Source organism: Xenopus laevis, chromosome 5S (genome assembly GCF_017654675.1).
Source record: "Xenopus laevis strain J_2021 chromosome 5S, Xenopus_laevis_v10.1, whole genome shotgun sequence".
Classification (NCBI taxonomy): Eukaryota; Metazoa; Chordata; class Amphibia; order Anura; family Pipidae; genus Xenopus; species Xenopus laevis.
Window position 1 is genome coordinate 135421284 of NC_054380.1, and position 63860 is coordinate 135485143.

Sequence of the window (63860 nt, forward strand, 5' to 3'; positions counted from 1 at the left end):
GTGCAGGTGAATAAATGGAAGAAATCAGCTCACATATTCTTGCACTCATTTTATTTTTTGTGGGGGGTGAATTTTCTTCCACTTTTTGGGTTAAAATAAAAGTAAAAAGCTTTCTGGGTTTTATACGGTGATGTTTAATTTAAATTTAAATCATTATGGAACAAAAATCCCACGTGATATCCTTGTGCACATTTAAATATGATTTGTTATACCCATTGTTACAGTTAAAAATAAAGACCATCGATCGATCGGTCTCTATAAATCAAATGGCTGAATTTAGAAAAGAAAAACCTTTGGTTACTATAAGTATTAAAGTGGGATTTTCTGGATTGCTTAGTGATTAAAGTAAATTGATGAATGCACACAGAGATATTCTGTAGGGAAGACGCCTGAATCAATGGGGAAATAACTAATACTAAAAAGTCAATACGTAGGAAAAACCTCACGTGAATTGAAAGAGAGAATTCGAGAACATATGTCTGACAATAGAATTGGAAAAGAAACTAACGTTTCAAAACATTTTCATTTATGTAACTCTGGGGATCTGAATTTTTTCAGTATTCAAGGTATAGAAAAGATAAACTGAAAATACTTTGGTTTGTGCTACTGCCACAAAAAAGTATCTATGGTACCACTCAACAAAATAAATATTAAATGAGTAAAGATACAAAAATGTATAATAGAAGAAATAATAAGGAGAAAAACACTCACAGTTCACCTCAGTCCAAAGGTGCAAAAACCAAAAACATTGTATCCAAAGGGTGTGAGGGTCTCCAAAAATAAAGAAACAGATGTAAAAAGTAGAAAAATTTATTAGGACATGAAGACCTAACGCGTTTCGTGCCTATAGGGGCACTTACTCAGCCTATGAGTTTCATGTCCTAATAAATTATTCTACTTTTTACATCTGTTTCTTTATTTTTGGAGACCCTCACACCCTTTGGATACAATGTTTTATAGAAATCGAGGTGGAGATATATCTAAAATTTTGTCTAGGAGAGAAGTTTACTGGATTTTCTATCTTAAAACTAGAATTCCTTTCTGGTTTTAATTCTGAATTTGATGTAACTTGCTACTATTCGTGAAAAACTGTCTATGATGTCACTACTCAATTTAATAATTTGTCTGAACATGAGAGAATATATTTTGTATATATGGGTATTTTATATTTATATATATTTCTCCGTAATTATTATGTATGTCAATATACTGTATATTCTTTGTTTTTTTATATATTTTTCTACTATTTTCTCTATTCTTTTTCCATATACTTTTTTTATAGATAGACAAAATGATTTGAATACTCCCCTGTAATATCTAACTCTCTGGAGAAATTTAGAGGTACTGTTTCTTTAAGGTTTTTTTGTTCTGTTTTTTTTTTTTTTTTTTTTGATTGGTTGGGTTGTGTGTAAATGCTCATATCCTGTGATTTTCATTTGAGCCCATGACTAAGCACCCTGAAGGGTGTGAAACGCGTAGGGTGGATGGAGATGGAGCTTTATTTTTAATTTTTCTACCAATAAATTTATCTTTTAACTGAGCATCTTTGGTCTTGTGGATCGGTTTGAGTGCCGGTCAGCCCTGCTTCTTTATCTTCTGAAATAACTAATACTCCCTGGTGTGCGCAGGTCAGATAAGAAACACTCAGTAGAAGCCTCGTTTCTAATTTGATCCCGTCTCTGATCTAAAGATGAACTGAAGTCCTTAATTACTGTTGCTGAGCAATGCAATATGGCAAGTTTTAGAACTATACAAATCAGGCCTCAGCATCTTTATAATCAATTTGATAAATCATGGACAAAAAAAAAAAAGAATTTCCCTGCAAAATTAGAGTTCAGAATCACTGATAAATTCCTAATGCATTTTACATAGCAATAATTTTTAAATTTCCAATCCCGAAATATTGCTCTTCTTTTATATCTTGAGTCTACAGATCATTTTTAATCTCTACCTGTGAAACTGTTGTTGTATTGATTCCCTGTTAATTAACCCTCGATATTCGACTAGGAACTAAAATCCTTTGACTTCGAATATCGAAGTCGAAGGATTTAGCGCAGATAGTTTGATCGAACGATCGAAGGATAATTCCTTCGATCGAACGATTAAATCCTTTGAATCGAACGATTCGAAGGATTTAAATCCAACGATCGAAGGAATATCCTTCGATCAAAAAAAGTTAGCCAAGCCTATGGGGACCTTCCCCATAGGCTAACATTGACTTCGGTACCTTTTAGATGGCGAACTAGGGGGTCGAAGTTTTTTTTAAAGAGACAGTACTTCGACTATCGAATGGTCGAATAGTTTAACGATTTTTAGTTCGAATCCTTCGATTCGAAGTCGTAGTCGTAGTCGAAGGTCGAAGTAGCCCATTCGATGGTCGAAGTAGCCCAAAAATTCGAAGTTTTTTAACTTCGAATCCTTTACTCGAAGTTAGTGAATCGGCCCCTAACTGTCAATTCCTGTTGTACATAGATTTTGAGACTAGTAGGAGCGACTGTGCCTGTAACTGGCAGAATTCAGATCAATGTCCTAAATAAACAATACTGGCCCAGTCATACAACTGATATAAGTGCAAAATCAGTATGGTGATATTCCATTTCACTTTGCCGAAAATTCATGAAATGGCAAAGATTTGCCGAAATGCATTGAAGTCTATTGGCGACAACATTTTCCTGACGCACAACAAATTGTGCAACAAATTTTTGACATTTGACAAATTTTTTCACCCATTAGAGTCTGTGGGCAGCATTTTTGATGGCGAAACTTGGTGAAAAATTTCGCCCATCAGTAGGCTCTGTGACTTTTTAGCAAGTAAAGGAAATAAGAGGATTAAATGCATAAAAAGGCGAACTTATGAAAAGATGTGGTAGACTGCAACCAAGAAATTGTGTAAATTGTGCCAAGTTGTGCATCACGATTGCTTCATTATTATGCATAAATAATAATGGAAAAATGAAATGATGCCAGCTTAACCCAGTTGAGACTTTAGACTTTATAGAAATCACTGGTGTATCGTCAAAATTTTAACAAGCGGAAAATCATGGGGTTTTTTTCCTGTAAAAATGCAATTGTGCAAATGGCTTGAAAATGCATGAAAAAACCTAGATTTGTGACTCTTTCCCTAATTTTTTTTCTGTGATTTGGATGAACCCATCACTGACTTTAAATAAAATTAGGGATGCACAGAATTATAGAATTTTTTAGATTTAGCCAACATTCAGCCTTTTTTTTAGCAGGATTCCGATTGGGCCAAATGTAAGTGCCTAGCCGAACTGAATCCAAATCCAAAATATCTGTGCGCTGCACATGTGGCCCTTTTTTTCCCCATTCCCCCTAATTTACATATGCAAATTAGGGTTCGGTATTCAGCAGAAACTTTCACAAAGGATTCAGGATTCGCCCTGATCCTTAAATAGAGGATGTGGTTCATCTCTAATAAATATATGTGAAATTGTGAAAAATTGCAAAAAGCTGGGACAAATATTTTCATTTAAGAGCAATTCTTTCTCAACTGCATGATATTTAATAAATATGCCCTGAAGTCTAGTGAGGATTTTGGATTATTTGGATTTTTTTTTCTTTCTGAACAAAATTAGAGGCAATTTCCTATGATTTTGTTTTTTATTTTTTGCCTTCTTTTGGATTAACTTGAATCTAGGCAGGAATTATGTAAGGGTGAAAATAACAGATCTGTAAAAATAAATTTGTGAAATAAAAGGGTTTATATTGGACTTGCTCATTTATGTCTCAAAATAATTTTGCGCTCAGCGTGTGTGTGCTTTATTGTACATTCACTGCTTTAAAATAAATGCCACCGCACAAATGAATATAGATTTCCTAAAGCGTGACAGAAAGTCGCCCATCTCCCATTAAATCCATTTTAATCAATGAATTCAACAATTTTTACATTTTGAAACCTGCATGAGATATCTTATCTAAATTCACAGCTGTGACCAGAACGTAGAATGGAAAAAAGATTTTCATAAGATTTCACAAAAAATCAAATGTGTCACTTTGTCACCAGAACATAAATGACCTTTGATGGAAAAAAAACAACAATTTGCTTGAAATAAGGGAAAACTTGACAGATTTCAGTATGAGGTGTTGTCAGACTCTGCTGGGATCTGAGCCAAGGACCTCTGGGTTTCTGGCTAGGTGCCTTGACCATTGGGCCAGCTGAGCAGTAGGTAGTCTGGATCATTATCAATCAGTCTACTGACTACTCACCTGGCCCAATGGTCAAGGCACTGAACCAGAAGTCCCTGGCTTCAATCTCAGCAGAGCTTTACAGGTATCGGTTATCCAGTCCCTGTTTTTGCCAACACTATGTTGCATTAATGGCTCACTGTAATTTATAATATCATCTCTTGCTAACTCCTCTTTTCCTGACAATAGATATTTATTTGTTTACTCAACTCATAGTTTATCTACTAATCTAATTTGCTAAATGCCTTTATTGCACTGTTTTTGGTTTTCATTGTTAAAGGGATACTGTCATGGGAATTTTTTTTTTTTCAAAATGAATCAGTTAATAGTGCTGCTCCAACAAAATTCTGGACTGAAATCCATTTCTCAAAAGAGCAAACAGATTTTTTTTATATTCAATTTTGAAATCTGACATGGGGCTAGACATTTTGTCAATTTCCCAGCTGCCCCAAGTCATGTGACCTGTGCTCTGATAAACTTCAATCACTCTTTACTGCAAGTTGGAGTGATATCACCCCCCTCCCTTTTCCCCCCAGCAGCCAAACAAAAGAACAATGGGAAGGTAACCAGATAGCAGCTCCCTAACACAAGATAACAGCTGCCTGGTAGATCTAAGAACAACACTCAATAGTAAAAACCCATGTCTCACTGAGACACATTCAGTTACATTGAGAAGGAAAAACAGCAGCCTGCCAGAAAGCATTTCTCTCCTAAAGTGCAGGCACAAGTCACATGACCAGGGGCAGCTGGGAAATTGACAAAATGTCTAGCCCCATGTCAGATTTCAAAACTGAATATAATAAAATCTGTTTGCTCTTTTGAGAAATGGATTTCAGTGCAGAATTCTGCTGGAGTAGCACTATTAACTGATGTGTTTTGAAAAAAACATGTTTTCCGATGACAGGATCCCTTTAAGTAATTTAAATACTTCCTGATCAAACTGCGCTCTATGGGCACAGTTACATCTCCGTCCAAAATGATGGATAATCAGTGAGACCATATTTTCCTTTTGCAACTAACTGAGCTACCATCACTGTTTGGCTGAACCAGAGGTAAAAACTTTTGGGAAACAAAAAGTTGATTTGATGCAATTTTTCTAATCAAAAGGTGAAGCGAATCTTGCCATCAGGAGGGGACTTTTTCTTATTGATGAATCTGAAATTTAGTCACCTGACTATAGCTGGAAAGTGTGGGAGCTACAAGATGGAGCTGGCCATTGCTCCTGTACAAAATTCATACAGACAAATGTAGGGGATCAGAGAAATCCTTCTCCTGTTTTTCTGTCTGTGACATCATCCAGCCCAGTTACAAGCTTGAGAGCCATCCGATTGGCTGGGTGCCCCAGTGCATCCTTGGGAGAGAGGGAGTGCCTTACTTTGGAGCCTTTTGTACAGGGTCTCTGACAGAGTTTAGGAGGTTTTGTGGTTAAAGATCCAGCCAGAACCAAGTCTTGTGAAACTGTCCAAGCTGTTGAATCTGTGGAAGTACAGAGAGAGCTCATACTGTTCCCTGCCAAGCTTCTAGAGACAGTAACCAAATTATGGTTACACAAATACAAGAGTCCTCTGCACTCAACCCATTATCAATATATTTAAGACACTGAGACATTTTGTGCCTTAAGCGACTAAAAATGTCCTCCCCTTTAAACAAAACAGGGATTGTTTGTCCATTTACTGCACTATATACTGTACATATATAATCAACTACATCAAAATCATTTTTAGTATCCTAAAGCACAAAATGTCTCAATGTCTTAAATACAGTCTATTGATAATGGATTTAAAAATTATTTTTCCCTTGTTTGTTATGACTTAAAACCAAAACAATTCCATTGTAAAGTTAATTTGCCACTAGTGATGGGCGAATTTGTCCCGAAAAATTCACAAAATACATTGAAGTCAATAGGCAGCAAAATTATTGTGACACGTCAATTTTGGTGCCCGCAACACGCGCCTACTTTGTCCAATCTGAATAATTTTGATGCGTGACAATTTTAATGCGGGAGACTATTCTGACGCACGGCAAAATTTTTTTGATGCACGGGATTTTTCACCCGCAAATTTCCACTGTAGTTTTGTGAATTTATGCGCCCACGGAAAAACGTGAAAATTCGCTGCGAAATCTCGTCTAGCGAATTCATTCGCCCATCACTATTTGCCACTTACATATTTTCTTCATACAAATGCAATGGTAAAATTACGCTGGTGAATTAATTCCATAAAGTAATGGTGTACATGGGACTTTAGCATGGAGGATATGCTGTAGATAATGAAACGCTGGCGCTATTTAATGGTAGTTTGCCAGCCTGAACCTGGGGAAATTATGTTTGATGGAAAAAAAATGTATGCTCTTGATAAATTAAAGGATTTTTTGGCAATGGTGTTATTACACCCACTGAAAATAGTAAATATTGGTCAATTCAAAGTTAACAAACCCCCCAACAATTTGTGATACTTCCATAATTTCCAAACTTCCAAATTTTATTTTTGGAGAAATATTGCCAAATGTCATTTTCCCCATTGCAATAAAAAATAAAGATAACAGAGGCAGAAAAATCTAGGAGCTGTAAGATTGCCGAGCTTATCTTGTTTTATCTGTTGTCTAAACAACCCATTCTGTTGTGTTCAATGGAGTCTTAAATCATTCATATTCATGAACTTCCCCCAAAGATAAATCTGCAGAAAATGTCAAACAAAACCATTGTGTTTCTAGAAAAGGTGCTGGGAAAGTGTAAAAATGCTTCCTCAGTTCAATTTCCTCTCCTTGCCACTGACTAAACACAAGAGGGAATATTCTCCTTCACTATTCATAAATTTGGAAACAGATAATCACAAGGCCGAAAATTAGATTTTTACTCAAATCTGTCCTAGAGAAAAAAAAATCTCTTTCACTCATTTTTTGCAGACATTTTGTTTTAGCCTCTTTTTTTTCTCCAATGTTTTTTTTTTTTTTCTTCAGAAACTAAAAATACAAATCTTGCTGGTTTTAGCTGTCTGGCTTTTTTTTAAGGCAAAAACAAAGAGGAAAACAATGAATGCGATTAAAAAATTATTTTGTGTTCTTTTATTTTTTTTATTCTAACCAATCCCACCGTTAAAAAAACATATGTATAAATCAGCCGCTAGTATACCTGCACTGGGAAATCTTTGGTTCTGCCATGTATTTGTTAATTGTTCTGCAGGGGGTAGATCTCTAGGGTTACCTGCTACTTACCGTATATACTCGAGTATAAGCCGTCCGAGTATAAGCCGAGGTACCTAATTTTACCTCCAAAAACTGGGAAAGCTGGGTTTCTGCTCCCATTGGAGGTGCCGGTGTCTCGTTTTTGGATGCCGGCGACCATTCTTGGACGCCAGCGAATATTCTTGGAGACTATTCTTGGACGCTGGCGACTATTCCTGGACGCCGGCGACTATTCTTAGACGCCGGCGACCGTTTTTGCACTTGACCCGAGTATAAGCCGAGGTAGAGTTTTTCAGCATATTTTGCGGGCTGAAAAACTCGGCTTATACTCGAGTATATACGGTACGTTTACGACGTAAATGTAAAAAATTATTCCGTTTCAGATACACAATAATGAAAAACATGAACCCTGTAGGGAGCTTTTGGAAGAGCTTAGTACAGGTATGGGACCTGTTATCCAAGGGCTTTCTGGATAATGGATCTTTCCATAATTTGGATCTTCATACCTTAAGTCTACTAGAAAATCATATAAACATTAAATAAACCCAATAGGCTGGTTTTGCCTCCAATAAGGATTAATTATACCTTAGTTGGGATCAAGTACAAGCTACTGTTTTATTATTACACAGAAAAAGGAAATTTTGATTATTTGGATAAAATGGAGTCTATGGGAGACAACCTTTCTATAACTCAGAGCTTTCTGGATAACGGATCCCATAAGATACTTATCACTTGCTCTCTGAGGGGCTTCAGTATTTATTTTGCTTTTTAAATCTTGTACAATAGGGCAGGGTCCCCTTTACCCCCTGTTTTAGTTGGTATTTGTATGGAATGTGTATGTTCTGATGTATGAACCCTGAGGATTATGTTAGTACTCTATCAATAATTAATAACACATCTTGATAATGGATTGTTGCTTCCAGGCTTCCTAGAGGCACAAGCACTAGTGAAAAGTATTCAAACTGACACACATTTGCATGCACTTGGGTGGGTACTTTGCTTCCAAACCTAGTCCTTGCTACTGGCACAGGGGAGGCCCAATTTTGGACACCACCGAATACTATTTTTCTTTAAAACCACAAATGCCATGTCATTTATGAAAGGATCCAAAAATATATATTTTTTTATAAATCACACATTTTTTATGGTTTATAGCAGGGGTCCCCAACCTTTTATACCCATGAGCCATGTTCAAATGTAAAAGAGTTGGAGAGTAGTGATGGGCGAATTTATTCGCCAGGCGCGAATTCGCGGTGAATTCGCGCGTTTCACCGCGAGCGAATAAATTCGCGAAACGGCCGCGAAAATTCGCGGCAAAAATTTGCCGGCGTCAAAAAATGTTTTCCGAAAAAACGGACGCCGGCGCCAAAAACGGGCGCCGGCGTCGGAAAAACGGGCGCCGGCGTCAAAAACGGGCGCCGGCGTCAAAAACGAGACGCCGGCGCCGTTTCGCGAAACGGCGCAAATTCGCCCATCACTATTGGAGAGCTTTAAAAATTCCTGGGGATGCCAAATAAGAGCTGTCATTGGCAATAAACTTTTTTTTAAATAAAACTATCTTGTTCCTTTAAGGGCTGGTTCAACTTTAGCCAATGGTGCTCTTTTAACTTGTTTTGCATGTGGTTTTAAGTAGGGATGCACCGAATCCACTATTTAGGATTCGGCTGAACCCCCGAATCCTTCGCGAAAGATTCGACCGAATACCAAACCGAATCCTAATTTGCATATGCAAATTAGGGATGGAAAGGGGAAAACATTTTTTACTTCATTGTTTTGTGAGGAGAAAGTCACGCGATTGCCCTCCCCCTAATTTGCATATGAAAATTAGGATTCAGATTCGGTTTGGCCGGGCAGAAGGATTCGGCCGAATCCGAATCCTGCTGAAAAAGGCCAAATCCCGAACCGAATCCTGGATTCGGTGCATCCCTAGTTTCAAGAAATGTTGGATTTCCTAGGTGTCTATTTTAATTGCTTGTTTGTAGTCAACGTGGAAGAAAGTCTGAGGATTGTTACAAATAGGAATCATCATGTCTTACAGTAAGGGGATCCCTCTTGCACAGGTCGGTACAGCATCTCAGAAGTGCCTATAGACACCTGCACACCTGCATAAACTGATGATGAATTACTCCATGGCACACAGGGCTACTTTGGGTGCCTTAGGCATCTTGTTTTTTTAGTACCACTTAAAACCTGAAACAGTTGCATTCTGGACTGTGTTGCAACTGTTGGTGCTCCTAGAATGGCGTGCCAAGAGTTGCGTCTGTATGTGGTGCTTCTTTCCTTTGCCAGCAGTGCATACAGGAGGGGCAGCATCCTCTTAAATGGTCGTAGCTTGCACATCATTAAGACCATGCAAGCTAAATAGCGATAAAGGAACTCAAGTGGCTAGAGCATTCTTATCACCCTCTTAACACTTACTAATAGAGGGCAAGTCATGAGCAGTTATACATTTATGGAACAAAAGGGGGTTACGACCCAAAACGTTGCATCTGCAATAAACGAGCAAGGGTTCTCTGCTAGAAATACCCACGTTGTGCCAGTGATTTTCTACTCCTTCAGTTATACATTTACACACAAACTATCCAAACCAAACCTTATACTTGTGATTTTGTTTTTAATGGAATTATCTAGCTTTTTTCTGCTCTTGGAAATAGCATTAGTCTTCCGTCTACCCCTCCAAAGCCAACCATAACCACTTGGGGAACACACACATATAAACCAAATAAACCACAGGACCTGTTAGTGAAGGAACTTGATACTGGGTTTTATCCCACTGTGTACGTGATAGTTCTTGCTCTTGTTGGTGGAGTCCAACAACAATACCACTTACTTAATTTATGCATACAGGGTGTATTCAATCCCAGACTGCCTCCAAGTCCAACATACCTTCCAAGATGAGTGTAAGGATGAAGCACACCCGTTTTGTTCCAGCAATTTTAGCTTAATCACATTTATTTTCAGAAATTCAAAGCACAAGCTTTTGGGGGAACAGCCCCTACTTGTGATGTGCTTCATCCCTACATGCATCTTGTTGGTGAAGGCCATTTCATAAAGCAAGGTTAAGAACACTGCAGGGAAAGGAGATATTCAAGTCCAACCGGAGGAATTTATTCCTCACCATTACAGTGTGTGGGCCCCTAATTGTTTGGAGAAATAAAGCAATCACAAGATACCATTGTAGTAATGACCCTCTCTCTGAGCAGCTTTATATGATCACACAAAAAACAAGGGATTAGTCTGCATTAAGGGCTTATATGTACAGGGGAAAAATAGCAATTTATGGCTTTTCACCTTTCATCTGTATCCATTTCAGGTAGGTTCCCATACTACGGAATCATCCACTGAATTGAACAATTAAATCTCGTCTGGTGAATTCATTCGCCCATCACTATTTGCCACTTGCATATTTTCTTCATACAAATGCAATGGTAAAATTACGCCGGTGAATTAATTCCATAAAGTAACGGTGTACGTGGGACTTTAGCATGGAGGATATGCTGTAGATAATGAAACGCTGGCGCTATTTAATGGTAGTTTGCCAGCCTGAACCTGGGGAAATTATGTTTGATGGGAAAAAAAATGTATGCTCTTGATAAATTAAAGGATTTTTTGGCAATGGTGTTATTACACCCACGGAAAATTGTAAATATTGGTCAATTCAAAGTTAACAAACCCCGCAACAATTTGTGATATTTCCATAATTTCCAAATTTTATTTTTGGAGAAATATTGCCAAATGTCATTTTTCCCATTGCAATAAAAAATAAAGATAACAGAGGCAGAAAAATCTAGGAGCTGTAAGATTGCCGAGCTTATCTTGTTTTATCTGTTGTCTAAACAACCCATTCTGTTGTGTTCAATGGAGACTTAAACCATTCATATTCATGAACTTCCCCCAAAGATAAATCTGCAGAAAATGTCAAACAAAACCATTGTGTTTCTAGCACAGGTTTTGGGAAAGTGTAAAAAGCTTCACCACTTCAATTTCCTCTCCTTGCCACTGACTAAACACAAGAGGGAATATTCTCCTTCACTATTCATAAATTTGGAAACAGATAATCACAAGGCCGAAAATTAGATTTTTACTCAAATCTGTCCTAGAGAAAAAAAAATCTCTTTCACTCACTTTTTGCAGACATTTTGTTTTAGCCTCTTTTTTTTCCAGTGTTTTTTTTTTCTTTAGAAACTAAAAATACAAATCTTGCTGGTTTTAGCTGTCTGGCTTTTTTTTTTTAAGGCAAAAACAAAGAGGAAAATGAATGCGATTAAAAAGTTATTTTGTGTTTTTTTTATTTTTATTTTAACCAATCCCACTGTTAAAAATCGTATGTATAAATCAGCCGCTGGTATTCCTGCACTGGGAAATCTATTTTGTTCTGCCATGTATTTGTTCATTGTTCTGCAGGGGGTAGATCTCTAGGGTTACCTGCTACTTACCGTATATACTCGAGTATAAGCCGTCCCGAGTATAAGTCGAGGTACCTAATTTTACCTCCAAAAACTGGGAAAGCTTATTGACTCGAGTATAAGCCTAGGGTGAGAAAAGCAGCAGTTTTTGGTAAGTTTCAATCAAAAAATTGAGGATTTCTGCTCCTATTGGAGGTGCCGGCGTCTCGTTTTTGGATGCCGGCGACCATTCTTGGATGCCGGTGAATATTCTTGGAGACTATTCTTGGACGCTGGCAACTATTCTTGGACGCCGGCGACTATTCTTAGGCGCCAGCGACTATTCTTAGACGCCGGCGACCGTTTTTGCACTTGACCCGAGTATAAGCCGAGGTAGAGTTTTTCAGCATATTTTAGGGGCTGAAAAACTCGGCTTATACTCGAGTATATACGGTACGTTTCAGATACACAATAATGAAAAACATGAACCCTGTAGGGAGCTTCTGGAAGAGCTTAGTACAGGTATGGGACCTGTTATCCAAGGGTTTTCTGGATAATGGATCTTTCCATAATTTGAATCTTCATACCTTAAGTCTACTAGAAAATCATGTAAACATTAAATAAACCCAATAGGCTGGTTTTGCCTCCAATAAGGATTAATTATATCTTAGTTGGGATCAAGTACAAGTTACTGGTTTATTATTACACAGAAAAAGGAAATTCTGATTATTTGGATAAAATGGAGTCTATGGGAGACAACCTTTCTATAACTCAGAGCTTTCTGGATAATGGATCCCATAAGATACTTATCACTTGCTCTCTGAGGGGCTTCAGTATTTATTTTGCTTTTTAAATCTTGTACAATAGGGCAGGGTCCCCTTTACCCCCTGTTTTAGTTGGTATTTGTATGGAATGTGTATGTTCTGATGTATGAACCCTGAGGATTATGTTAGTACTCTATCAATAATTAATAACACATCTTGATAATGGATTGTTGCTTCCAGGCTTCCTAGAGGCACAAGCACTAGTGAAAAGTATTCAAACTGACACACATTTGCATGCACTTGGGTGGGTACTTTGCTTCCAAACATAGTCCTTGCTACTGGCACAGGGGAGGCCCAATTTTGGACACCACCGAATACTATTTTTCTTTAAAACCACAAATGCCATGTCATTTATGAAAGGATCCAAAAATATATATTTTTTTATAAATCACACATTTTTTATGGTTTATAGCAGGGGTCCCCAACCTTTTATACCCATGAGCCATGTTCAAATGTAAAAGAGTTGGAGAGCTTTAAAAATTCCTGGGGATGCCAAATAAGGGCTGTCATTGGCAATAAACTTTTTTTTGAGTAAAACTATCTTGTTCCTTTAAGGGCTGGTTCAACTTTAGCCAATGGTGCTCTTTAAACTTGTTTTGCATGTGGTTTTAAGTAGGGATGCACCGAATCCACTATTTAGGATTCGGCTGAACCCCCGAATCCTTCGCGAAAGATTCGGCCGAATACCGAATCCTAATTTGCATATGCAAATTAGGGATGGAAAGGGGAAAACATTTTTTACTTCCTTGTTTTGTGAGGAAAAAGTCACGTGATTGCCCCCCCTAATTTGCATATGAAAATTAGGATTCGGTTCCGCCGGGCAGAAGGATTCGGCCGAATCAGAATCCTGCTGAAAAAGGCCGAATCCCGAACCGAATCCTGGATTCGGTGCATCCCTAGTTTCAAGAAATGTTGGATTTCCTAGGTGTCTATTTTAATTGCTTGTTTGTAGTCAACGTGGAAGAAAGTCTGAGGATTGTTACAAATAGGAATCATCATGTCTTACAGTAAGGGGATCCCTCTTGCACAGGTCGGTACAGCATCTCGGAAGTGCCTATAGACACCTGCACACCTGCACAAACTGATGATGAATTACTCCATGGCACACAGGGCTACTTTGGGTGCCTTAGGCATCTTGTTTTTTTAGTACCACTTAAAACCTGAAACAGTTGCATTCTGGACTGTGTTGCAACTGTTGGTGCTCCTAGAATGGCGTGCCAAGAGTTGCGTCTGTATGTGGTGCTTCTTTCCTTTGCCAGCAGTGCATACAGGAGGGGCAGCATCCTCTTAAATGGTCGTAGCTTGCACATCATTAAGACCATGCAAGCTAAATAGCGATAAAGGAACTCAAGTGGCTAGAGCATTCTTATCACCCTCTTAACACTTACTAATAGAGGGCAAGTCATGAGCAGTTATACATTTATGGAACAAAAGGGGGTTACGACCCAAAACGTTGCATCTGCAATAAACGAGCAAGGGTTCTCCCTGCTAGAAATACCCACGTTGTGCCAGTGATTTTCTACTCCTTCAGTTATACATTTACACACAAACTATCCAAACCAAACCTTATACTTGTGATTTTGTTTTTAATGGAATTATCTAGCTTTTTTCTGCTCTTGGAAATAGGGTTAGTCTTCCGTCTACCCCTCCAAAGCCAACCATAACCACTTGGGGAACACACACATATAAACCAAATAAACCACAGGACCTGTTAGTGAAGGAACTTGATACTGGGTTTTATCCCACTGTGTATGTGATAGTTCTTGCTCTTGTTGGTGGAGTCCAACAACAATACCATTTACTTAATTTATGCATACAGGGTGTATTCAATCCCAGACTGCCTCCAAGTCCAACATACCTTCCAAGATGAGTGTAGGGATGAAGCACTCCCATTTTGTTCCGGCAATTTTGCCTTAATCACATTTATTTGCAGAAATTCAAAGCACAAGCTTTTGGGGAACAAGCCCTTATTCTCATTGACTGTATAAAAGGGAAAGGATTAATATATCATGTATCACATGATGTGTAGGGTACTAAGGGTTTTTGTGTTCACTGACATGTATAGCAGCTGAGGAAGGGGTTGTTCCCGAAAGCTTGTCCTTTGAATTTCTGCAAATAAATGGCATTAAGGCAATGTGGTGTGCTTCATCCCTACATGCATCTTGTTGGTGAAGGCCATTTCATAAAGCAAGGTTAAGAACACTGCAGGGAAAGGAGATATTCAAGTCCAACCAGAGGAATTTATTCCTCACCATTAAATTGTGTGGGCCCCTAATTGTTTGGAGAAATAAAGCAATCACAAGATACCATTGTAGTAATGACCCTCTCTCTGAGCAGCTTTATATGATCACACAAAAAACAAGGGATTAGTCTGCATTAAGGGCTTATATGTACAGGGGGAAAAAATAGCAATTTATGGCTTTTCACCTTTCATCTGTATCCATTTCAGGTAGGTTCCCATACTACGGAATCATCCACTGAATTCAACAATTAAATGAAAGAAGGTCAAACTGACTGCCATCCAATTCATCTGTCAGGGGATGGAGGAGAAGAGAAAAGGAGACAGAGAGAGACCATCAACAGAACAAAACTAAGCAGCAGCTCTTTGAAACCAGTTGCTGCTTAATGTTTCACGTGCTTTTCTTCTCTAGCATCACCTTTCTCTTTAGATGCCTTCAGCCTATGATAAGCTGCACCAGCCAGGTCTTGGCCATGGGGTAAGTGCTCACCCTCAGCAGACAGAACTGCAAACCCAAAAGGTACAGAGAAAACACAAAGAGAACAGTTATCCAAGAAACCAAAGGGATAGTATTCACTTCATTATTTCTATGAGAATTCCATGATTGGTCAAATGATATGATTATCTGAAGAAAGAGGTTGAGTCATGGGGAGAGAGGCGACTGCTTTGAGCAACATGAAGTCAATAGCAATACGTGATGTCTGTGCACACGTTATCAGTGAAAAGGATGATTGCTGAAGCTAATGGTATTTGATGAGTACACAAAGCACAAAACACTCTTTATTTTAGCTTAGTTCTGTTGTCTGTCACATATGGGACAAGCAGCTGGCAGAGCTACTCATTCATGACTATTGATTTCATGATTTGGTTTATTAATCTCCACTTTATAAGAAAGGACTTTGATGAGGACCTTATAGTTTTATCACATTCATAATGTATCCTTTGGTCACCCTAGTGGGTATATTATAGGATCCTTAGGTTATTCGGGTTTGGTTAATAGAAAGGTCCATGTAGCAGAAGTTAGTGAGGCTTCAGGTCATTCACATGTCAATGATTTCCTCACGTAAAATTCTATCTTCATTGGAGAACCATTGTGCCTTTTCCCATATGCTTTTCATTCCAATCATCCCTTTTTCCCTCTGGTCCTATATAGCTGCCAGGTCTGGGTGCACGGGGTCAGGGTCTATAAAACGTTTTTAAATACATTAATGAGCTGCACAATGGAAAATGGATCCAGCCAAGGTGTCTGTAAGTCATACTGTATGGAGACACTCATTAGCTTAACGATTCAACCAATTCACCAAGGTCTGAATGGTCAGACATCTCAAATATTGGTCTGCAGGTAGGTAATAGTCTTTAAGGGAAAATGTGATTATCTAGTCTGCCTTTATTGACACCTCTTCCTTCCTAATCTTTTTTTTTTCAAAGGCCCTCTTCTATTCAACATCTGTCATTGAAACGGCTGCCTGATTGGTTGGGTTTAGTCGCAACCCAAATAAATAATGGAAAGATCATTTAAAACCCACAAAGTTTGTCTTAGAATATCAATGGCATATTACAATGAATTTTCATGACCTGTTTTCAATCAAAAGTGTAAGTTAATTTGGGTAAAACTGCTAATATCTCCCAGGGAAGATGAAGGGAAACAAAGCCAATAGGAGGCCATTGTACTCAGTTCATCAGAGCAATTGCAATAGATTCGGTGACTTATTCTGAACTAATGAAATAACTTTTCCTTTTGTTGTTACGCAACTGGAGGGATTTATTTGAAATGTTGAGAATAAATCATTGAACTCAAAGGCCCTGTTATCGGCAGCCAGGACTCCCAGCAGCGAGTGTTCCACCGTTCCAGACATTCAGCCGTCTAACAACAGGAAGGAAAATCAGTGGCGTAATCCCTGGGTTCAATTTACTCTGCTGAGACTCCTGACGACTGCCATTAAGCAAATCTACTATCTTTGATTGATTTATTTTTAAGGGAATATATATGCATTGTGCTTCATTGTGAGTTATGTCTAACAGAAAACATCAAAAGAGCTATTTAACACCTCCATTACATTAGTGTTGAAGAATTGTTTATTTGGAAGTGTTTGTTGCATAAAGTGGTTCCTTTAATCGTTGCCCCACTGTAGACCATCCTCTATTAATCCTCCTTGGTGTTATTCCTGCTCCTTCTTGTTTACTGCCATGCATCACTAGTTCTTGTTTTCTGATTACCTACCACTTGCCCTAATCTTTGGCCTGTCTAAGCGTGTTGTGTTCTGCACCTCGGCCAGGCTGCGAATACTCTACAGCCCTTATGAGAACTCAACATTCATACCCCCTCTGGCTAGAGCTGGCCATTATGTGTACTTTAAGCTAGACATCCCATGAGCCTATGCTTAAAGGAGAACTAAAGCCTAACTAAAACAGTAGCTAGAAATCTGTATATGATGTTCTGGGCTTCTGTACCAGCCCAAGGCAAGCACAGCCCTTTAACAGTAAAGATCTGTTTCTCCAAAGATGCCCCAGTAGCTCCCCATCTTTTTTCTGCTGATTCACTGCACATGCTCTGTGCTGCTGTCACTTACTGAGCTTAGGGACCCACTCACAATATACAGTACACATAGAATAGAAATGTCACAATATAAGGCTGATTAGTAATAGTTATGTTTTGGGTAGCCGAGGATGAGTAGAGTATAACAGTGCTTTATAAGCAGAGTCATGCAGGCATTACACAACAGTAACTTTCATTTTTAAGCTACCAGGAAGTATGCACAGTATAAGTATGAGCACAGTGACATCTACAGGCCATTTGTATAAACACCACATATTCCCCCTATAGTAGGAAAGGATTTGGGCCAAGGTAATAAACAACAACAATGCATCTTAAAGCAATAATATACATTATTCACATAACATAGTCCTGGGTCCATGCAGGTAGTTTTCTGATTCTCTCAGTATGCCTTATAGGTTCACTTTCTTCAGGCCTATTGCAGTTGACATCAGGAGTAGGAAAATGTCCTTCATCAAATGGAGCTTCTCCAAAGTCATATCTAACAGGAGCAAGACGACTTGCATTCCATATGCGTCCATCAGACAGTTCATTTGTGTATGGTCCTCGCTGGTGTCTCACTTCAAGTGGTGTAGTAAATTTAGATTGTCCTTGTTTCAGTATTCCTGGTTTCTTAATTCTGACTGAATTAAGATCCAGGCTGAAAGTGTACTTCTCTTGCACCACGTTTTCTGTCAGTATAAGTCTTGCAGATGATTTTGTAGGCACAGTATTTTGTGAAAGTTTGATGTCTGCAACATGTAACATAGTGCGCATCTGTCTGCCATGTAATAATTCAGCTGGAGATGATTAGGTTGTTGCATGGTGCGTTGCTCTGTAGTTATGTAGGAACTCTGTTATAAATACTTTCCAAGATTTCCCAGTAAGGTTTGCTGTCTGTAGTGCTTCTTTCAGACTTCTGTTGAATTGCTTGATTTCTCCATTTGCTTGTGGGTAATACACTGAAGATTTCCTATGCACAATATTCTTCTCTCTCAGAAAGGATTCAAACTCATATGATACAAACTGTGGTCCGTTGTCTGATATTAACTCCTTTGGATTACCTTCTCTGCTGAAGAATGTAGACAGAAATGGTATTACTGTAGCTGATGTTATATGAGAAACAAATGCAATTTCAGGCCATTTACTGTAATAGTCTATCAAGGTTATAGCAAATCTACAGTCTATAGGAGCATCTGTAAAAGGACCGACAATTTCAATAGCAAGTTTTTCCCATTCTGAATCAGGGAATGGTATTGGTTTTACATCTGGTCTCAACTGAACTTTGTGTACAAGGTTCTTTGCACAACCCAGTGAAGTGTTGCTTTGTGGTGAAATTTTAGACACTGGCTGTGTGGCAGGCACTGGTGCTGTAGTAATGAGACCATCAACTAATTGTAGGTTTAATGCAGCAAAGAGACCCCTTCCAAGTATAGCAGTTCCCTTATTCACAATGTAAAAGTCACATTTTGCAGTATTTGATTCAAACTGTACAGTCACTGGCAAGCAACCAAGCACAGGGATTGGATCCTTTAAAGGATAAGTAAACCTTCAAAATAAGTGAATGTAAAATTGGTGAGGATGTTATTCTGAGCACGTTTGTAATTTACATTAATTATTTATTTTCTTTTAATTCCAAGATATTAAGGGATACATGTACTGTTAATATGAATTAATTTTGTTACAACAGCGCCACCTGCTGATCAGTTTCCCACCAGTCTGACCAGCAAGTAGTCAAGGAAGTTTTCAGGAGAAAGAAAAAGGCTGCTCTGATGTTCTTCTGCTTAGTAAAGATTTGAGAAAGGTTTCTTTCTCCTGACAACTTCCTTGACTACTTGGTGGTCAGACTGGTGGGAAAATGACCAGCAGGTGGCGCTGTTGTAACAAAATTCATTCATATTAACAGTACATGTATCCCTTAATATCTTGGAATTAAAAGAAAATAAATAATGAATGTAAATTACAAAAGTGCTTAGAATAGCACCCTCGTCAGTTTTACAATCACTTATTTTAAAGGTTTACTTATCCTTTAAGTAACTGACCAGTTTCAGGGCAGGTGCAACAAGCAGATCTTTTGCAAAGTATTTCAAGAAAATATCCTTTGGTAGTATAGAAACAGCTGAACCTGTATCAAGCATCAGGTTAATGGAGTGTCCCTTGTCAGCAGAAGCAGTACTGACACTGACATATGAACTTGTCTGGAATAAATGTACCAGCTTTATCCACACTTAATTCTGTAACATTTGTAGTAGTGACTTCATGAACATCTTTAGCAGAACTACGGCAGATCTTAGCAAAATGTCCTACTTTTGTGCAGTTGCGGCACCGTTTAGCTTTTGCAGGACATGTAACATGATTTGCAGTGTGTTGTGTTGAACCACAGCGAAAGCAGTATTTTCTATTTGTATTTGCTGCATGGTTTTGCGGTGTAGGTGAATCCCTTTCCTCAGCACTGTATTTAGCCTGTGACTGTGCATTATTAGGCCACAGTGCTGAATTCACAGTCTGTACATTCCCAGCAGTTCCCTGCTGTTTCAATTTGGCCAGCAACTGTAATAGCCTTTGCAAGGGTTAACTCCTGCTCTAAGCTCTAATGCGAGGTGAGTTTGTTTTTTCCACATTACTTTTATCTTTATTGGTCCTGAATTTGTAGCCTTGAAACAAAATGAATATTGGTCTGGAGACATATCTATATTTATGTCCCAGTGCTCCTTCCCGAAGATGAATAGTGTAAGGGTGATTGCTTTAGGTAATGATGAATGTGCACAAAATCATTTTCATAGCTCAGTTAATATGTTTTCTGTAGTTTAATAGAAAAGCAACTGAGAGAGAGGCTCATTGATTGCTGTTGGTTTCATGGTGGAGTAGGGTCAATATGTCGAGTGCCACTTGAGTTCATAAATCTTCACTTGCACTCAACTGACCCCATTCTTTGGTAAACTGAATGTATTGTTAATTGCAGTTACTCTATTGGCAAACCTATTTGCTATGAGAGAAATACTCGTGACGTTGCTGTCTGTCCTGTACGGTCAAATACAACTTCCAATAACTAGCTGATCTCTTTACTTAAAACTATATAAATGTAAATTGACTCACATTAATGTCATTTGGGAAGCCTAGAAAATATCATCAGTTTGACGAGAGCTTCAGGTTTTTTCAAAGAAAACCATGAGGTGAGGGGCAGCTGGATTAACTACACGACTGTTGTTGTAAAGAAAGAATTTAGAGTTCTACGAGGTGTTTCTTAGCATTTACAGATACATACGGAGTAACTTTATGTGGTTAGGGAAGTTTTACGCTAATATTAAACAGAAGAGGGAAATTACTTGTACTAATACATGATATACTGGATGCAGCTGGATTCAAACCCAGGGCCTTGTGTTCTTGGGATATCTGGTAGTAATGGGCAAATAAATTTGCCAGGCGTGAATTCGCTGCAAATTTCTGCGTTTTGCCACTGACTAATAAATTTGCGAAGCTCCTGCGAAAATTTTGTGAAAAATACGCGAATTGACACGGGCGTCAAAATTTGAGTTTCCTGAATTTTTCTCAGTTTTGCGAATTTCGCTGGAAAATTGCAAACTTTTCAGCAAAGCGAAACGGAAGAAATTCGCCCATCACTAATCTCTGACCTTACCTTTATTTTGCGGGGGCAACATGGACATCACCAATTTACTAACAGGTGTAGAGGACAATTCACAAGCGAAAGAGAACATCACCAGCGCAGTTTCGCTCCCAATCGCAAGGTGCATTTTCGCTGAGGTGAACAATTGTTACTCCGCAAATTCACTAAAGGGAGAATTTTCCATAATGTTACCCGTTTCACCAGAATTTTCTGGTGCTTCATCCTCCTCAATCTTATGTCAGTGACATCATATCCTGTATGCCAAAAAGTCATAAAAATGATAAATAATGCTGGCATTTTTCATATTTTAAAGCGGGATTCTGTTTAAAAGTTGGACTGTTACATTTTTTTTCTAACCATTTGAAGCTCATGCCACATTAGTTGTAGGGTGGGCTCATGTCTAGGACATTAGAAGATCTTTTGTCTTTATTTTGCTTCCTTGGACATGTGTAATAATAAGTGGCCACTTCAAGCATTTGCACCAACATCACTAATAAAGACAAATATATGATCTATATGTACCCTATTCTAATTGACCTAAGCGTAAGTGTACTAATGAAGTTTTTGCTACACAGAAATGAACATTAGCGAAAGTTCGCTATGAAATGCTTGCACTGACAGATTTACGCTAGAGAAACTTTCCTGACGTTCGGCTGAATTTATTCGCCCATCACTAGTACAGGTATGGGATCCGTTATCCAGAAACCCGTTATCCAGAAAATATCTCTATGAGAGAATATCTCCCATAGACTCCATTATAATCAAATAATCCAAATTTTTAAAAATGATTTCCTTTTTCTGTGCAATAATAAAACAGTAACTTGTACTTGATCCCAACTAAGATATAATTAATCCTTATTGGAGGCAAAACCAGCCTGTTGGGTTTATTTAGGGGCACATTTACTAAATTCGAGTGAAGGATTAGAATAAAAAAAGCTTTGAATTTCGAAGTTATTTTTTGGCTACTTCAACCTTCGACTACGACTTCGAATCGAACGATTCGAACTAAAAATCGTTCGACTATTCGACCATTCGATGGTCGAAGTACTATCTTTTTAAAAAAAAATTCGACCTCCTACTTCGCTATCTAAAACCTATTGAGCATCAATGTTAGCCTATGGGGAAGGTCCCCATAGGCTTTCCTAGCAAATTTCTGATCAAAGGAATTTCGTTCGATAGATGGATTAAAATCCTTCGATCGAACGAATAGCAGTAAATCCTTCGACTTCGATATTCAAAGTCGAAGGATTTAACTTTAATTAACCCTCGATATTCGACCCTTAGTAAATGTGGGGTTATTTATCAAAGTCTGAAAAAAAACTCAAATCCGCATGGTTTTTTTGGGCTTATTTATTAATACACTTTCCCGAAAGTTTTGTTTGCCGGAAAAAAATGTGAAAATTCGATTTTCCAGATTTTTTCGGATTTTTCATCCGATTTTCCAGATTTTTTCGGATTTTCCCCCCAAAAACTCATAATTTTGCCAGAAAACTCTGAAAATTTTGGGGAATTGCCAAATATTGCCAAAAACCCAGTGAACATGTTGATTTTTCATAAAAATGTCAGATTTTCAAAATTTTTTTGTGAAAATGTCAGAATTTCACAATTTTTTCAGGAGGTTTTTCACCTTTGGCGAGAAATGGAAAAATTCACCCATCACTACTAGTAATGCCAAATACTTAACCAATACCTTACATCCTAAGCTATCATTATCTCCACAAGAGGGTTGACTAGTTCAATTAACTTAATATTGTTAACTCGCAGTTATATTCAAAAGATGGAATGAAAATAGAGATATGCAAATTTGTCCCGTTTCGGTTCGCCACGAATTTCGCAAATTTCCAGTGAAATTCGCGAAAACTGGCAAAAAAACTCTTGAAACAGCAATTTTGACGTCGGCAACAATTCGCCAGCGTCAAAATGGGTGCTGGCATCAAAGTTGACGCTGGCACCAATTAAAGTCAATGGGCATCCGTTTTTGGGCATCGGAAACCGTCGCCGGCGTCAACAAAAACTTGACTTTTCACGAATTCGCTAATTTATTTGCCAGCTGCAAATCCCCCGAAGTTTTCTGAGTTTTCGGGTGAAAATTATGAAAAAATTGTGAAAATCAGATGAAAAAGTAAGAAAAATTTGTGAAAATCTGTTTTTTTCCCGCAAATTTTCTGGCCCATTTTTGGGAAAATGTAATAATAAATAAGCGTAAAAACCCAGAGCAGATTTGATTGGAGTTTGTAGCAGAAAATATTGAGATAAATTCGGACTTTGATAAATAACCCTCCTTAAGGGCAGATTTATCAAGGGTCGAATTTTGAATTGAATAAACTTCGAAATTTGGATTCAAAAAGACCAACCAAATTTTTATTTGCAGGTGAATAGGCCAAATTCGAATCGTATGATTCAAAGTTTTTCCTTCGATTTTTCAAAGTCCACCAATTGACTCCAAGTAGGTTCTAGGAGGTCCCCCATAGGCTAAAACAGCAATTCGGCAGGTTGTAGATGGTGAATAGTCGACGTTGAATTTTTAAAGAGACAGTACATGATAAATTTCGATATTGAAATTTTAGAATTGTTTTTCAAATTCGTATCGTATTTGGACTATTCCCTAGTCGAAGTACACAAAAATTAGCTTGAAATTTGAATTTTCACTTTGACCTTTGATAAATCTGCTTCTCATAAAACCAATGTTCCTTCACTTTTACTGATGATAATGGAAGTTATAAAACTACAATACCCCCCCCACCCACAGTTAAAATAAACCCATTAGACCAGGAATGTCCCCTGCTATATGGTGGGATTATAGAAATACACATCACATGTCAGGTACAAGAGCCTCTTATGTGACATATAATAACAGCGTCGCCTGTGCACACAGTAATTATGGGGTAGCAGTGTATTTATTTTAATCCCAAAGCTATTTTAGCAATCGATTTCCATTGCTCGTGCTCTTTCTCCCCAAGTTGACATCACAGATACATAACTAAACATGCAGTCATTATAGAGACATGGCAAACCCATCATTTTATTTCAATGCCATAATATTAAACGGGTTGTTCACCTTTAAATTAACTTTCAGTATGATGTAGAGAGGGATATTCTGAGACAATTTGCTATTGATTTTCATTTTTTTATTATTTGTTTTTTTTTATTTATTCAGCTTTTTATTCAGAAGCTCTCCAGTTTACAATTTCAGTATTATGGTTGTTAGGGTCAGCAATAACAACACATAAAGGGGGTTATTAATTAAAGTCCGAATACTAAAAACTCTCAAAATTTTTTGAGATTTATTATACCTTGAGGATGGAAAAATCAGAATCCGAAAATCCGACAACTCAGACCTGCCAAAATTGTATATAAGTCAATGGGAAAGGTCCCTATTGTATTTGGAAGTTTCTGTGGTCTGCGCTGGATCCAGCCCGAAAATCAGGCTTTTTGGGCCAAAATCAAAAAATTTTAACTTTTCAGGAAAAAGTGTGAAAAATCATATGATTTGGGTTTTCACTCGATTTCATTGAGTTTTTCCCCCAATCTGATTAAATTAGGGATGCACTCAATCCAGGATTCGGTTTGAATCCCTTATGCCTGACAGAACCGAATCCTAATCCTAATTTGCATATGCAAATACGATTTTTCGAATTTTTTCCTGAAAAGTTCAAATTTTTTTGATTTTGGCCCAAAAAGGCCGGAATACTCTGATTTTCTGGCTAATTCCAGCGTAGACCGCAGAAATTTTGCATATGCAAATTAGGGGCGGGAAGGGAAATCAAAATTTTTTGTCACAAAACAAGGAAGTAAATAATGTTTTTCCCACTTTTTACCTTCTTGTGCAAATTAGGATTCGGTTCGGTATTCGGCCGAATCTTTCATGAAGGATTCGGAGATTCGGATAAATTCCAAATAGTGGATTCGGTGCATCCCCAGATTAAATCAAGCGTTTTTAATAATAAATAAGGTCATTTCGTGGATTCTAGTTTTGTCTGACTTTTTTTAAGTAAAATATCAGAAAAATCGGATTTTGATAAATGACCCCCTTGGAGCCTCACAGAGCATTTATTTTTAGATGGGGGTTAGTGATCCCCATTTAAAAGCTGAAAAGAATCAAGTAAATATTAAAAAATATATATATATTTCAAATAAGATGACCAATTGAAAAGTTGCTTAGAATTAGCCATTCTAGAAAATACTAACAGATAACTTAAAGGTGAACCAGCCCCTGAATTATTATTCTGATTCTTTCTATCCCACACCTACCTTTATTTCACCTTTATTTCAATTGAACTAATTGCTGTTGATTGGAGGGGGTGCCAAAAAGGTAGATCTCAAGACACTGTCAACAAAGAGCTTGGCTAAATCCCCCTCCTGTAGTGATGTGTGAATTTTTGGCAAAAAATATGCGAAACGGCGACTGCGTCTCGTTTTTGACGCCGGCTGGAGTTTTTTTGACGCCGGCTCCGTTTTTTTGGATGCTGGCGACATTTTTTTTGATGCTGGTGAAATATCGCCAGCGAATTTTCGTGGCCGTTTTGCAAATTTATTCGCCGGCGGCAAATCGTGCGAATTTGCATCTGGCGAATAAATTCTCCCATCACTACCGTCCTGTTTTATTCATTTCATTCAGAAATAGTTGTTCGTTAAACATAGCAATAAACATTTTCCCATTAATCTGTATTTAAGTAACATTTCCCATGAAACAGAAACTAACAATATGTTTATGGATGTAGATCATAATGGGACAACCTCAGTTGGAGTAGTCTTCGGGTTTTTGACAGTTGCACATGCGCCGAAAGTCACAGAAAGTGCCATAAGAAGACCCAAAAATTTACATAAGAAGAAGATGGCGCCCTTGAATTCCCATGCCCTGAATCTAGCTAGGCTGGGTGGGAGAGGGTCTATGTAGGGTTGCGGGGTAGGGTTTTTTAAAAGAAGGGGTTTAGTTCTCCTTTAACGCTGTCTTTCAAAACAACTGCCTTTGACATCACCGGTGATGTTGCCCGTAGCAACCAATGAGCAATTCAACTTGATCAGTCATCTACAAATTGGAAAAACGAAAGCAAAGATCTGATTGGTTGCTACCGGCAACACCGCGATGTTTGTCTCCAGTAAATCTGCCCCGAAGCTGCATGTAGAGAGACGGATGTTGCAGATAATGAAGAGTAACTCAGTCCCAAAGTAACTTGATCATTTTAGAAAAGGTAAAGAATAATATATAGTGAATATATATATAGTGAATAAAGAACCCCCTCTTGTAAAATATAAGGATATTATAAGTATATTATATATTATATACAGGTCATGGAACTCCAAAGTAACTTTATTTATTATAATACACAAGTTTCAGTGAGTCATGTGACAGAAATGACATCAGAACTCACCGTTTATAACTGATGACATCAGAACTCACCGTTTATAAGGATATAATTTACAAGATATTCATGGCTTTTGTGTATTATATATATAAAGTTTTTAATTGCCATGGGATAAAGTTTACATTAGATATTCAATTTTATTATGGCACCTTTTATTATTATTATTATTATTATTATTATTATTATTATCTATGGCTTTTTTAAAAAGGAAAAAAAAAATCTGCAGGATTATGTCTCAAGCGAGATCTTCCCGTAGACAAGAGGAAAAACATATTTTTCCTCCCAAAACTTTCATTAATAGAAAAATGCATATATATATATATATATATATATATATATATATATATATATATATATATACTTTTAGAAAAGAGAATTTAGATTGGAATTCTGTCTTTAAAATCCTATGTTTGTGAATCAGCCCCAAAGTGACCTTTTTTTCTTGGTTTTCTCTGCAGACTCTTTGATAATAAACATATATAAATACAGTGAAACCTCAATTTTACATTCCCTGTATTTTAGGTTTTCCTGCATTTTACTTGTTTTTTTTTTTTTTACCAATGTATAAGGAATTATTTTCCTGATTTCAGGTTTTCCCAGATTTTTCTGGTTTGTGTAAAATGAAGATTGTACTTTCTAGTTTGTTTCGTGGGGTTACTTGCCCTTTACAAGAGAGGCAGGTGTTGATATAAGAGATAAGAGACTGTTAGTTTGTGCTTCTCCCCAATTAGCGCAGGAATTAGCGGATAATCTAATCGGAGCAGTCCCAGGGGTTTATCCTTATCCAGTAGCTCGGGGAATAGTTTCTCCTGTATCCCATCTCTTATGAGAAATGTTTGCGCATAAATAGCGCCCGATTCTTCTCTCTAGACCCCTGTGTGGCCAATGGACCGGCCCTGGTGTCCAATCAACTTCTTCTCTTTCTTTTGAGCAGAGTGACATCACTGGCCGGTTACAATGTAGTGGAGCTGTCCCTGGTGCTGAACGTTTTCCTTTCAGAGTTTCCTCTGTTTCTTAGACATCCCTGTAACGCTCCTCCCTCACATTGAGACTCCCCCCCCCTAAAAGTCAGACTTGGGGGATTTACAGTTGATCACTGGTGACTTGGCAGCGCTTCCCTAGTGTCTCCCCCTGCGCAACAGTCTCTGTCTCTTCTTTCTCTGCCTGTAGGTAACAGTCTCTCTATCTCTGTCTCTTTTTTCTCTGCTTGTAGGTAACAGTCTCTCTATCTCTGTCTCTTCTTTCTCTGCCTGTAGGTAACAGTCTCTCTATCTCTTCTTTCTCTGCTTGTAGGTAACAGTCTCTCTATCTCTGTCTCTTCTTTCTCTGCCTGTAGGTAACAGTCTCTCTATCTCTTTTTCTCTGCTTGTAGGTAACAGTCTCTCTATCTCTGTCTCTTCTTTCTCTGCCTGTAGGTAACAGTCTCTGTCTCTTCTTTCTCTGCCTGTAGGTAACAGTCTCTCTATCTCTTCTTTCTCTGCTTGTAGGTAACATTCTCTCTATCTCTGTCTCTTCTTTCTCTGCCTGTAGGTAACAGTCTCTCTATCTCTTCTTTCTCTGCTTGTAGGTAACAGTCTCTCTATCTCTTCTTTCTCTGCTTGTAGGTAACAGTCTCTCTATCTCTGTCTCTTCTTTCTCTGCTTGTAGGTAACAGTCTCTCTATCTCTGTCTCTTCTTTCTCTGCCTGAAGGTAACAGTCTCTCTATCTCTTCTTTCTCTGCTTGTAGGTAACAGTCTCTCTATCTCTTCTTTCTCTGCTTGTAGGTAACAGTCTCTCTATCTCTGTCTCTTCTTTCTCTGCTTGTAGGTAACAGTCTCTCTATCTCTGTCTCTTCTTTCTCTGCTTGTAGGTAACAGTCTCTCTTTCTCTGTCTCTTCTTTCTCTGCTTGTAGGTAACAGTCTCTCTATCTCTGTCTCTTCTTTCTCTGCCTGAAGGTAACATTCTCTCTATCTCTATCTCTTCTTTCTCTGCTTGTAGGTAACAGTCTCTCTATCTCTGTCTCTTCTTTTTCTTCTTGTAGGTAACAGTCTCTCTATCTCTGTCTCTTCTTTCTCTGCCTGTAGGTAACAGTCTCTCTATCTCTTCTTTCTCTTTTTGTAGGTAACAGTCTCTCTATCTCTGTCTCTTCTTTCTCTGCTTGTAGGTAACAGTCTCTCTATCTCTGTCTCTTGTTTCTCTGCTTGTAGGTAACAGTCTCTCTATCTCTGTCTCTTCTTTCTCTGCCTGTAGGTAACAGTCTCTCTATCTCTTCTTTCTCTGCTTGTCGGTAACAGTCTCTCTATCTCTTCTTTCTCTTTTTGTAGGTAACAGTCTCTCTATCTCTGTCTCTTCTTTCTCTGCTTGTAGGTAACAGTCTCTCTATCCCTGTCTCTTCTTTCTCTGCTTGTAGGTAACAGTCTCTCTATCTCTGTCTTTTCTTTCTCTGCTTGTAGGTAACAGTCTCTCTATCTCTGTCTCTTCTTTCTCTGCCTTTAGGTAACAGTCTCTCTATCTCTTCTTTCTCTGCCTGTAGGTAACAGTCTCTCTATCTCTGTCTCTTCTTTCTCTGCTTGTAGGTAACAGTCTCTCTATCTCTGTCTCTTCTTTCTCTGCTTGTAGGTAACAGTCTCTTTATCTCTGTCTCTTCTTTCTCTGCTTGTAGGTAACAGTCTCTCTATCTCTGTCTCTTCTTTCTCTGCTTGTAGGTAACAGTCTCTCTATCTCTTCCTTCTCTGCCTGTAGGTAACAGTCTCTCTATCTCTTCTTTCTCTGCCTGTAGGTAACATTCTCTTTGTCTCTTCTTTCTCTGCCTGTAGGTAACAGTCTCTCTATCTCTTCTTTCTCTGCTTGTCGGTAACAGTCTCTCTATCCCTGTCTCTTCTTTCTCTGCTTGTAGGTAACAGTCTCTCTATCTCTGTCTTTTCTTTCTCTGCTTGTAGGTAACAGTCTCTCTATCTCTGTCTCTTCTTTCTCTGCCTTTAGGTAACAGTCTCTCTATCTCTTCTTTCTCTGCCTGTAGGTAACAGTCTCTCTATCTCTGTCTCTTCTTTCTCTGCCTGTAGGTAACAGTCTCTCTATCCCTGTCTCTTCTTTCTCTGCTTGTAGGTAACAGTCTCTCTATCTCTGTCTTTTCTTTCTCTGCTTGTAGGTAACAGTCTCTCTATCTCTGTCTCTTCTTTCTCTGCCTTTAGGTAACAGTCTCTCTATCTCTTCTTTCTCTGCCTGTAGGTAACATTCTCTTTGTCTCTTCTTTCTCTGCTTGTAGGTAACAGTCTCTCTATCTCTGTCTCTTCTTTCTCTGCCTGTAGGTAACAGTCTCTCTATCTCTTCTTTCTCTGCCTGTAGGTAACAGTCTCTCTATCTCTTCTTTCTCTGCCTGTAGGTAACAGTCTCTCTATATCTTCTTTCTCTGCTTGTAGGTAACAGTCTCTCTATCTCTGTCTCTTCTTTCTCTGCTTGTAGGTAACAGTCTCTCTATCTCTGTCTCTTCTTTCTCTGCCTGTAGGTAACAGTCTCTCTATCTCTTCTTTCTCTGCCTGTAGGTAACAGTCTCTCTATCTCTGTCTCTTCTTTCTCTGCTTGTAGGTAACAGTCTCTCTCTCTCTCTCTGTCTCTTCTTTCTCTGCTTGTAGGTAACAGTCTCTCTATCTCTGTCTCTTCTTTCTCTGCCTGTAGGTAACAGTCTCTCTATCTCTTCCTTCTCTGCCTGTAGGTAACAGTCTCTCTATCTCTTCTTTCTCTGCCTGTAGGTAACATTCTCTTTGTCTCTTCTTTCTCTGCTTGTAGGTAACAGTCTCTCTGTCTCTCACTTCCCCCTCACCTGTGTGTCTGACTCCCTCTCTCTAGAATCCCCTGGGTCTCTCTCTCCAACTATCTCTCTCACTCTAATCCCATTTTACTTGCTCAAAACCCTCAGTCCTTTCCTTACCCAACCCCTTTGTAAGGGCTTCACGGCTCTTATTCCAGCACAAATATCCCAGCAGATCCTCCCCTTACCCCTGAGCTTTTCATTTAATCTCTCTCTCTCTCTCTCTCTCTCTCTCTCTCTCTCTCTCTCTCTCTCTCTCTCTCTCTCTCTCTCTCTCTCTCTCTCATATCTATCTCTGTCGGTCTGGCTATCGTCTCTCTCTCTCTCTCTCTCTCTCTCTCTCTCTCTCTCTCTCTCTCTCTCTCTCCCCTCTGTCTCTGTTATTCTCACTTCTTTCTTAGCTTCCCTCTCTGTCTTTTTCTTCTGCTTATTTGCACATCACCCCAAAATAATAATTCCTCTGCTCCCCCCATATACAAATTACTCTCACCCAGTCTGCAGCTCTGCCCCCACCTCTTCTCTCCAGCTGCTCCCCCCCACAAACTCCCCTCTTTCTGCTTCTTGTCTCTCCTCCCCCCTCCACAAACTCTGCCCCTACACCTTTCCCACTCACATGTTCTCTGATTCCCTTTAGTGCTGGATCCCTCTGCCTCCAGCTCCCTCTGCCCAGATCTTCCTTCTCCCACTGTCTCCCACTGTCTCCCACTGTCTCCCACAGACTCCACTGAAGTCACCCAAATCCCTGGCACCATGAGGGCACCCAGCACCCCTCTCCTGCTCTGACCCATTCCTTAACAGGTGCACTTACCCCTGCAGGAAGATGGAGGATCAGTACCTTTCCAAACTGCACCCCTTGGTGGATTATGGGGCAGGAGCGTTTTTGTTAGTTGTGGGTAAGTGACTTTATTGCTGGATTTGCTCTTATTAATGGGATCAACTTACTGACTGAGTGTTGCACCTTTATCACTGAGGGGAAGCAGCCTGGCAGCTCCCTCACCCACAGTCTCCTCACTGGAAAGGGAAGCCTGCAAGTCTGTCCTGTCTGTATGTCTGTCTGCTTATCACATCTGTCTGCCTGTGTCCGTCACATCTGTGTGCAAATCCACATCAGTCTGTCCAGTGGGCTTTATATTTCACTGTCTCTTTGCACCTTTCTGACTAGTTACCTGCCTTTCTGTCCATATATCACCTGCCTGCCTATCATCTGACTGTATATCTGTCTGACTGACTGTCTGTCTATTTGACTTGAAGTTTTTGTACATTAACACATTTCTAAATTTGTACAGTACATAAATACTATTAATTTAAAGGGGAACTATTCCTGTGGTTTTATTTCCTGACTTTCCTTGCTGAGTTAATCCATGTTACTGAAGAATTTTTATTCCATAACTTATCACTTGGCAAACAGATATAATGTTTGATACGTTTTAGCTACTCGGGGGGTTCATTGAGTCTATGGGTGATATCAGTAGGGTGCCACATAATCTCTATTATAGGCAGCTATGTGAATGCATACGATTCCCCATGTAGAACCCATGTATTTAGTGCTTGCTGGGGTAATACAGAAAGTGTAACTATAAATCACACTGTAGATCAAATGCTGCTGATGAGCTGTGTGAACCTGGTGTCAGTTTTTTCTCTTCATTTACATGTTAATAAAAAAGGACCCGAAGAGCATTTTTTTTCCTTTCGCCTTGAAAGGTACAATATGTTTTGAGCACATGTATTTATCAGCTGGACTAAACCTTATGATCTGGAAGGATACTCAGCATTTATATATATATATATAATTATATTAATGACACAGATGTGGGATGATTGTACATTCTGCTTTCTGCCTTGATAAGGAAAGCCAGGCTGCCATAAAGTCTCAAACCTTCTCCATTGGTATCCTTGGGATTTTTCTATGAGTTGTGGGTAGCCCGTCCATTTAAAACCCACACTGAGAAACTTTAGCGAGACCAGACCTCCACCTCTACAATACTCTGGGAGGGTTACGAGGTGCATTTCCCAATAGCCGGAGGACTCAACTTTAATAGAACGGGCTCACAAGGTGATTTGGAGTGTTCTTTCATCAGTGCTTTTTCCAGCTCAACTGTAGCAAGAATATTGCCCCTCTGTGCCTTTTAATGTATTTGCCTGTGCTGAAAGTGCCAGTGATTTTTGTTATTTCTCAAGCTAAACAGGAGCAACTCCATGTTTGGTCCTTGCGAGGTTTATAACTGGATTTCCAGAGTAGAGATAAGAATAAGTCTATTATTCAGGGAGATTATCTCTGATCTGGGAATCTAATTATCTGTCTCGCCAGTGATTTTTGTTTTATTCCGAACTAAACAGGGAAATTGAAGCAACTCCATGTTTGGTCCTTGCGAGGTTTATAACTGGATTTCTAGAGTAGAGATAAGCAGGAGTCTATTATTCAGGGAGATTATCTCTGATCTGGGAATCTAAGTCTTTCTAGTGATTTTTGTTATTTCTCGTGCTAAACAGGGAAATTGAAGCAACTCCCTGTTTGGTCCTTGCGAGGTTTATAACTGAATTTCCAGAGTAGAAATAAGCAGGAGTCTATTATTCAGGGAGATTATCTCTGATCTGGGAATCTAATTATCTGTCTCGCAACACCAAGAGGCCGATTCACTAAGGGTCGAATATCGAGGGTTAATTAACCCTCGATATTCGACTAGGAACTAAAATCCTTCGACTTCGAATATCGAAGTCGAAGGATTTAGTGCAGATAGTTCGATCGAACGATCGAAGGATAATCCTTCGATCGAACGATTAAATCCTTCGAATCTAACGATTCGAAGGATTTAAATCCAACGATCGGAGGAATATCCTTTGATCAAAAAAAGTTAGCCAAGCCTATGGGGACCTTCGGTAGCTTTTAGATGGCGAACTAGGGGGTCGAAGTTTTTTTAAAGAGAAAGTACTTCGACTATCGAATGGTCGAATAGTTGAACGATTTTTACTTCGATTCAAAGTCGTAGTCGAAGGTCGAAGTAGCCCATTCGATGGTCAAAGTAGCCCAAAAAAAACGTCGAAATTCGAAGTTTTTTAACTTCGAAATTCGACGTTTTTTAACTTCGAATCCTTCACTCGAAGTTAGTGAATCGGCCCCCAAATGTGTTTTGGCTTCATTGTTCCTTTTTGTCCTGTTTAGCTCAACAAAAAAACGAATGTTTCCTGATTAAATCAAAAGGCTATAAATATGTTTTCCAAGCCCTATTCATTGCCTTCATGCCGAATAAATGGCGGTACTGTCCTTGTAAAGTTTAATGGCACACGAATATTTTCACCTTCAAGTTCCAAAGGCATTTCCAATTTGCAAGAATTTTGTTTCTGTTTGGCATTAGTTATTACTGGCTGCTCCACCTAGTGGCAACATGCAGAACATACATTTAATTGCATCCATTATGATCTGGACTGAAATATAGAAATGATGAAAAGTAGATGCCGTTGTGTCTCTTTAATGATAAAGTTTATTGAGAAGTTTGAGAAGAGAGTTTATGACAAAGTTTATAGTGAATAATAATTATAACCCCTGTAAAGAAAAGGCATTAGAAAATCAATTTTTTTATCCAAAGATACATTTTGGCATAATTTCTTGGAGACTTAGGAGAGAGGTGCAATCTAATTTATTATTTCTCTATAACAGAATTCATATCAATCTCCAGCTGGTATAACACTTTCAATAAAGAGAGCCTGGTCAGCTTGTTTGGTAGGCTTGTGAGTGCTGCAATAGCCCCAAATAGCAGCCACAGGGATATAACATAATGTTATTAAACATAGAAATAAGTTGTGAGTGTTACAGGACTAGCATGGTGCACAGACAATCTGTTCATGAAACAAATCAGACTGATAGGGAAGGCTGCGAGTTTTGGGGCTCTTTGAGTACGTAGAGTATTAGGGTAGGACTACACGAACGATTTTGACAAGATCCAACGCGTGTAGTCCTACCCTTAGGAACAGAAAGAATATTCTTTCTTTGGCTTGTCAACTGGGCACATAATAACAACAGAAGATCAGCATTTACCTTGGCAAAAAAGGACAGTTCTTAGGATCCTGCTTCTTTAAAGGCATTTTACATAGTCTCTGTATAGAATCTTAAAGGGATACTGTCATGATTTTTATGGTGTAGTTTTTATTTCTAAATGACACTGTTTATACTGCAAATAATTCACTCTACAATATAAAATGTCATTCCTGAACCAACAAGTGTATTTAGTTGTAATATCGGTGTGTAGGTGCATCTCAGGCATTTTGCCTGGTCATGTGATTTCAGAAAGAGCCAGCACTTTAGGATGGAACTGCTTTCTGGCAGGCTGTTGTTTCTCCTACTCAATGTAACTGAATGTGTCGCAGTGGGACCTGGATTTTACTATTGAGTGTTGTTCTTAGATCTACCAGGGAGCTGTTCCCATTGTTCTGCTGATGGGCTGCTTGAAGGGGGAAGGGAGGAGGGCTCATCAGGCACCACATTTTAGGTATTAATGCCGCCTGAGTTGCCATTCAGAATGCCGCCCCTCCCCCGTTGTGCTTACCTTCAGATTGCCGGGGGGGGCAAAATTGTCCTCTCTGCACTAGAAAGACCGTATTTCCAGTTTCATAACCAGAAATTTGGCTATTAAAGTTAACAGGAATGGCTTTTTGCTTCCCCTGGTATCTTCTGGGGAGCTGCTGCCTGAGGCAAGGTGCTCCCCTTGCCTTATGGCAGAAACGCCCCTGGGGTGATATCACTCCAACTTGCTTGCAGTACAGCAGTAAAGAGTGACTGACGTTTTTCAGAGCACAAGTCACATGCCTGTGGAGACCTGGGAAACTGACAACATGCCTAGCCCCGTGTCAGATTTCAAAATTAAATATAAAAAAATCTGTTTGCTTTTTTGAAAAACAGATTTCAGTGAAGAATTCTGCTGGAGCAGCACTATTAACTGTTGCGTTTTGAAAAAAAACATGTTTTTCCATGACAGGATCCCTTTAAAGGGACTAGATCATTAAGTTAACGCATTGTGTGAGTGGACTTGAGTTGGGCACATGGAAAGTATAGCAATGCTTACAAGCCAGTTAGTAGTTTACATGCAACCAGATATTAATACAGATGCACCACAGTTGTGTGTTTGTGGAGTAGGAAGTTGTCCTTTTATGTTAGAACAGGACTGGCCTTAGGATGAAATGGGATGTGTGTCAGTTATGCATTGGCATGGCTATAAGAACAGCAGATCCTTTGACTTTTGGGGGTCCAGGCATATTCCTGTGATTCCCCCACCTCCCTGACTGCACCTGCTGGAACCCCTCCTGCCGTCCCATTCATGGCCTACAACCTGTCCCAACAGTGTGATAATGGGATCCAGAAATAAATTTTGCTGGGGGTGGTGGTGAAAGATGCAACGTTATTTCCCTGTTCAAAAGTTGTGTATGAAGTCAATACAGGACAGTGCTCCTTTGATGTTCTAGAAACTTGGGTACAAAATCTTATACCCCAGAAAGCTCCAAATTACAGGAAGCTCATTTCCAATCAATATCAAATAATTAAAATGATTTCCCTTTTCTCTGTGTAATAATAAACTTGATCCCAACTAAGATATAATTAATCCTTATTGGAGGCAAAATAATTTGGGTTTAATTAATGTTTAAGTAAATTTTTTTAAGGCATGCAGGTCCAAATTATGGAAGGACCACTTATTCATAAAAAATTCCAGGTCCCAAGCATTTTGGATAACAGGTCCCATACCTGTATCAGTATTTAAAAAAGAAGGATAATGGCATTTCTGGTGATCCCTTCTATGTATGGCCATAGACACATATTCTAGTGGCCAGCTTTAGCCAGTGGCGTAACTAATGGGGGTGTGATCATGCCATGGGCAACACCCCCAGAGTTCACCAGAAGAGTGAAAAGGTAACTCATGGGTGGGAGGTTGGGAATTCTCGAGGCCTGGTGTGTATCTAGCACCTGGGCCCTGGGTACATTGGTTATGCCATTGTTCTCAGCTAAAGAAGTTCTTTGGATTCTGCCTCTTTCCTGTGTTGAACCCGTGTTTATGAACTGCTGAACAGATCAATACTTTCATGATAGAGCCCAACTGCCGCCATCTTGGATATTTCCATATAGTGCTTTAGACCCTTTACTAAAGCGTCAACACTCAAATTAAATTAAATACAATGGTTTAGATGATATTATAATTTTCACCAGTCATCCCTGGATTTGTTCCCCTTGAGGAACCACAACCCTAGAACCCACAGATTGTTAAGAAAAAAGAGTAATTAACTTACACAAGTGCCGTGAGCAAGTGCGATTTTGGATGCAAATTTACTTTTTTCTTTTTTAACAAGAATGCACCGTTTTTCCCTGGATTTTTCTTTAGCATAACCATAGTCTTGAACAGGATGTGCTTCTAACACAATTTTATCCAATTTGAAAAATGCACGCAATTGCACTGAAAATTATCCAAGCCGAGATAGTGTCTTTGTACCTGAGTTCTGCTGTGTCCCTGTGTCCATACCAAAGACTTATGTATTTGTAACAGGAGGTGGGACGGATGCACCTGTGCTGAGCACAACTGTATAGAAGCATGTTTGGACTCAAGTATCTTTCATGAATGGTATTAGTTCACCCAAAGACTGGCCTCATTTGTGCATGACCACAACTCCCATTGCTATTGTAAATAAGCTGTTATATGTATAATAAGGCAGTGGCGTAACTACCGGGGGAGCAGGGGGTACGATTGGGCCAGGGCCCGCACCCCCTCAGGGCCCCCCCGACAGCTTGCGCCACTGTTCTAACGCGGCCGTTTCTGGCTGTACAGAGGGGGCGGGGCCCGCCCCCCTCTAGTTACGTCGCCGTAATAAGGCATGACGCCAACAGTTATATTTTCTATATGTCTTGCCCAACCTGCAGCCTCTTATCAATTCAGCAACAGCTGTAGGGACATAGATTGGACAATGATCTTCTTATCATGGGTTGTGCAAAATCTGTTTTGTCCTCACCACTACAGCCAGACTGTGTGTTTCAGAATACTGTGCATTTACTCTCCAGTAAGACTGAAGGGTCAATATTCTGACACAGATCAACTGGGACCTAATTCTGGGACCTAATTGACATTACCATTTGGAAATTAGGTTTAATAAAAAGACTGGATCATTATCTCCCTAATGACATGGGGTGAGTTGACAGTCACATTTGTTAATAGTGTTGACTCAGTGTCGGACTGGCCCACTGGGACTTTTCCTGGTATCCCAGTGGGCCAGTCAACACTATTAACAAATGTGACTGTCACCAGGAAAAGTCCTGGGGGGCCCAGGTGTCAGTGGAACCTCATGCTGCTAAACATTTGGCCTATTTCATGGTCATTCCCTATTTCTATGAGAACAAAGAGGCTAAATAGATGGAATAATAGATTATAGTATGTAAAGAAAACAGACTAGGAGAATAGAGGTTAAGTGAGGAGAGGAAGAATAATAGTACTGAGGGTGGGCCCCTGGTCTAAGGTTTTTGGGTGGACCCCTGGTGTCCCAGTCCGACACTGTGTTGACTTGAGATGATAAGATGAAGAATGCAGTGGGCTACACAGCAGCTTGTTTATATAAACTATAGTAGTACTTATCTGTTGTCTACTGTGTATCCTGTCCTGGAATGGCTGCCCCCATGGCTACACAGCAGATTGTTTATATAAACTATAGTAGTACTTATCTGTTATCTACTGTGTATCCTGTGCTTGAATGGCTGCCCCCATGGCTACACAGCAGCTTGTTTATATAAACTATAGTAGTACTTATCTGTTATCTACTGTGTATCCTGTGCTTGAATGGCTGCCCCCATGACTACACAGCAGCTTGTTTATATAAACTATAGTAGTACTTATCTGTTATCTACTGTGTATCCTGTGCTTGAATGGCTGCCCCCATGGCTACACAGCAGCTTGTTTATATAAACTATAGTAGTACTTATCTGCTATCTACTGTGTATCCTGTGCTTGAATGGCTGCCCCCATGGCTACACAGCAGCTTGTTTATATAAACTATAGTAGTACTTATCTGCTATCTACTGTGTATCCTGTGCTTGAATGGCTGCCCCCATGGCTACACAGCAGCTTGTTTATATAAACTATAGTAGTACTTATCTGTTATCTACTGTGTATCCTGTGCTTGAATGGCTGCCCCATGACTACACAGCAGCTTGTTTATATAAACTATAGTAGTACTTATCTGCTATCTACTGTGTATCCTGTGCTTGAATGGCTGCCCCATGGCTACACAGCAGCTTGTTTATATAAACTATAGTAGTACTTATCTGTTATCTACTGTGTATCCTGTGCTTGAATGGCTGCCCCCATGGCTACACAGCAGCTTGTTTATATAAACTATAGTAGTGTTTTTAAACCAAACATGCCAGTTGTACCAGTGCAGCGCAATCAACACATTATATATATATATATATATATATATATATATATATATATATATATATATATATATATAATACACAAAAGCCATGAATATCCTGTAAATTATATCCTTATAAACGGTGAGTAGTGATGTCATCAGTTATAAACGGTGAGTAGTGATGTCATTTCTGTCACATGACTCACTAAAATTTGTGTATTATAATAAATAAAGTACCCCCAGTTGTAAAATATAAGGATATTAGAAGTTACCTCGGAGTTCCATGACCTGTATAAAAACACTCGGCCTTCGGCCTCGTGTTTTTATATGGTCATGAAACTCCTCGGTAACTAATAATATCCTTATATTTTACAAGAGGGGGTACTTTATTCACTATATATATATGCTTTAATTTTTTTGGTTACTGTTCCTTTAAATATATCCCCATTTACTTTGCATTCCCTGAAAGATTGTGCTCATAAGGGGACCCTTAGTCCAAGGAATGTCCCCCAGCTATCCCAGGCTGCAAGGTGGCACTGTGCTATAATATTGCCTGAGCCATGTGGGCTTAGGGGCAATCTGCCAGAGGCTTTTGGCAGGGTTATTTGCCTGAACGCTCCTAGGTGGATTTGAGCCTTCTGTGGAGCCATCATTATCCAGGGCTAAATAGATACTGTAATAGTCTCTCTAGGAGAGAAAGCCAGATTAGCAGCTTGGCTTCACCAAGGAATGATAAAAGGGATTAGATCCAAAGGGCATTATTGCCCAGAGAGGGAGGAGATGGGGCAATCGGGAACGAGATAAATCCTGCCCTGGGTTTCCCAAAAGGAGTGTCCCCAGAGGAAACAGGAGAAACTCTGGTTAGACTGACATTCCCCTCTCAAGCACTATTAGAGGGAGGACTCTGCAATTGACATTTGATGCTTCATTGATGTTTTTCCCAACTAGGGACTCCTTCTTATGTGCTAAGCGAGCACAGCAAATGGCCTATGTGGCCCACCCTTAAACCTGACGTGGGTTTAATTTTGAATATATAAATAGTAACAAGCAAGAAGAGCGGAACTCTCAATATCAGAGCAAGGTAAATTAGTTTATGAGAACAGTGAAAAAGCAGAGATTTTGAATTGTAAAAAAAACATTGAAGCAAGAAGAGGTGGGTCCATTGCTAAAGTGACACCATTATTCAGAAAAAGATCCCGTTCTCAGCCTGAAAGTTATAGGCATGTTTGAGTTCAATTGCAGGAAAGTTTTTGGAGGGGGTAATAAAGAATAAGATACAGCGAAACCTCAATTTTACATCCTCTGATATTTCCCACATTTTACACCTTTTTTTTTGCAGTCCAACCAATTTGTAATTAATTTAATTAGGTTATTTTTCTTAGGAGCTAATTTAGTGACAATCAAATTTTTATTTTTCCATGAATCTATTTTTCTATATTTATTAATAGCTCTATCATTTATGAAGTATAAAAACCAACGAAAACCTCAAAAAATTTGCAAGAAAAAGTTGTAGAAGTCAGTGGAAGCTGCACTGATCTTATTAGGCCATTTTTAATCAATTTGAACTTTTTGAGGTTTTTGGATTTTTTTTGCTAGCAATTGTCTGAAAAAATCAAAGTGTTAGAGATTTTAAAGTTATTTTTAGTGCATCACTCAGCAATTTTTTTTCATTTATACTTTCATTTGCACTTTGAAAAAAATTAGAATTTTTGTCATGACATTCGTGGTTTTTGAGAAAGTGTGTTTACTTGTGAATAATAAACCACTTTAAAACCACTAAAATTTGACCTCAATAAATAGGCCTCTTAGATTTTACATCAAAAAGTGGATGTACAGTAATCTGCTTAAACTTTGCTAAAGCATTTGATACAGTACCACGCAGAAGGTTACTGGTTAAAGGAATATTGGGCTGGAGAATAGTATTTGTACTTGGATAGAGAACTGGCTGATGGAAAGATTGCAAAGAGGGGTGGTAAATGGAATTGAACTGTGCTTCAAGTGCTGTCCATGAGATGATTATTTTATATATGTGGAGGAATGTTTGGAGCCTCTTGAGGACGTGCGCCACAACAATAGTAACTGAATACTGTATGACTAGACTGTTGTTTTAAGCAGTAATGCACTTTAGTGGTTGTCTGACCCATTGGCCACATGTAGTTGATGACAAAGTTTCACCCAGTGAAGGCATTCATTCCTCCTTTCTTATAATCTCAACGTAAGTCTTTGAGCCTTCTTCAATGATCTACTGGTGATTATCTGCTCCCATATCTTCCTGGTCTGTTCATTGCATTTTCTGAAGATGGGTGCCAAAAAAAGGACTCCATAAGCCTACTCAATGATTTACACATATGCAGAATGAAGTTCACATCCAGACTTTATCCTTGTTAACGTTCAATAAGTTTGTGCAGCCACTTGATGGCACAGCCATATATTTTGCCTACAGTTATTTTGAAGCCCTTTTCCCATGATTTTTTTATCCTGAACTGAGAACAAATATATAGAATATGCACCAGGATCTCCAGAAATGCTCCTGTTGTGGTTGCTTTGTGGTCAATTAGGTATACAGTTGTACTCAGTATTTGTTTTACACTATTATGTTTTGTTTTTCAGCCATCGTGACCATAGTGGGCAACTTTGCAGTTCTTGCCACAGCAGTAAAATGTTCATCACATCTCAAGGCACCGGATCTCCTGTCTATAAATTTAGCTGTCATAGACTTGGGCATGGCCATCAGTATGTACCCGCTAGCCATTGCTTCAGCCTGGAACCATGCTTGGCTTGGTGGAGACTCCTCCTGCCTATATTACGCCCTCATGGGCTTTTTCTTTGGGGTCGCCAGTATGATGACTTTAACTGCAATGGCTGTAATCCGCTTTCGGGTGACATCGTCATTCAAATCCTGCGGTAAGTAAATTGCTAAAAAAAACAGTTCTCTGCCTTATTTAAGGAGCCATTTGGCAGAATTCTAAAAGTTTGTCAGATCATTTATCACAATTTTTATTTCCAAGCAACAGGCTCTTTGTGATATGGCTATAATAAACAAGGGAAAGTTGCGCTCACCACTAATTATTAAAACCATTAGGCGGGGGTGCAATGAGGCTGTGACCACAAAATACATATGAAGTAATAGAATTATTAATGAATCAAATGAAAATTGAGCGTAGGACTGGCCAGATATGGGATGACTGTGACGTAGTTGTTCAGCTTAAATATATTGCAATATATGGACAAACAATCCCTGTTTTGTTTAAAGGGTAAGGCATTTTTTAGTAGCAGTAGCACAAAATGTCGCTGTCTTAAATATATTGATAATGGGTTGAGTGCAGAGTATCTCTTGTATTTGTCTTTGTGATATGGGGATACAGATGTACCTTCCAAGCGTCCAGTTGATGGGGTTTATATGTTAATAGGGGTGTCCAAAGGGATTATCAACTTTTTCATGTAAATGTTAGTTGACACTTGTTGGTAAAGGTATGGGATCCGTTTATCCGGAAACCCATTATACATAAAGCTCTGAATTATGGAAAGGCCACCTCCCATAGACTCCATTATAATGAAATAATCAATTTTTTTTAAAGTAATTTCCTTTTTCTGTGTAATAATAAAACAGTCGCTTGTACTTGATCCCAACTAAGATATAATTAATCCTTATTGGAAGCAAAATCAGCCTATTGGGTTTATTTAATGTTTATATGATTTTCTAGTAGACTTAAGGTATGAAGATCCAAATTACAAAAACATGTGTTATCTGGAAAGCCCCAGGTCCCATACTGTACAGTGGCCTGATTTAGTAACACAGGGGTTTTATTTCATCAGTGCAGTCACCCAATAAAGCAAAACATTGCTTTCATTTTCTAACTTGCTACACCAGTCTAATAAAGACCCTATATTAATATGTCTGCCCTACTGTAAAGGACTCAGAGCAAGGGTCAAGGCCAAGGTATAAATTGGAAGTCCTGGTGTATATTTCAGCAGGAACACTTATAGTCCCTTGGTGTTTGTTGATTGGAGATAGAGATCAATTGCACAACTAGCAGACACATTTTATCAAGAAGAGTCATCATTTTTTTACTAATTTTATATAGCGCTGGCAAGATTTACCTTAGTTTATAACAAATGGGGATTAAATGGTGAATAACAAGGGTTTACAGAGTACAATAGGATTAGAGGGCCCTACACTTGAGAGTTTATAACAATTGAGACATAAGGATTTTAGAAACAATTTTGTGATTGATGATATGGCAATGACGATTAAGTAAGGAATATTGAATAAGCTTCCCTAAACAGGTGGGTCTTTAGGGAGAGTTTGAAAGTTTGGAAAGAAGGAGAAAGCCTGACAGCTTAAGGCAGAGATTTCCAGAGAAAAGCAGAAGCCCGAGAGAAGTCTTGTAGACTAGAATGGGCAGGAGAGGAGAGTGAAGAGAGGAGAAGAGAGGAGAAGAGAAGACAGGAGAAGAGAGGAGAAGAGAGGAGTAGAGAGGAGAGGAGAGGAGAAGAGAGGAGAGGCAAAGGTCAGAAGCAGAGTGAAGGTTGTGGGTAGGAGAGTAGTTTGAGATCAGAGATGAATTATAGGGAGGGGCTTCATTGTTAAGGGCCTTGAATGTAAGTGTGAATAGTTTAGATTTGATTCTAGAGGAGATTGGGAGCAAGTGAAGGGATAAACTGTACATATGGGGGAGCAGCTGATGTTGAGCGGTGAGATAGATGAATGAGTCTAGCAGCAGCATTTAGAACAGATTGGAGTTGTGAAAGCGACTTGTTGGAATACCTGCGAGGAGTATGTTGCAGTAATCAAGGCGGGAGATGATGAGAGACTGAATAAGTGTTTTGGTTAAAATGGAACTGAGATACGGTCGCATTTGGGCAATGTTGTGCAGCTAAATATGATGAGATTGGTGTTTGGATGTGTGGTGAAAAAGAGTATGGAATAATGGATTACTTCATGTTATAATAAATGTGATAATTTGTTTGTTTGTAGATGGTGGCCACTGTTAATCATGTTGCCAACCCTACTGTCATCTTCTTGCCCCGCTGCTGCTATCTAGCTCAACTTTCCTCAGTGTTCTACTACTATTGCCATCATTTGCTCCATCTGTTTTATATGTTCCCTATGGAATACACTGAATGTACAATCATTTTCCATTTGCTCCACACACTTTACAACTTGTCCTTTTGATTGCAATTCCCTTGCAAGGCATTACCTTGAAATCAATGCATCTATTGTGTTGTCACTTGGGGGGAGGGGGGTTGACCAGCAGATCGTTACTGTAAATGGCATGCTCCATAGCAGGGACAACTCCTTAGGTTTTCTAACAATCGGTAGAAAGTCTTTCTATGAATCTATGTCAGGATACATACTTTCCGTTACTAAGCATAATTCTTCTAGAATATATAAGGGATATAGTGAATAGTGGCCCCTAAAGTCTCTGTGCGGTTGGCAAGATAGTTAATTATACAGTATATGTATCTTTCCGTTCAATGCACATCACACCCAGTGGCAATAACATCCTTAATTATTAATAGGATGAATGTGTTAAAACAGATGCAGAACTAACTCCCGGAGGCGTCATTGTCGTTGGATAATGGCACCACTTACGCTATAAACACGTTAACAATATTAGCTGGGTGCCAAACAGTTCTTTATTACCTCAATACATTTATTGCTACTGCCTGGAAGTGACAGTTTTGTGCTAAAATGCAGTGCTATCTATCTGTCTACATTTGTATGTCAACTGTCAGTTAATGGAAAGGTAGCACATTAATAGAAGTGACCCCGGTCCTTTGGAAGCTCACCATTGTGACCTTAGCATTAACAAAAATAATCGAATACGAATTTAAATACATTTTCAACGTTTACATTTTGAATATTTTTACTGATTTTGCCAAATTAAAAAATAAACATTTCCTCAAGGTCTAAAGTAGATGAGAAATGTTGTCCCGTGGAATTTCTTTGTAATTAGGCTGAATAGTTCCATTATAGTCAAAACAGAAATGAGCCAAAAAACAAAAGAATAATTTATGGTTTAAAACAGGATTTTTTTTTTAAGAAGCCCAAATACTATGTATTTTAATCATCTATGAATAGTCCTCAATATTTTTTAAACATGGACATACAAAAAGGAGCCAATTCACGAAGGGTCGAATATCGAGGGTTAATTAACCCTCGATATTCGACTAGGAATTAAAATCCTTTGACTTCGAATATCGAAGTTGAAGGATTTAGCGCAAATAGTACGATCGAACGATAAAATCCTTCGAATCGAACGATTCGAAGGATTTTAATCCAACGATCGAAGGAATATCCTTTGATCAAAAAAAGTTAGCCAAGCCTATGGGGACCTTCCCCATAGGCCAACATTGAGTTCGGTAGCTTTTAGATGGCGAACTAGGGGGTCAAAGTTTTTTTTAAAGAGACAGTACTTCGACTATCGAATGGTCGAATGGTCGAACGATTTTTAGTTCGAATCCTTCGATTTGAAGTCATAGTTGAAGGTCGAAGTAGCCCATTCGATGGTCGAAGTAGTCCAAAAAAAAACTTCGAAATTCGAAGTTTTTTAACTTCGAATCCTTCATTCGAAGTTAGTGAATTGGCCCCATAGTGATGGGCGTATTCCGGGAAATTCGCGTAACGACGAAAACACACAAATTTTGACGTCCGCGTCAATTCTGGCATTCACGTAAATTTTGCCGCTGGTGTAAAAGTCAACGGGCGTCCGAATAATGTTTACACACAGCGGTTTTGACGCAATCGACTTTTCCGACGTGCGTCCAAAGTTTTTTGATGCCTGTGGTAGTTTTGTGAATTGAGACGCCAGTTGCGAAATGCGGAAATTCACCACGAATTTACGCCTGGCGAATTTATTTGCCCATCACTACATACAAAGAATGTCTGACCATCAGTTGGAGCAGGGTTCCCTTGGTCAGACTGTTGCACGATCTCATCCAATTGCTCACTTCATTTTCAAAATTCTTTTTTTTCATTCATTTTTTTCTTTTATTCTCTTTTGAGAAATAAATAATTTAAAAGGTGTAATTAAACCCGGTTATTATATAAATACAGAGAATTTATTAACTCTTTTTAAGCAATTATTAATAATATAAAACCTGGCCGGCCAGGACTCAGAATTAATTTAATGCAGATTCATAAACAACAGAAGAGTCAATTATTTACAAATCACAATAATAAAATGAATTCCCTTATATGATTTCCATTAAAAAGATTACTGCTTGGTCAGCCCCCTAATCCTGAGCATGGTAAATGTCTTGGCATGAGAATGATAGTTCTCTGGGAAATAGTCAGTATCCACAATATCCTTTGACAGCAATAAATTCCCTCCTCTTAGTATGATGTAGCCAATACTATACATGAGTTGCACATGGGTCTTCTTTGTTTGGTTCTTTGGTTTATGGGTCTCAACCTCCCCTGACCAAAAATGCAACTGAAATCTGAGGCTAGATTGATAGTTTTTAACCTTTGCATAAAAACCCCTTTCCGTTTTCAAATATTTTATTAAAGTTTTACCATAAAACAAGCAGAATCAAAACACAGCCTGTTAAAATGCAGTCAAGACTTATATAACAAATGTCAGAAAAATCAAGTCCTCAATAAATAGGAACATATCAAAGGCAATAGTTTAACAAAAAGATAAACAAATAAATCAAACTGTGATTGCAGACTGTAAGCTAATATGCACACATATATATATATACATACACACACATATACAAACACGTATACACATAGACATAGATACACCTAGTGGACATAAATGAAACTAGAATGAAAAAGACCATTGTTTACATAAATTTGCACAGAATGAAATAAAATTAAATATGGAGGAACTTATAGATTTGATCTTTGTTTTTGGAGTCAAAATAGAGTGACCATGTATTTTTTAGAGATTGCTTCGACTTGGTGTCATCAGTTTTAGCCTTAATAGCTTCCTGCCAGCTCAGTTGATTAAGTAGTGAAATTATATCTGCTATAAGAGGAGAATCATTCTTTAACCAATGGTTGAATAAGGCTTTCTTGGAAGCAGCCATTAATAAACCAACCAAATTCTTAGTTCCTTGAGATATCGGATCAAGACTAGGTTTTGAGAAGAGCTTATTGTCATCAACATGCAATAAAGCAAAACTAGGGGATAACGTAAAATTACTTTTCAACTTACAATTCAAAAATCTCGAGACTTCTCTCCAACAAATACTTAACTTAGGACAGGACCAGAGATAATGGAATAAATTAACATTGGGTTCTTCACATTTAGGGCAATAAGAATAAGATCTGGAGGACTCATCTTTTGCATACATTTTCCCATAGCCTAAATGAACAAATTTAAACTGCTGAACTCTCCAGCTCTCAGAGAGAATCATATTATTATAATCATATATAGATTTAACAAGATCAGAGGGAGATACACCATGTTGAAGAAATTCAGACCATTTAGAGGAGACTCCAAATAAAGGATGATTGTCCACCCGATATATATCCCAAAATCTGCTACAGAGTGAATCAATGTTTATATTAAAAGGATGTGCCATAAATTCCAACAAAGCTTCAGCCAACCAGTGATCAGACACAGCAAAATTGTTCTTATCAGGAATCAAGGAAAGACCACATTGGCATGCTAGATAATAATATCTATCAGCTTCAAGTAACCCAAATATTTCTTTGAACTCTGGCCAGGAGATTAGTCATATCAATGGGGTCAAACAAATCTTTCATTAATACGTTAAAACCCCTTTCCTATCTCAACTAATACTTTGGAAACCCTTGGGTTTGGGCTAAAATAGTAGGGTGGGACTCTCTAATTCCTGATGGTGACCTAACACATCAAGCACCTGCAGATATTGTTCTAGGTCTGTATCATATAGTTGATGCATTCAAAATGTTCCTTTTCCCAAAAGATTTTTCCAGCAATTCTCATTGATATTTTTCAGCAGCCTGATCCAGTATCAGCCGTAGAATCGATCACACCCAGAGACAAAAAAGCTACCAAAAATTGGCAGCCAATGTTGGCCTTTGTTGAATCCACCTTTTAAAGGCCAGAGTTTATCACAAGGGGTTTACATTGATAGGATGGTTTGATTTAATATCTTCTCCATCATTCTCATTGCAATGAAAATCCAAGGTGGTATAGTAGAGTGTGACATGAGAGCGCTTTCTATTTCACTGTTCTGCATTGTTTAACAAAAGGCTGGAGCCATTTATATGGATCTCATGAACTCAGGGCCAGAGGCAGAGACATAGGGATAGGCCAGAGATGGAAGTTTTAGAGGAGCTGATCAAGAGAAAAGCTTGGTCACGAAAAATCCTTTTACTTTATCCATTTCCAGCCTAGCCAACATTTTCAAAATGGAAGCCTTCCAGAAAAAATAAAAAGTTGAATATATTATACTGTTTATCCTTTGGGTCAGAAAACTCTCCATTAGTGATGGGCAAATTTTTTCGCCAGCCATGGATTCGCAGCAAAAAAGCAGATGCAACAAAAAACGGCCATTGACTTTAATGCATTTGGACAAAAAAGTCGCCTTAAGAAAAAAAACGCTTATTGACATTTGGAGCTAAACATAATTTGTCGCACCAGTCAAAGAATTGTGGGGTGGATCTTTTTTTTGACGCCCATTGTTTCAATGTGTTTCGCAAATCTTTTACAAATTCGCTCATCACTACTCTCCATAAGCACCAGACATGCAACAGTTTCCATACAGGATTACTAGTGGATGGAGATAATGGTCCAATATATAACGGTCACTTTTTTCTCTTCTTCCAATAAAACCATCTTTTATTTCCTTTCCCTTGCAGGTAGCACCATACAGAAGAAAACAGTCTATATTCTCATAGCATGCATATGGCTGTATGCCTTACTTTGGGCTGTTCTACCTTTGCTTGGATGGGGACGCTACGGGCCGGAGCCATTTGGAACATCATGTACAATAGCCTGGGGGGATTTCCATAATTCCTCCAATGGTTTGTCCTTCGTCCTCAGCATGTTCATCCTCTGCACCCTCAGCCCAGCTGCCACAATATTGGTCTGCTATTCAGGGATCGTCTGGAAATTGCATAAAGCCTATCAAGAAATCAAGACTCAAGATAGAATCCCAAATGCAAAAAAAGTGGAGAAGAAACTGACACTGGTTTGTACAGAGATAATTATTCACATGGGTGTTAGCATGGATTGTTGGCAATTAATTATACATGTCTGAACAACTTTAATTATATAATTAGTGGCAGGAAAAGGCAAGTGTTCTGTCAGTTGTTGTAGATAACCCTGAGTGCCACTGACACTTCTCTTCCCCATGGAAACAATTTAATGTAACACAATGCGACACCGTCACACACATTTGTATAAACGTTCAGCCTTTCTTTCTGTGCCATTCACTGTTTCCTTTGAATCTGGAATTAGGCAGTCGTTACCTCCTTCATCTGCATAATTACAAATCAAATAAGAAACAAGGATTTAGGCTAAACACAAGGGGAGCCACGAGTCGAGCCCAATGGAGATATTAAGTGAAGAAGAGCCATACGCTGACATGAATCATCAGATAATCCAGAAATCCAAAAGCAATTTTTCTCGATTTGTTATACCCCGAGGATGGAAAAAGTCTGAATCCAAAAATCCGGCATCTCAGACCTGCCGAGGTTGTGTATAAGTCAATGGGAGAGGTCCCTATCATATTTGGAAGTTTCTGTGGTTTGCGCTAGAATAAGTCTGAAAACTATTTCAGGCAAAAATCCAAAAAACTCTGGCCTTTTTTGGAAAAAGTCCAGAATAATCGAGCGATTCTGGAAAAAAATCAATTCGGATTTTCGCTTGATTTTAATGCGTTTTTACCCGATCCGATGAAATCTTGCTTTTTATTAAAAAATAAAGTCAAATTGTGGATTCTAGTTTGCTTTGACTTTTTTTTAAATAAAATAATCCGAAAAATTCAGATTTTGATAAATATCCCCCCAGAGCCCTCTAGGACACTAAGGGGGTGGGGTTATTAATCAAAATCCCAATTCTCCTGATTTTACCTTATTTATTATTTAAAAAGCACAAATTAATCGGTTCAGAGAAAAAAAGAAAAAATCTTATAAAAAATCGCATCAAACTATTTTTCCTGAGTTTCTTTAATTGTACAATTTTTTCTGGGTTTTTTTTCCCAAAAAGCCCAAATTTTTTCAGATTTATGCCCAAAAAGTCCAAAATAGTCTTATAATAGGCTACTTCCAGCAATGACCACAGAAACTTTCAAATAGGATAGGGACTTCTTCCGTTGACTTATATACAACCTCGGCATGTCTGAGATGCTGTATTTTAGGATTCTGACTTTTTGCAGCATCAGGCTTTCATAGATCCCGAAAACGTCAGGGTTTTTTTGGACTTTAATAAATAACCCCCTTAAAGTCCAGTTGCCTTTGATTTAATGCCTCTAGATATTGTATATCATGACATGGATAAATGAGAATTTTCATAGAGGACATAAGCTTGTATTTTATATCTAAAAAAAAAAATATATATATATATTCACTTTATAGATATGAAACATTTGTGAATCTGTATCAATCTATAGCAAATTATTTAATTTCTAGTAACTCTGTGCTTTATGTTGTTTTGCTTTTATTCCAGATGGCCATATTGGTCAGCTTTGGGTTCCTCATCTCTTGGACGCCCTATGCAGCCGTCAGCTTTTGGTCAATATTTCATAGCAGCAAATACATCCCACCAATAGTTTCATTATTACCCTGCCTGTTTGCAAAGTCCTCCACTGCCTTCAACCCCATCATATACTATGCATTCAGCAAGACATTCCGCAAAAAGGTCAAGCAGTTGAAGTGTTGCTGTGGATGGCGGGTTCACTTCTTGCAATCGGAAAACTCACCCGAAAACCCACAGGTATCGGTCATCTGGACAGGGAAAGACAACGGGTTGGTCTCTTCTGTTCCAAAGCTGGTGAAAGGAAACCTTGGGACCTCAACAATGACTCAATGAGTGACAATGTTGTTTTCAGGGGCAAGAACAAAGGAGAGCACATTACCTGCAGTGTTTTGAATATCAATGTGTATTTTTGAAATCAAAAGTACAAAGCTAAGATTACTATAAACGTGCACCATATTCTTCTTCATGTGTTTGCTAACCTGGAACAATTACCGATTGATACACATTAGATCTGAGGAACATCAAAAAGTAATTGAAGTTGAGAAAAGAAGTTGCAAGGCAAAGTCATTGTGCTGCGGTCTCAACTGTTTCCACATATAAAGACAATTTTCTGCTGGATAAAGATCTTCTGGTTGGCATCCTACTGAAATAAGGAAGCCACAAGAATGGAGTCTATGGAAGGCTGGGAGTCACGAAGGCCAACACTTTCCAGCTGTCTTGTAATAGAAGTTTTCCTTCATCCATAAAATACATACATTAATGCCATAATTAATGTAAGGGTTGCCACCCATCCAGTTTTAACTCGGACAGCCCGGTTTTTGGAAGGGCTGTTCAGGTCAAAACTGACTGCCTGTTTTTCCAAATTAGGAAAACTGGGCAGGATTCCCAGGAATTGCCTGATGGCGATTTTATTCGCCAGTGGTAAAACGTAAAAACAATTTTGACATTGGCGGCAATTTAATGCGCTCCCATTGACTTTAATGCAATTGGACAAAATAGGCATGTGTCAAATTATTTCCGGTGTCTAAATTTGCGGGAAATTCGCAAAAGTTTACGGTGAAACGGGACAAATTCGCCCATCACTACTGATCACCACATCATAACTCCGCCCCTGATACGTCACTGCCCCAACCTGTCATCAGCCCATCCAAGAGAACATCAGCATGTGATATCTGTAGAGTTTATCTTCTCATTTAAGGTTCACACTCTGATATCTAACAACAGGGGTCATTTATGAGCCCTTGCAGCAGTGTATTCATGAGGGGAGGAGGCACATAAAAAACCCCTCCTGCCAACTAAACTGCACGTTATTCAGATGGGAAAATTATGGAGTGGTAGAGGCTATGGAACCAGTAAGAATAGGGGACTTGTGCCTCCTGATGCTGTTGTCTGACCATTGCCGTTTCGTGAATTTCACTGGAAATTCACTTATTCGCTGAGACAAATTCGCCCATCACTATTAATTTATTTTTTATAGGGGGAATAAATGAAATTATACTCCTCCTAAAATATTATTGGTATTATTGTCTCTAGCACAGATGGAAGGACATGGGAATGGGAACAAAAGTTCTATTTTGAAATATGCCCCAAATAACTTGAATATACATAATGAAATGTACAGTATGTAACTATCTTATATAGTTACATAGTTAAATTGGGTTGAAAAAAGACAAAGTCCATCAAGTTCAACCCCTCCAAATGAAAACCCAGCATCCATACATACACCCCTCCCTACTTTTAATTAAATTCTATATACCCATACCTATACTAACTATAGAGCTTAGTATCACAATAGCCTTTGATATTATGTCTGTCCAAAAAATCATCCAAGTCCCTCTTATAGTCATTAACTGAATCAGCATCACAACATCACCCGGCAGTGCATTCCCCAACCTCACTGTCCTCACTGTGATGAACCCCCTACTCTGTTCCTTTAAATGAAAGTTCTTTTCCTCTAGTCTGAAGGGGAGGCCTCTGGTACGTGATTCTCTTTATGGGTAAAAAGGTCCCCTGCCATTTGTCTATAATGTCCTCTAATGTACTTGTAAAGTATAATCCTGTCCCCTCACAAGCACCTTTTTTCCAGAGAAAACAACCCCAACCTTGACAGTCTACCCTCATATGTTAGTGTTGTGCTCCATTATGGTCGTGTAGGGCTTATTAACCCTCATATCTCTTGGTCAGATATCCGTCTGTGGATTCAGAGACAGAACCAAACTGCCTTTTCCTCCTGTTTCTTCTGGGGAAAGATTATGGTGCAATTTCATCTCAATGAATACTTTTTTTGCATTCATGGTCTAGGTCACCTATAGACAATAAAAAATGCCCAATGTATGTCCGTCTATGGAACTGATTCAGCAACTGTAAGGGGCAGCGTTATTCAAATTCAAATTTGAGTTTTTGCCTTGATTAAAGAAAATCAAGACAAAACGTGATTCATACAAAAGTTTTCTGAAAATGGCAACCCAAACCCGGTGAGCTTCTATCTATGTAATTGAATTTTTACTAAACAAATGAAATAATGTGATTTTCATGATGATGTTTATTTTATCGCTTAATGAGATCGATTTTAACAATTACATTTTTTTGTGAGTAAACAAATGGTTGAGAAAAAAAAATGCAAATGCATTTATTTTTGGGGAATAAAATGTACTTCAGAAATTCATTAACCAGCTACTTAGAGGCATCTACTTACAAACTTTTATATTAAATTTATTTCTCAGTTTTTTTTACAATTTTATGTTTTTCGGCTAGAATATTTACAAACTCCAATAGGAAAAAAATGGATCAAGCTAATTCGTCAAAAATAAAAACAATTGCCGCAAAACTTGCGTTATTCCATTTTTTAAAATCCATTTTGGCTTTAAGTTTTAAACAGCTTGAATATTGACAAATATGCCTCCATTTGACATATACAGGTATGGGATTTGTTATCTGAAAATCCGTTATCCAGAAAGCTCCGAATTATGTAATGGCCGTCTCCCATAGACTCCATTTTATCCGAATAATCAAAATTTTTAAAAATAATTTCCTTTTTCTGTGTAATAATAAAACAGTAGCTTGTACTTGATCCCAACTAAGATATAATTGATCCTTATTGGAAGCAAAACCAGCCTATTGGGTTTATTTCATATTTACATGATTTTCCAGAAGACTTAAGGTATGAAGATCTAAATTACAGAAAAATCCATTATCTTGAAAACCCAGGTTGAGCATTCTGGATAACAAGTCCCATACCTGCAAATAGAAGTTCTTCAAGTTTTGTCTTGCATTAGATTTCAAGTCAGTGGAAAGAAACAAGTCCCCATTGAAATCAGGAAGTTGTCAATCTCAAGTTATCAGAAGAACATTACTTTGTATAAGCCATGATAATACAATGCGAATACACCAAGGATATGTCTTTATCCACCTTGAGCCGCAGAACATGTCTGTCTTCATCGAGTGATTCCTGATTCACTGGCTGAGGGATTACGTTCATAAAACCTTTATCCCTTGAGTCAATAAAAAGAAGGAGATTCGATTGAGAAGACTTGTACACAAAGCTTCTACAAAGGTGATGATTGGATGCTAAATATATATATACAGTATACATAGGGGCAAATTTACTAAAGGGCGAAGTGGCTATCACTAGTGACTTTTCGCCAGCATTTCCACCGCAGGGATATCACTTTATTAAGGTTCCCTGGACATTTATAATATAAAGTGGTAACTTCAAGCATTTGCACCAACATTTATAATAAAGTCGTCCATAGAACTTTAAATTACCCGCCATATGCAAATTGACCTAGGCACAAATGCTATGAAATGCTCGCACTGCCGAAGTATCGATATCGAAAAGTCGCCACGGTTTTAGCGCCCAGGGCGCAACTTTGCATATTAGTGAATTAGCATAGTGGTAGTGAATTTGCACCTGGCGAAGTGGTGCAAAGTGGTCGCAGGTGACAATTCGCCCCATAGAGAGAGAGAGAGAGAGAGAGAGAGAGAGAGAGAGAGAGAGAGAGAGAGAGAGAGAGAGAGAGAGAGAGAGAGAGAGAGAGAGAGACCAGTCAGGTATAAAATGTCATACTTTGACCAATGCTTTGATGTAGGCAAAGCATGTGAAGTTACAGTATATCTATGGTACATAGGGACAGTAGAGCTTTCAAGGGCCTCAAGAGTTTGTTTGTAGCAGGTGCCAAAACTCAACTCTTCTCCAACATGGTCAATGTTGTAGTGAACTGTAAGTAGATATATCTCTTATACCCCTGTAATCAGAAAATAGAGTGTTTGCTAAATTTGGTACCGTTCACTAAAAATCTAAATAAGTGAACTCCGCTGATTGAGGCACTAAAAATACATATACAGAGGAAGCTTTGCTTTGTAGTGCCCTTTATAAATAAGCGGCCAATATATCCATGTCACATTAATACAGCTCACCCGAAAGTGAAGGTGACCCGGGTGTGAAAAACCCCGGTTCCCATGCTTGGGTTCACTGATGTCTTAAACAGTATCAAGGGTGAAGACAACAGAAGGAACTCACCAGTTCCAGTGGGTGGCCCGTGTGCATCGCCCCAAGCCTGTAGCTATAGGTGACTCACTTAGTCGAAAAGTATTAGACGAGAACTCCGTATCCATCCATAAGGTTAAAAAGTTAACTTTATTTTAAACAAGTTAAAACCATCTATTCCCTGACCTGACTCATAGGGGACTACGTATCGGCAGATACGAAACGCTGACCGCAACCCCCCAACAAGGATGCTGGGGTGAGATATCTAATCCTGAGACCCAGCAGAGGAATAAATGTGAATTTGATGGCTGCTCTCCTGGTCTGGTGGTTAAAGCCAGTAACCAGGAGGTCCCTGGATCAAACCTCAGCAGAGCCTGACAGTTCATTCCCCAAACCAGAATGTCAAGTATGTCCAACAATAAGGTTCTCCTCCAGTGAGTCAATAAGAGAAGGCTGAGCTGGGGGTCATTTTTGGGTTTTTTACTTTAGAGTAACACAGTGTGGGTCCTATGGTTGCAATACTACAGAATTCCTATCAAGAATAAGTCTGTATAACTTTAATATCGCTACCACCTTTCTTGGAAACCACTTAGATAAGACCTACAGAAGTCTACATAACTGGTTGTCAGACTTTCTCAGTTCAAGCTCCCCTTAAGGTCCACCTTATTTTTAGGGCCCACTTTAGCTCATGAAATGAGTACAGCTACAGGAATATATGAGTTCTTCTAAAAATATCTAGGAAAACAAATACACATTCACCCTAAATCTCACCATAGCTGACCTTCAAGTTGGAATTTCAGGTTTCCGGGAATTTCTAACCAATTCTCACTCTTATTGCCCTTTTGGCTCATAAATTAGGAACTAGAGGTTACAAATCAAAAAGCTGCATTTAAGTTACAACCCCCACACTTTCATACAATTTCCACAGAGAAGGGAAAATATCTTTCTCTCCCTCCGGACATGGTGCCAATGAGCTTCATCCAATGGGTAATGCTTTAATATCTTTACAAGTCATCAACAAACACCCAGACATTTTATACAGTATTGTAAGACTTGAAATTTCACGTGATCATTCTCAAATACTTGAAAAAGTCCAGCAATTTGCTTGTGAAGGTGCCAAGTGCAGGAATGAAGGGATTGAGAACATGATCTCTGAACTGTAAGAGGATCTTTATTTTGGGCGTTTAGTTGAGTCAATGGGTTTGGAACAGATGGAGTTCAGAGAATGAAACATCCTTGTTTAATGAGCTTTAAGGGACATTATAAATATAATAGATGTATTCATGTAAAGCTTTTAAACAAAGAGCTTTGCTTGGCCTAATAATTCAGGTGTATGCTTCATCTAAAAAGAAGTGGATGACCAGAAGATTATGTTTATTTCCTAAGCCTACATCATGATCTAAAGAGCAAAACATCAAATACACGGTGTCCTTGAAGTAAATGTATTTTGTCCTCTGGTTCTTAGGAGAAGCCCTTGATCCCCTGAAGAGATGAGATGGAAAAGGAAATTTATTCACTTGAAATCTGCAGCTGAGATGATCCCTGTGAATAAAATAAAGCACTGCATGCTGAATATTAGATACTTATTGAATAAGATTGGGTCAATGCAATAGGATTCTGCTCTTATGCTATACTTAGAAATGTACATTTTTGAACTCGGCTTTCTTTAGTGTTGGCAAAAATAATATGCAGGACCCCATTATATATGTATTTGGCTATTGGTGGGGGTTGGGAGTTGTACTTTGATAGCCATAAAGATCACAGTTTGGAAAATACAGAGATTTATGTCTTACTGTCACCTTGCTCCTCTGCTACACCTGATATTCCATAATCTTCCTACCAACAGCTGCTTTGGAGGAGTATCCATTACTCACAGAGCTCAGGGTAGGAAGTAATGATACTTCTACAACTATTATATGTGATACCTTCACAGGCTATTACCCCACTGTTACTATAGGCTCCATCTCTCCCTACTATACCTGCTATCCCACAGTCACACTCCCTTCCCAGAGACTATTATCCACTGTTACTATAGACACCATCTCTCCCTACTATACCTGCTATCCCACAGTCACACTCCCTTCCCAGAGACTATTATCCCACTGTTACTATAGACACCATCTCTCCCTACTATACCTGCTATCCCACAGTCACACTCCCTTCCCAGAGACATATAAATTAAGTCAGTCTGTAGCATGCATCTAAATGAAAGCTCATCAGCTGTGCATACAGGTGACAAGTAAATGTTTTCTGTTGAATTACCTTTACATTTTTTACCCCAAACAATGTTGCATGGCTTTCATCAGCCTCTGAAAATATGGTGGAGCTGGGGATAAAATATGTGTCCTTCTATAGGAGAGAATTAGTCATCAAGTATGTGCTTAGCTGCCAGATGAAATCCTAAATGAACAGCTAATTGAAAATGTAAGGAATGTCTTTCTATCTGCGATGTCATATAAAACTGCAAACAATTTCATGAAGGCTTAATATATTAGAAGCAGGAATGAAGCTACAGAATACAAATGAGCTCTACGCAAATCTTCCCTCTGTATTACCCAGAGGTACATTTACACAATACATATTATTTCACATTAATATGCCACTGCACAGTGCTCTATCATGATTAATATTGTGTTGGAACCTAGAGGAGCTCAGAGATGGATTTAGTAGAGGAGATTATAATGTAGATTACTTTATGGCTACATCTATAATATGAAACTTGGGCAGCAGTTCTCAAACCTAAATCTTGTATTGTATTGTCATCACTGAGGTGTCAGAGTTTTTTTTAGGAGGTTCCAATATGAGTCCTCGTAGAAGGCCAATATGGTGAAATCAGAGCAGGATGGTAACAGTAGGGAAAGATAGTGACAAGATGACATCATGCCCTACTGTGTTTGGTCATACTATCACATCTGTATCTACTTTTCCTACTATTATCCTGCTCTTTTTTACCATCTTGTCCTATTGCCTTCATCTTGCCCTACGGTCTCTGTCCTGCCCTACTGTCCTCATCTTGCCCTACTGTCTTTTTCCTGCCCTACTGTCTCTATCCTACCCTACTGTGTCCATCTTCCCTTGTTGTTTCTATCTTGCTTTTCTATTTTCTCCAGCTTTTTCCATCTTATCCTAATTTTAACATCATGATGGGTTCTAGATGGTGACTGTAGTTTGAGATACAAGGGCAGATGAAGACCATAGGACAAGATGGAGATAGTTGGACAAAATGGAGCCAACAGAGAGAGATGGCAACAGTAGGACATGGTGGCCATTGCAGGAAAGATTGCATAATTAGGGGCAGGATACTCTGGGTCATGACATTAAAAATAAAATGCATTAAGCTTTTACTAGGGTTTTGTAATAAAGGCAAAGAGTAAAACATACACTCCTTTGATTTCCCAAGTTCTTCAGATCAATTGTGAGAAAAGCAGTTAATAAAATAACACGTAAAACCAGGCATAATAAATGTGCCTTATCTCTACTTGAGACACAGGCTGTAGCTGGAGGAAGGGGCTTGTTTATACAGAGCTTGTTCTCTCTAATTCAACTAATTGCAACAGGAGGGAGAGAGTTACCCAAATTATAGTGAATACTCTGGATTTTGATTAAAGATGCGTTCAGACAACAGAGAAAGCAAATACAGCGCCACAAAAAAACAGAGGTTCTCCTGTAAAGAAAACAGACAGTTAGTACTATACCAGTAAACCCCCGATTCTCTAAAGAATCGTTAATGAAAGAATGGTAACAACAGTGAGGCAGCAAAATGCGATGGGTGCTGATTCACTCGGCATCCCCAGGCAGCAACTGGCGACGCTAATTTGTGGGGATGTAGAGTGAATCTGTGCCTATTGCTTGTTATTACCTATCTGCTATTAGAATTCTTAAATTTTGAGTTTATTGGTAGTAAAGTGTTACTGAAAAATTTCTTTATAAACAACATTTTTTGTGAAAATGTTCTCCTGTCCTTGAATGAGTTCTCCCTGGTGAGCTGTACTTAAAATCTTGACTTTAACATCAGATGAACGCTGCACTCTTGAAAATGCAACATAAAGTTGACCATGACCAAACACAGGCTCAGATAGGTAAATGCCGACTTTATCCAATGTTTGTCCTTGTGATTTGTTGATTGTCATGGCAAATGCAGCCTTAATGGGGAATTGTCGTCGTTTAAGTTTAAAAGGTAATTCCTGGTCAGAACTGGTAAGGTCAATTCTGGGAATCAAAACAGTATCACCGCTATGGGATCCTGTAAGCACTTCTGCCTTGATAACATTTTGTCTCATGCTCTTCACAACCAACCGTGTACCGTTACATAAACCTTGCTTAGTGTTAGGGTAGGGGCACACGGCGCGATTTCGCCGCGATTCTGCGCTGGGCGAGTTGTCGCTGCGTTTTTTAAGCCGAAATAGCTTTGCTAACTTTGGCGCTGGCGTCAATGCAAATCGCGGCGAAATCGCTGCGCTAATTCACACGCGGCGATTCTTTTTCTACTGTCGCCCGGAAACGCTCAGCGAGGCAACTTCGGACGACAATAGAAAACGAATCGCCGCGTGTGAATTAGCGCAGCGATTTCGCCGCGATTTGCATTGACGCCAGCGCCAAAGTTAGCAAAGCTATTTCGGCTTAAAAAACGCAGCGACAACTCGCTTAGCGCAGAATCGCGGCGAAATCGCGCCGTGTGCCCCTACCCTTAAGGTTTCTTAACAGCATGACTATTGTTCCTACTTTGAGTATAAGATTGTGTTGTGGTAATCCAGCATTGTTGATAGTGTTTAAATATTCTAATGGGAAGTTAAGTTTCTCACTTTCGTCTTCAGAATCAATACAGTCAGTACTCAGAAAGACACAGCTTTGTCCAGGAAGTAATGCAATCACTTGGTTGTTTATCATGTCAACATCAATATTTTTTGGAGATAATATAGCCCGTTTTGCTAAAAATGGCCACCCACGCAGGTACGCAACCGGTTCCCCTCCTAGAGTGACGCTAGCGCCGCCATTAGACAAACTTGCAAAGGAGTAGCAAGATGGCCGACGCTTATACAGACTTTAGTGGGCGGATGACAAACTCGCAGAGGAGTAGCAAGATGGCCGACGCTTATACAGACTTTAGTGGGCGGATTTGGCAGTGGGCGGATGACAAAGTCGCAGAGGAGTAGCAAGATGGCCGACGCTTATACAGACTTTCGTGCAGGTACGCAACCGGTTCCCCTCCTAGAGTGACGCTAGCGCCGCCATTAGACAAACTTGCAAAGGAGTAGCAAGATGGCCGATGCTTATACAGACTTTAGTGGGCGGATGACAAACTCGCAGAGGAGTAGCAAGATGGCCGACGCTTATACAGACTTTAGTGGGCGGATTTGGCAGTGGGCGGATGACAAAGTCGCAGAGGAGTAGCAAGATGGCCGACGCTTATACAGACTTTCGTGCAGGTACGCAACCGGTTCCCCTAGTGTGACGGTGAGCGCATCTGCCTCCCTAGATCCTAACCTTCCAGCGGTCGCCGCCTGAGTGAGCAGGAAAGAAGAGGCGGCGGGAGGCAGAAGGAGACGGTGAGCGCATCTGCCTCCCTAGATCCTAACCTTCCAGCGCATCTGCCTCCCCGATCCTAACCTGTTCTGATCCTAACCTTCCAGCACATCTGCTAATCGAAGGCCGCATCTATGTCTTTCGGCTGAAGTTGCGCGCGCATCTCATAGATCCTAACCGAAGTTGCGTGCGCATCTGCCTCCCCTCCACTCGGGACATAGATAGGCCTTCGGTTAGTATATAGGATAAAAATAACTGATATGGCAGAATCTGATGCCCATTCTTAGAAGTCACTTTACTGCATTTCAGATCATGTTGTCTATGGATGTCTCCCAATTACTGTTTCTAATGTGACATTTCTCTCATCTCTTCCATAAATAAGGGCTGTGTGTTTCCTAGGAACATCTACTTCACTGTACATGTATATCTGCACTAGGTGCGAACTTGTGCGCTCAGGGACTTTTATGTGTTTAACACATACTAAGATACAGGGCCTTATTTATCAAAATCCAAATTTTTCTATTTTAATTAAAAAAGTCCGACCAAACTAGAATCCACAATTGGACCTTATTTATTCATTAAAAAAGCACAATTTAATCAGATTGGGGAAAAACCTGAAAAAATCAAGCGAAAATCCGCATCATGCGTTTTATTTTTATTTTTTCCTCGAATTTACCAAAAAGCCAGAATTTTTCAGATTTTTGCCTGAAAAGTCCGAAATAGTCAGATTTTCGGGTTAATTCCAGCGCAGACCACAGGAACTCGCAAATAGGATAGGGGCCTCTCTCATTGACGACATCTGCGGCAGGTTGTATATTAGTCAAGACAGAGTTTCAGATTCAAACTCTTCCATCCTTGGGGTATAATAAATCTCAAAAATTTTTAATTTTTTCCCCTCTAAAAATGAGGATTTTATAGTAAAAAAAAACCTCAAATTTTTCGAGTTTTTGGCATTCAGACTTTAATAAATGAAGCTCATCATGTTGAGTACCTCTAAGTGCATGACCTAGTTAATACAATGTGATCTTGTTGTAATGAAAATTTGAATCATCACTTGTGTTTTTATTAAGTGCAACGTGCTCTTTTCTTAAGCCTTCATTCATTATAACCATGCAGCACAGGCTTCTTTGGTTTATACAGTAGAGGTAACGGGTGATTGTTAATGACTTGAGGGATTTCAGTGGCCAATCTAAATGCGTACAGGTTTAAGGGACAAGTAAACCCCCCTGCACAAAAATGTAATCACTGAACAGCCTCTTTGAAATCTTTAGATAAGTGCCACTCTGGTTGTCAAAAGGTTAACAGTAAGGCTGCAACATCCCCTTAATCACTTAGAATTCTTTCTCCTCCTCTAACCCATTCTGCCCCCTCCCTCAGGAATTTACTTTGGCTGTTGACTTATGAGCATGCTCAGTTCTTCTCAGCTCAGATTACTAAATACACCTCCAGTCTAACAGCCAATGGAGGGATAGCATTGCTGGATCCCATAGAAACTCTGCTTTAACTGTCTAATCCTATTTTTTTCTCCTAACCACCTCTCCTGAGCTCAGCTTAACCATTGCAATGTTCAACCCCAGCAGAACTTTTTATCAAAGTATGTTGTGCCTGTGTAAACCCGCATTTGCATGAAAGTTACGGGCATACATGTCTCAATGTTACTGATGATGTGTCAGAGGGAAAATGGCCGCCTGGTAAAAGCTGCTATTTATTTTAGGAACATGTGATGGCGCTGGCAAATGCAGGGGGTATATACAGTACAAATGATGTGGCTTGGGTGAGGAAGATATGTCCAATTCATATACATGGTTGGAAAATGAAGCCTTTACATGTCCTCTAAGGAGTGGCGTCAATGTGACACTGGAGCCAAAGTGGAGTAAAATATTTTTTTATACAAGAAAATAATCAAACACAAAATTCACTCAAATCTTAACCAGGGGAGGAACTCGCCTCATTGGCGAACAGGTTAAAAGGGGCAGCAAATTGACACTCTTTGTAACTTTAAAAGCTGGCAATTTGTTTCTTCTAGTGCAGAGAGGGCTATTACTCTCTCTGCATTAGCGATAAGCCCCCCTCCCTGCACAGGAAAGGTAAGAACTTTGGGGCGGCATTACAGAAGTAAACTCAGGCAGCTCCTGGTTGAAAATCTTAACTCAGAATTTCCGCACCGCCCAACAATAAATACACCAGAAAAGTGGGAGTGAAAGTGTTTGAGCCAAGTTAAAGAAGTAAAGAGAAAATCCCTGTGGAATGCCAAAATGTTATGTACCCTCTAGTGATTACAATCACTTACCCGATACCCTCGGTTGGTGATCCTGTTAGCTGAAAAGTGCACCAGTCCAATATACTTCTGCTTGAGTGCAACACCATGATCTCCTTCTTCCTTCAGATCTTCTTCTACTGTGCTGGTCCATATTGCATGTGCAGAAGAGTGAAAAGCCAATCTTAGAAGAAAAAACCTGATATTGGCTCTACTGCACATTCTAGAAGATGAAGAAGACCGCAACATGGTGCTCCTACAGAAGTACCCTGGGCTGGTGCAGTTTCCATCTAACAGGAACATTGTGTGGGGGCTATCAGGTAAGCATTGATAATAGCTGGGAGGTACCTAACTTTTGTCACCCTCTGTGATTTTCCCATTCTTTCTTCTTTACAATGGCACACCCATTTTTCTGGTGTAGGGTAGTGCAAGTTCCATGCAAGTTATTATAGTGGCCTCCATCATATACCTTTAACACCGGTACATAAAGAACCCACTTCCTGAATTGCTAATTGTCTACAGCCAACATCTCAATCATTCTGGTGAGCAAGCTGGTATCTTTGTTAGAGGAAATCACAAACTGATATGCCACCATTAGAACCACTGCTGGAGGACCACATGTTGGACACCTTTAAGGAATACTGTAAAAATGTACAATATACAATATCTCCTGTGCTAGCAGCAGGAAGGTTGAATAAGGTTGATGAAGCTTGATGATAGAACCAATATCCAAAAACTGTAAGAATTAAGATAAATTCCATTTTTTTTTCATGTCTTTGAGCAGAGCATGATCATTTGTATTTTATTGTGGAACAGCAAGAAGAGCTGGGCATGACATAACCGGTCGGTTGTGGAATCTTTGGAAGCTGGAAGGAAGAAGTTGGGCTTGGGAGCTGCTGTATCAGTGAAGATGTAGAGAAAGACTATGGCCGGAAATAAGATTTTAGGCTCAGATATCCATTTGGGCTGCAGTTCACCTTAATGGGATTCTGTAATGATTTTTATGGTTTACTTTTTATTTCTTAATTACATTTTTTCAGCTGTATTATTAGAGTTGAAGCGTCATCTCAGGCTTTGTGCCTGATTCTGAGCTTTGAGAAGGAGCCAGCACTTTAGGGTGGAAATGCTTTCAGACAGCTGTTGTTTCTCCCCTTCCCATTGTATTTACCACAACCTAGGGTAAGCATAAGAAGAACACCCAAGCAGGAAAAAGCAAGGTTTTTCCTGCTTGGGTGCTATTCTCATGTTTAGGGAACACCTTTAGCAATGCAAATAATGGTGGCTATACACGATAAGATCCGCTCGCTTGGTGAGGTTGCCATACGAGCAGAACTTAGCCCTATATGGCCACCAATGGCAGGGAGATATCAGCCTTAGGGTCAAATGATCGCATTATAATGAAGGAAATGGACACCGATGA

General features: G+C 39.0%; 1 protein-coding gene across 1 annotated transcript; it reads left to right on the plus strand.

Annotated features, from left to right (window-relative positions):
* The first annotated feature begins 30787 nt into the window (after positions 1–30787).
* Positions 30788–51643, plus strand: opn8.S (opsin 8 S homeolog). Its single transcript, XM_018266001.2, has 4 exons — positions 30788–31043; positions 41140–41433; positions 48335–48666; positions 50145–51643. The coding sequence occupies exons 1-4, from the start codon at positions 30971–30973 to the stop codon at positions 50505–50507; spliced, it is 1062 nt and encodes a 353-aa protein (XP_018121490.1). The 5' UTR covers positions 30788–30970; the 3' UTR covers positions 50508–51643.
* The last annotated feature ends 12217 nt before the right edge of the window (positions 51644–63860 follow it).

Coding starts and splice junctions, on each gene's coding strand:
- opn8.S (XM_018266001.2), top strand. CDS start 30,971: ATGGAGGATCAGTACCTTTCCAAACTGCACCCCTTGGTGGATTATGGG. Junction 31,044..41,139: donor AGCGTTTTTGTTAGTTGTGG/GTAAGTGACTTT, acceptor TTTGTTTTTCAG/CCATCGTGACCATAGTGGGC. Junction 48,667..50,144: donor TGGAGAAGAAACTGACACTG/GTTTGTACAGAG, acceptor CTTTTATTCCAG/ATGGCCATATTGGTCAGCTT.